This window comes from Nicotiana sylvestris, chromosome 10, assembly GCF_000393655.2.
Source record: "Nicotiana sylvestris chromosome 10, ASM39365v2, whole genome shotgun sequence".
Lineage (NCBI taxonomy): Eukaryota > Viridiplantae > Streptophyta > Magnoliopsida > Solanales > Solanaceae > Nicotiana > Nicotiana sylvestris.
In genome coordinates this window covers 88,299,960-88,372,048 of record NC_091066.1, presented here as the reverse complement: position 1 = coordinate 88,372,048, position 72,089 = coordinate 88,299,960, and the positions used below count along the sequence as shown (strand labels likewise).

General features: G+C 38.7%; 2 protein-coding genes across 5 annotated transcripts; both read right to left on the bottom strand.

The window, feature by feature from the left end:
* Positions 1 to 23,074: 23,074 nt before the first annotated feature.
* Positions 23,075 to 57,482, bottom strand: LOC104240768 (protein IMPAIRED IN BABA-INDUCED STERILITY 1-like). Of its 3 annotated transcripts, XM_070160724.1 has the most exons (12): positions 56,559 to 57,482; positions 55,467 to 55,751; positions 55,016 to 55,333; positions 54,631 to 54,858; positions 54,298 to 54,395; positions 53,468 to 53,558; positions 52,785 to 53,312; positions 52,396 to 52,597; positions 52,121 to 52,202; positions 31,280 to 31,349; positions 30,482 to 30,544; positions 23,075 to 23,372 (listed from the first exon to the last, which is right to left on the bottom strand). In XM_070160724.1, exons 1-8 carry the CDS (start codon positions 56,904 to 56,906, stop codon positions 52,436 to 52,438), a joined length of 2,058 nt encoding a protein of 685 aa, XP_070016825.1. In that variant the 5' UTR covers positions 56,907 to 57,482; the 3' UTR covers positions 23,075 to 23,372; positions 30,482 to 30,544; positions 31,280 to 31,349; positions 52,121 to 52,202; positions 52,396 to 52,435. The 3 variants fall into 3 exon arrangements, with proteins under 3 accessions (XP_070016825.1, XP_070016826.1, XP_070016824.1); XM_070160725.1 differs by lacking the exon at positions 31,280 to 31,349; XM_070160723.1 differs by lacking the exons at positions 23,075 to 23,372; positions 30,482 to 30,544; positions 31,280 to 31,349 and adding an exon at positions 50,310 to 50,606.
* Positions 57,483 to 65,297: 7,815 nt separating this feature from the next.
* LOC104240780 (uncharacterized) lies at positions 65,298 to 69,096 on the bottom strand. 2 transcript variants are annotated; one of them, XM_009795669.2, is made up of 4 exons: positions 68,649 to 69,008; positions 67,487 to 67,609; positions 66,195 to 66,287; positions 65,298 to 65,807 (listed from the first exon to the last, which is right to left on the bottom strand). In XM_009795669.2, exons 1-4 carry the CDS (start codon positions 68,878 to 68,880, stop codon positions 65,650 to 65,652), a joined length of 606 nt encoding a protein of 201 aa, XP_009793971.1. In that variant the 5' UTR covers positions 68,881 to 69,008; the 3' UTR covers positions 65,298 to 65,649. The 2 variants fall into 2 exon arrangements, with proteins under 2 accessions (XP_009793971.1, XP_009793976.1); XM_009795674.2 differs by lacking the exon at positions 66,195 to 66,287 and having other exon boundaries at positions 68,649 to 69,096.
* Between the last annotated feature and the right edge of the window lie 2,993 nt (positions 69,097 to 72,089).

Sequence of the window (72,089 nt, the reverse complement as noted above, 5' to 3'; positions counted from 1 at the left end):
TTAATTAATACATACTTAAATTTCATCTTGATCTTAACAGTTGGATGAATTTCATCTTAATCTCAACTGTCGATTGGATTTCATCCTTATCTTAAATTTATATTTAGATAGAATATCTCTACATATTCATTCTTCAATGTGTAAAGATAAAATAAACATAATTATTGACCAGATAATATTAGAATAGATTTTATCTTGATCTCATCCGTTGGATGGATTTCATTATAATCTTAGCCGTCCGCTGGATTTCATCCTTATCTCAAATTTATCTTTAGGTAGAATATCTCTACACATTCTTCAATGTATAGAGATAAAATAGACAAAATTAATTGATCGGATATTATTAAGATTAGATTTTATCTTAATCTCAACCGTCAGATGAATTTCATCCTAATCTCAACCATCAGATGGATTTCATCCTTATCTCAAATTTATCTTTAGATAAAATATCTTTACACATTCTTCAATATGTAGAGATAAAATAGACACAATTATTGAGGGGATAATAATAGGATAGATTTTTTCTTGATCTCAATCGTCGGATGGATTTCATCGTAATCTCAAATTTATCTTTAGGTAAAGGCGTAATGGCTTCCTAGACACTTAAACTTGTACCGATTTGTAAAGCCGATACATGAACTTATATTTTTCTCATTTGAACGCTTTAACTTGACGGAATGAATATTAATAAATACTTTCTATTGAACTTGTTCACCAATCGCTCTGACATGAATGTCATGTCACATGTTTGGTCTTTATTATATGACATCTGGATTTGTGGATCCTAAATTATTAAAAAAAATTAATCTTTAAAAATTTTAATTTCTTTTAATTTCTCTTTTTTCTCCACTATACACAGCCAATAGTCCACCAACAACTCCAAACCTCAGTCATTTTCAAGCATCATCATCTTCTACCTCATATATGAAAGCTTCATATTCAAATCATAATCACCTACCACCGAATCACACCCTCCCCCCTTCACCCATCTTTTCTAGTAAAATCTATTGTTGTTCCACCAACTTAAATCATCCAAAAAGCCAAGTTGGAAAAATTTGTAAGAATTTATGTGAGTTTGACTGTTTTGTCTGGCGTTTTGTGCATGGGGGCAGGTTCAAAAAGTATATTTGCCCTGAACTGTGGCCTGTGTATATAGCATGTGTTATGCAATCTGCTCTTTTAGAGCTCTACTGCTCTCTTTTGCTTTGTTCATTTGTGTGATATGTTGGTAGCTTTCTTGTTTTATTTCGTATTGACCTAGGCAGTTGTTTGAAGTTCGAGACAAGCGGATACTTCCGAAATTCACGAAAACGACATAAGATTATCTAGAAATTTCAATTACCATTTCTTTTTCTAGTAAATCAATGCATAACAATTTGAACTATTTTTAGATTTGTGCAGGAGCCATTTAGTGAATGGGGAAGAGAAAGGGAAAAAGAAATGGGAAAGGGGAGGGAAAGTAGGATAGAAAACGGGGAAGGGGAGGGAAAGATGAGAAAGGTGGGAGGGGAAGGGAGAGAGAAAGGTTTTTTTTTCTTTTATTTTTTATTTATTATTTATATTTTATTCTATTTCTAATATTTTTTTAATAAACATAAAACTATTCACGCGCCTTGGCAACGTGATTTGTACAGAATTTAGCCATGTCAGCTATGTCACTTCCACATAGGCTTGGTCAATGGTTAAATATATTTATTAGTATTCATTCTATCAAGTTGAAGTGTTCAAATGGGACAAATATAAGTTTATGTATCGATTTTACAAACCGATACAAGATTAAATGGCCACGAAGCCATTACTTCTTAGGTAAAATATCTCTACACAATCTTCAATGTGTAGAGATAAAATAAACACAATTATTGATCTGATAAATAATAGGATAGATTTTATCATGATTTCAACCATCAGATGTATTACATCATTATCTAATATTTATCTTTAGGTAAAATATCTCTACACATTCTTCAATCTATAAAAATGAACATCATTTAGGAAAATAACTCAGGATTTCCAATTCACTTCAAATCAAATCAAATCAAATATTCTTATTTGCCTTCTAAAAATAAATTTCTGTACTTGAGGTTCATCTAATAATAATGATGAAAATTCTTCTTCATCATCATCATCGTTAGATTTAGATGATACTATTACCAAAGAGCATCAAGTAATCTTGCAAAATATTCGCATGAACAACCATATGTTGCAGCATTTGCAAGAATATCAAATAATAAAATTTTCAGAGTTGACTCCGTTCCAAGTCATTTGGTAATCAATCAAGATCGTGAAGCTGCTGATAATAATTTATTTCTTAATTATTTTTCAGATAATCATGCTTTAATGTCGGTATGTTTTGTCATCGATATCGGATGTTCCGAGATTTGCTCCTTCGTATTATTGATGCAATTAAAGCTCATGATACGTACTTCGAACAACGCACGGATGTGCTGAGTAGATTTAGATTAACTACTTTACAAAAAATTATAGTTGTGTTTAGAATGTTGTCATATGATTTGCCGCAGATACCACTTACGAATATGTGAAAATTGGAGAGTCAATCGTAATTGCAAGAATGGAGAGATTTTGTCGAGCTATCGTAGAGGTTTCTGGCGAGCAGCATTTGAGATCATCCACAACTAACGATATTTCAAGGCTTCTTCACATCGGTGAGCAGCGTGATTTTGCAAGGATGCTAGGTAGTCTAGATTGCATGCATTGGATATGAAAAAGTTGTCCAACGGTATGGGCTGGACAATATGCTAGTCGTAGTGGATCCCCAATAATTCTTTTTGAAGCTGTAGATGATTATGACCTTTGGATATGACATGCATATTTTGGTATGTCCGGCACCAATAATGACATTAATATTTTAGACTCATCACATTTTTTTTCTAATTTTGATAAAGGTATTGCTCCTCCCGCCCATTATGTTATTCAAGAAAAAGAATATGATCTGGATTATTATTTAGCTGACGATATATATCCAAAATAATTTAGTATTGTGCAAACTATTCGTGAGCCACCTTCTCAAAAGAAGAAATATTTCGCGATGAAAAAAGAATCATGTCGAAAAATATTGAACGTGCATTTGGAGTTTTGCAAGCTCGTTTTGCGATTATTGCATGGCCGTCACATTTTGGAGAAAAGAAGCGCTAAATGATATACTAACTACATGTATTATACTGCACAACATAATAATCGAGAATGAACATGATCTTAATACACCAATTCAAGATGCTTGGAAAGATCCAACTCCAACAGTAGAAATGGTAGTAGGTGAAAATTACCGATTTGAATAATTTTTAGCTCGACACAAAAAACGTTAAGGACAAAGATGCCCACTTGCACTTCGTAATGCATTAATAGATTATTTATGGGAGCAACATACTAATCCTGGAAGTTGAATATTTATGTAGAAATTCTAATAACATTTTACCATAATGTAAAAATTATTTAATTATATCTTGTCAATGATTTTATTTTTATTTTAATTATCCATTAATATGTATAATGTATAATATTTTCTTATAATTTATTTATTTAAAAATTTATGGTATAAATAATTTTATATTAAATGGTTATATAATAAATAAATATGAATTATATGGGATGAATATGTAAAAAAGAAAAAAATTATTTTATAAAATAAGAAATAAATTTAAATAAAGTAAGTAATATAATATAGGATAAAGAGAAGAATATAAAAGAATTTTTTTTTTGGTGTAAAAAATAGTATAATGGGTTGGAGTTAATTTGCACTATTTTGATGTTAAAAAATAATGCAAGGGTTGGAGATATCCTAAAGTCAATACCTTCTATTGAATGAGTTTTGTCATTAATGTGTTACATGTAAATAGAGAGCCAAAAAGCCACCATAAGAAGCACTCTTTAGTTCGTACTTGAACCAACTTTGTCATATATTTTTTTTTATAATTCTTTCATGGTTTCCACATCAAGATTTTCTTAGAATTTTTTTTAGATATGTAGTTTCTTTCAGGTGATGCACGTATAATATGATCTTTGTTGATCAGTATTAAATTGAACTATTGATTGACGTCTATGTTGGAGGAAGACGGTGAATAGTAATTCCGTCACTATTCATCGGGCCATAACTCCGGCATCCGGCAAGGTAAAATCACAAGTTTGGTCTCAAAAGAACCCCCTTTCTTAGAGAACAATCCCCAGTTGGTTTCATCCTCAAATCCATAACAAATTTTTCCAGATCTTAAATTTTATTTCGCGATCTACTATAGCATACAGGATTTTTTCCAGAAATTTTGAGCGCTACTGCCTTCTTTGGATTTCTTCTGTTTCTTCTACATCAATGGGGTTTTGAGGCTTCCCATGGCTTCTACATCCTCTCCCCAGCCTTTGGCTGTGGGAGAGAGGAACTCAACATATGCATCGCTACTGGAAAACAAACAATCTGGACAGACCGGCAAAAATCGAGCTAAAACAGGTGGAGTTCGTCCATGGTGAAGCTACGATCAAATTTACAATGGAGGAAGTACATCAATATGCTAAAGAGGAAGGGTTACATCAAGCTTTGGTGATTAAATTCTCACAAGATTAATATGATATGCAAGATATTCAAAAACTGCTGCCTAAACAATTTGGAACTCAAGGTCGCTGCCTCGTCGGATAGCTTGCAAGAAGACATGTTTTGATCAGGTTTGATAGACATGACGATTATGTTCTTGCTGCTGCAAAATCTGTTAATTACTTAGCAGTTAATGGACAAGAGTTACAGATGCGAATTTTTCCATGGACTATTAGTTTCAATCCTAAAGAGGAGACCTCCAAAGCTTTTGTGTGGATATCGTTTCCTAACCTGCCTGCTATGTTATTTGCAAAACAGTCATTGTTTTCTATAGCTTCAGCAGCAGGTAAGCCATTGGCAATAGATAAAGCAACAAGAGAAGTCACGACCTAGCACAGCTAGGGTCAAGGTCGAGCTTGATCTTTTAGGTAAGCTGCCGCAGAATTTGAGGATCAAATTTTTGGATGAAAAATCTGGTAAGGTGATCGAGCATCTTCAAAAATTTGTTTATGATAATCTGCCCCTGTATTGCACATGTTGTAAGCGTCAAGGTCATGATGTAAATACACGTAGTTCGATCTCGACAAATAATCGGGATAGTGGATTGAATGGTGATATTGAGGAAGCTGATGATCCCACGATTGTGGAAAATTTTCAAGGAGATTTGAGACAGATGCTTAATGAAAAGAGACGACTACATGGTGTAATTGAGGTAGCAAGAACAGTTGGACCAAAAAGCAGTGTTAACTAATGCTAATATCCACGATGATCTCAACAAGTCAGGGATCTCAAAGAAGTTGGCTATTGTCCCTGTTGATCGTGCCTTAACTAGGTTGTCTCAAGTTATGGTTGAAGAAGCAAGAAATAGAGTGTTGAAAATTCGAGGGAATGTCAATGATACAGTGACAGTAGCAGGAGGTATTGATGCATTGGAGTGTGAAGAGATTGCAGCTACTGCTGTTGCAGCTACTGCTGTTGCAGCTCCCACTGTTGTAGCTGCTACTATTTCGAACTTGGCTGACACTTTTGCATTGAATGTTATAAGTGATCGAGCTGTCGGTGTGGGTTCATCTGATGCCACTGGATTTGTTGGTGTGCAGGCTGGTAAGGAGATTGATCGAGTTGCCTCAGTGGTGGATGGAAAAGGGCAGACTCTGGTGCAACAAGCAGCTCCAGCTGTTTCTAAATTTGGTACTGTTTCATTGGCAGTAGGTGCACGATCTGTCTCACCAACAACTGCTGTTTCATTTCTTGGGGATCGATATATTGGTGGGGATCCTAATTCTACTGCTGCACTTGTTGATTTAATTGAAACACCAGAAGGTGACAAGCATATACCAGTTGAAGGTCATCAACCAGTGGAGAAATCAGCTGCAGCAGGTACAACTGCTACAAATTTAGCACCAAGGCTGGAAAATACAAGTTTTCGACGAAAGGACACTGACATTATGCCCAGCTCAAATGTGTTTGAGATTCTTGCAACTGATGAGGGTGGTGGAACTGATGCAATAAGCCTAAATGAAGATGTGATGAACAAGCAACTTGTTCCATGCTCTACCCATGGAAACAATCGTCAAAGAACTGATACTTTAATCGACAATTTCGATTGCCGCCTAAATGCCTCATTGAATACAGGCCAAGCACATAGTGCAACTACTCCAACCTTTCACTTCTCCAGTCCACAAGTGGAACAGATAATTAAAGAGACCCAGGCAGCTATGGGAATGCAAACCAACATGTTTAAACAACCACTAGTTACTTTGAACAAATCAGTTTTTGAAGTTCCTACACAATTTATGGAGTCTTATGGTGAGTATGGAGTAGTTTCTGAGCAACTCATGATATCCACTAGAAACAACAACGAAATTGTAAGATCAAATGTAAAGGAAATGGCCATCAAATCCAAAGCTCCTGATTTCATTCCCAACACTAAGCAACAACATAAAGGGAGAAATAACAACAAAGATAGGTCGATTGGTGAGGCAGCATCAATGCAATCTGGGCAGAAGCAACATACAACAACTGCAGCTGATGTTAACACAAATCCTGGCAGCAGCAGTCCAATGCAAACATGACTGGGCAGAAGCAGTCCAATGCAAACACGACTGGGCAGCAGCAGTATAACGCAAACATAACTGGAGTTGTAGTAATGGTAACTGATATACCTGCTATTGCATCTACGAGGTCCAATAGATAAGAAGAAATGGAGAATTTTGAAGATTATTTGAAGACAATTAAAGAGGATTTTAAGGAAGTTCAAATTGAAGAACTCACAAGTTTGATAAATGAGGGGCAAGACTCTAATATTTACGTTGTTTTAGTTTATCATTTTCAAAGCATCATTATTTGTATTAGCGTCATAGAGTGTGGTATAAACTCTATGGCGATCATAGAGTACTTGGTACTTTCAAGTTCCTATTTTTTACATGCTTGCTAGAAGATGAGGCTTTTTCAATGCCTCAATAGGATTAGTGAGGTAAGGTTTAGCCCGGTTTGTGTTGCCTTGCACCTATGCCTTTGGAAAAATATGCACACGGCTATGAGATTATATACCCTCGTGAGACTTTTGCCCGCAGCTACACCATGAATCCTCTACATGAGGCTGCAATCATGAGGCAATGTGAGGCGCAGAGGAGTGATTATATATAGCCAAGGCACATGGGTAATAAAACCGGTGCTAGTATCCCCCTTATTTGTACTTTTCCTAATTGTTGTATTTTACCTTTCTTTTATTAATAAAAAAACTAGCCCTAGGCGTTTGCCTAGCGAATTGCCAAAAAAAAAAAACTACCAATGGAGGAAAGTTTTCGGGCAGGGACAATCAATTAAAGAGGGTAGCAGATGAGCATAACACGTATGGTTCAACTGAATCCAGTTATTTTTTACTGAATATATATATCAGAAACGACGAAAAATTTAACAAATTATTAAAGCATAAACTCATAAACTTAATGTGCTCATCACTTGATTTACGAGTAAATTCTGTGTTCTGAGGCCTTAGAAGCCTCCTTTTTCCTTACCTCGATTTTCGTGCGCGGTTCAGACAAATATTCGGAATGCTTTTATGTGGAAATATGATGAAAATGTTAATTTGGCCTTTAAAATTAAATTTAAGTTGACTTCGGTCAATATTTGAGTAAACAGACCCAGACTTATGATTTGACGGTCCTGGAAGGTCCGTGGGAAAATATGGAACTTGGGCATATGCCCGGAATCGAATTCCGAGGTCCCAAGCCCGAGAAATGAATTTTTGAAAGAAATTGTTTTAATAAAAAATATAAGAGTTTTTGGAAATATGATTATATTTGAACTTTATGGCATCAGGCCCGTATTTTGGTTTTGGAGCCCGGTACAGGTTCAATATGATGTTTGAGTTGTGCCTGTAAAATTTGGTAATAAACGGAGGTCGTTTGATGTGATTCGGACCCATATTTGTGAAGTTTGAAACTTTGGAAGTTTTGAGATTTTTCTTAGATTTCTATGCTAAATTCGTTGTTTAAGATATTTTTTTGGCAATTTGATCGCACGAGTAAGTATGTGGGATGCTTTTGAGGTTGTGTACATGTTTGGTTTGGAGTCCCGAGGGTTCAGGTGAGTTTCGGATAGGCGTCGGAGTGTTTTTGGACTAAGAAATCGGGTGTTTTTGTTGTTTGCTGGTGTCTAAGTTTTTACTCTATGCGAACGCGTGGTAACCCACGCGAACACACTGAACAAATTGGGAGGGGGCAGGTTTGAACTATGCAATCGCATAGAACCAGGTGCGAACACGGAGCCTTAGGAGTTCACTCTACGCGAACACACCCGGGCTGTCGCGAACGCATAGAATAGGAGATGGGCTGGGGGCTGGGTAGTTGTAACCCTGTGCGAACGCAGCCCTTAGCTCGCGAATGTGTAGGTTTAGTTAGTCAACCCTATGCGAACGCGGCCAAAGGCACGCGAACGCAGTGAACAAATGCCTAGTTATTTTAAACCAGCAGCAAAACGGGATTTCTTCAAAACTTCATAACTTTTTCACTTAAACTCAAACTTGGGCAATTTTTGAAGGGGGGTTTCACCACAAAATCATAGGTATGTATTCTTAGACTTGTTTTCTTCAATTTTCATTAACACCCATTAGATTTCTAGGCCTAAATCATGTTCTTAAGGGTAGAAAATTGGGAATTTGGGTAGAGTTAGGGCTTTTTGAATAATTGGAATTTAGACCTCATTTTGGGGTCGGATTCCGAAACTAATTACATATTCAAGCTCGTGGGTGAATGGGTGATCGGGTTTTGGTTCAAACCTCGTGTTTTGACCAAGCGGGCCCGGGGTTGATTTTTGACTTTTTGGAGAAAATGATAAAAAAAACCTATAATTAAGCATTGGGTATGAATTCTGTAGCATTTACTGATATTGTTAAATCAATTTGATCTAGATACGAGTTATTTGGAGGCGAATTTTAAAGGAAAAGTGGTGTTTGAAGTTTGAGTTGGTCGTGGAAGTTTGAGGTAAGTGTTTGGTCTAACCTTAGCTTGAGGGATTAGGAGTTGTGTCATATTTGCTATATATTATTTGTTGAGTACGACGTATAGGTATGGTGAAAAGTATCTATAACTTGGTGTCAAGCATGGTCGTGGGTCTTATATTATGATTATTATGACTCTGTTTGATTTGTTCATGCTTTATGTGATGATTCTGTTTGAGCAAAGCTTGTGGAAGTAATATTGGTAATTGAACCTTGTAGAGCATTGACTCAAGTTGTGTAGTGAGTTGTGAAGTAAATGTGAAAAAGAGAAGAGGATTATTATATTGTCTCCGTCACCGGGATGTTGTTGCTTTTAATGCTATCTCCCTTGCTGGGATGTTGGTATTTTTGATATTGTTCCCTTGCCGGGATTTTATTGTGATTTCATTTATTTCCTTGCCCTTATTTCATGTGATTGTTGTTTGGGTGAGGAAGAGTGTTAAAGCATGAAGGGTGATGCCGTGCATTATTTTGGTGAGAGAGTGTTAAAGCATGAAGGGTGATGTCGTGTATGATTTTGTGAGGAAGAGTGTACAAGCACGAAGGGTGATGTCGTGTCGCATGATGTACAATTCTGTGCCGATTATATTGATTTTATGGTGAGTATGAGAGTAAAAGCACGAAGGGTGATGCCGTGCAGATTATAGTGATTCTTATGGTGAGGACGAGAGTAAAAGCACGAAGGGTGATGTCGTGCACTTGTTTGATTTCTGATTTTTATTGTTAATTGAGTTATGGTATTCCTTGTATTTACCTGTTGTCCTTCTATTATCATTTGATGGTTCCCTGCAGCATGTTTCCCCCTCCTAATCTTAACTTTACATTCCTACAACACATGGGGTCGGTTGTGCTGATACTACACTCTGCACTGTGTGCAGATCCCGGTGCAACAACTTTTGAACCTTAGCTTTGGGGTTGCTGCCTTCAGTCCATCCGGAGATCCGAGGTAGTCCTACCGGCGTCTGCAGGCCTTAGCGTCTTCTTCTATCCTTTTGTTCTGTTTCTTTTATGTATTTCAGAGACAGTGTTTTAATAACTCTTTCGGACCTTTACTTGTAGTATTCCTAGATAGTCTGTGGAATTGTGACATCAGTCTTGGGTAGTTTATGTATGAATTGGTCTTGACATATTTATTAAAATATTACATTTCAGTCTTCCGCTTTTAAATTTCCGTTGTTTATGTAATATTGGCTCTTAATTGTTAAAGGATTAAAAATAAAAAAAGGTAAATAATTTAAATGGTTGACTTGCCTAGCTTTCACTAGTAGGCGCAATCACGACTCGCGAGGGTAAAAAATCCGGGTCGTGACACTTAAAAGAAGGTAGAATAGCCCGATAGACACTTGTACTTATTCGTGTTTGTCATCCCGATCCTTGCACTCAAGAAAATTTATCCAGACACTTATAATTATTCAAAGTAAGTATTTTAAATCCCTCTCACCTCGCGCGTTCTTCAAATATCTGACATGGATGACACATCAGTGTCCACGTCAAATTTTTTGTAACACATCATTATTAAAAAAACACGTTATTTTAAAAAATTTAAATTCTTTTTATTCCACCATCTCCTCCTCCACCTCCCTTCTCTCTCACCATCTTTATTCTCCATCATTCCCCGCACCTTTACCAACCTCTTTAATTTTTTTGTATTTAGCCATAAATCTTAAAAATATCCTAGCCACCAATGTCTACGGTCCCTCTTCGACCACCCTTCACCTACAAAGCTTTTTTACAGTCAACACGCCACCACAACATCACCGATCAACCATTAAAATAATCGGCCATCAGAAATAACCAGCCAAAAGACCAACATCACTTGAAACATCACCCGGAACTTCTTGAAATTTTGCTATAAGAAAGTTATTCGCAAACAGATTTTATCGGCGATCTTCTTCCACTATTTATGTTTTTTTTCTCTGAAAAGGCTATATTTAAAAGTTGGGGAATGGGGATGGGAGAAAGAAATTTTCCAAAAAATTATTGCTAATCTGACAGTGATTTGATCTGTGGCAACGAGCGATATAACTAATAGATGAAGAGGGTTGTGTTGCAGTGGATTTTGGGTTAAAATGGGGGAGGGAAAGTAATGTGAAGATGGGTGTGATGACCCAAAGGATCATCTTTTGTTTTAAAACTCAAATTCTGGTTCTGAGGCCTTCAAAACCTCATTTTCTTTTTTCTCCATTTGCGTGCGCAGTCCGGGCGCGTTTCCGGAAAGCTTTTATGTGAGATTTAAGAAAAATATTGAATTTGGCTTTTAAAATTGATTAAAGTTGACTTTGGTCAATATTTTTGGTAAACGGATCCATAACCATAATTTGACAGTCCTGTAGGATCCGTAGTAAAATATAAGAGTTGGGTGTATGCCCGAAATCGAATTCCAAGGTCCCTAGCCTGAGAAAAGAATTTTAAAGAAAATTATTTGCTGGAAAATATAAGAATCTTTAGAAATTGAATAATGTTGGAACTTGATGGTATCAGGCCCGTATTTTGGTTTCGGAACTCGGTACAGGTCCGTTATAATTATTAAGCCTTATCTATAAAATTTGGTGAAAAGCAGAAGTAATTTGACGTAATTTGGACCCTTGGTTGACAAAATGGAAATTTTGAACTATCTTGAGAATTTCATGAGTTTTGGTGTCAAATTCGTTATTCAAGATGTTATTTTGGCGATTTGATCGCACGGGCAAGTCCATATTATATTTTTAGACTTGTGTGCATGTTTGGGTTGGAGCCCCGAGGTCTCAAGTGAGTTTTTGATGGGCCACAAAATGAGTTTAGACTTAGAAAATTTCTGTTGAATCAGGTATTTTTATTGTAGGCTCTGATCTCGCAATTGCAAGGTCAGGCTTCGCAATTACGAGCCTAACAAGCTTAGCAACTGCGAGGGCTTTATCGCAATTGCAAAAGAAGCCCAGGCCAGCATTTGTTCGCATTTGCGAACATCCCTTCGCAATTGCGAAGTCAATAAGGAGGGTCAAAGATCGCAATTGCGACAAATTGCTTTGTCGCAATTGCAAGAGGAGAAGACATGCAGCATGTTCGCAATTGCGAAGCCTGTCTCGCATTTGCGAGCTTCGCAATTCGCAATTGCAACATCTGCACCTGAACAAAACATCATTTAGACGGGATTTTCACTTCATTCTTCAAAATTTCAAAACCTAAACTCCAAAGGGCGATTTTCCTAGAGTACGTTCCTCCCCAAATTATAGGTAAATGAATCTTAACTCTTTTTCTTCAATCTATTTCATCTTTTTACATGATTTCATCTCAAAATCTAGGGTTTTTCATGGGAAATTGGGTGTTCTTGGGTAGAAATTACGAATTTCAAAATATGGGGATTTGGACCTCGATTTGAGGTCAGATTTCAAAACCAATTGCATATTTGAGTTCGTGGGTGAATGGGTAATCGGGTTTTTGTTTGAACTTTGAGTTTTTTCCAAGCGGGCCCGAGGTCGGGTTTTGACTTTTTGGGAAAAATATTGGGAAATCTATATTTATGCATTAGGAATGGTTTATTTAGCATATATTGATGTTATTAAGTAAATTATAACTAGATACAAACGGATTGGAAGTGGAACCGAGAAGTAAAGTGGTAATTGAGTCTTGATTTTTGTCCGTAGAATCAAGGTAAGTGTTTGGTCTAACCTTAGCTTGAGGGAATAGGAGTTGTTGTCTTATTTGCTACGTGTTAGTGTTGAGTACGACGTATAGGTGTGGTGACGATTATCTATACGTTAGTGCCGAGCATACATGTAAGTCTTAAATTGTGACCATTGTGGTGCTTATTATGTACTATATATGCTTAAGTTGATGATTATCCATGTTGGACAAGGCTTATGACATTGTCTTGGTAATTGACCGTTGTTGAGTATTGATTCAAGTTGAGACTTATTTTGTGAAGTTAACAATTGAAACGAGATTTGGTTATAGCTGATTCCCTTGCCGGGATGTTATTGTTTAATATTGTTGATTCCCTTGTAGAGATGTTATTGTTTCTATTATTTGGGTGAGGAAGAGTGTAAAGCACGAAGGGTGATGCCATACATGATATTGTGAGTGAGTGTTAATGCACGAAGGATGATGCCGTGCTGATATTGGTAGTGAGTGTTAATGCATGAAGGTGATGTCATGTCGTGATTATGAGAGTTAATGCACGAAGGGTGATGTCGTGTTGTTTCTGTTGATTCTTATGGTGAGGACGGGAGTAAAAGTACAAAGGGTGATGTCGTGCACGTGTTACTATTTCATTGTTCTTGCTGATTCAAGTATGATGTTTATTATGCCTCTCTGTTGAATTACTATTAGAATTTAATATTCCCCGCAACATGTTTCCCCTTCCCATTTTTATCTATTATTTTCCTGTTATTATTGTTCTGCTTGTATATGATTAAACTGCACAAATTTTTATGGTTGTCGTGTCCTAGCCTCGTCACTACTTCGCCGAGGTTAGACTCGACACTTACAACACATGGGATCGATTGTACTGATACTGCACTCTGCACTTTTGTGCAGGTTTTGGTGCCGGACCTTGTGAGTAGATTCGAGGTTGCTGCCTTTAGTCCAGGGAGACTAAGGTAGATTTGCTGGCGTTCGCAGAGCCTGAAGTCCCCTTTCCCCCTTTTAGTTTCTTCTGTCTCTTCTATTTCGAGAACAATTGTACTTCTTTCAGACTTTTATTTGTAGTAAATCTTAGTCGTTCGTGGATTGTGACACTAGATCTTTGTGGTAGCTATGTATTAGAATTGTTGGATTGCTATATCACTTCCGCATTTCATAATTATTTTGTTTTAGTTATTAACTATTCCTGTTGAATTAATAATAATGGTGGTAAAATCGTAACTGTCGGCTTGCCTAGCTTTCATGAGTAGGCGCCATCACAATTCCCGAAGGTGGGGAAATCCGAGTCGTGACAAGTTGGTATCAGAACTCTAGGTTGCCTAGGTCTCATAATTCATGAACAAGCTAGGTAGAGTATTAGGGATCGGTACAGAGACATCTGTGCTTATCCCCTAGAGGCTACAGAGTTTAGGAAAATTTCACATGTATTCCTTTCTATCGTGCGACCTGATTTTTCAATGCTAATTGAACTTCCACTCTATTCTTTTGCAGATGGTGAGAACACCTACCGCTTCATTAGCTGACCAGCAGCTCGAGCCCCCAGTTGCAGCTCCTATGATGGGCAGAGGCCGAGGCCATGCTAGAAGCCAAGGCAGAGGCAGCGCTCAGCCTAGAGCTCGAGCAGCAGCACTAGCGGCGGAGCCTCAAGTAGAGTTTGAGGATGAGGTTCCAGCTCAGATAGTTCCGGCAGGGCCAGCTCAGGTCCTATAGGGGTTTACGCCACCCGAGTACTCCAGGATGCTTTGGTCTGTCTAATGGGCCTTATGGAGAGTGTCACTCAGGCAGGCATATTCTTTATAGCACCAGTTGTCCCTCAAGCTGGAGGACGAGCCAAGACTCCTGCTACTCGCACTCCGGAGTAGATGGATCCCCAATTTCAGACTCTAATAGCTTAGCCAATTGGGGTAGTTCCGCCGGGTGTTGTGGCACAGACCGGTGATGGGTAAGCTATATCTGCTGATGCCTTGTGGAGACTGGAGAGGTTCACCAAGCTTTTTTCTACCACTTATGGTGGTACATCTTCAGAGGATCTCCAGGATTATTTGAATAGTTGTCATGAGGTTCTGCGGAACATGGGGGTAGTGGAGACCAACGGGGTCGACTTTGCTATTTTTCATCTGTCAGGTTCAATCAAGAAGTGGTGGAGGGATTATTGTTTGGCCAGGCCAGTTGGATCACCAGATCTGACTTGGGATAAATTCTCTCGGCTATTTCTGGAGAAGTTTCTCCCTATCACCCGGAGAGAGGATTATCGGAGGTAATTTGAGCGCCTCTAGCAGGGTTCTTTGACTGTCACCCAGTATGAGACTAGGTTTGTTGATTTGGCTCGTTATGCTCTTCTTATACTCCCCATAGAGAGAGAGAGAGAGAGAGAGAGAGAGGAGGAGGTTCATTGAGGGACTCGCTCATCCTATTCGATTGCAAATGGCTAAGGAGACAGGGAGCGAGATTTCTTTCTAGGATGCAGCCAATGTGGCCAGGCGGGTTGAGATGGTTCTAGCTTAGGGGAGCGGTCAGGGGTCTGACAAGAGGCCCCGTCATTCTGGTAGATTCAGTGGTGCCTTGTCTGGAGGTAGGGATTCTTTTGGTAGGGGCCATCCTCCCAGGCAATTTCATTCAGTATTTATATCAGCTACCCTATAGTGCGTCACCAGCTCCTATCAATGCCCCTCCGCTCCAAAGTTTTCAGGGTGGCCATTCAGGCCGTCAGGGTCAGTTCTAGAGCTAGCAGTCCCAGCAGCTGAGAACTTGTTATACTTGTGGCGATTCGAGGCACATTTCTAGATTTTTCCCTCGATCCTCGAGCAGTTCCTAGCATCAGGGTTCTCGTGCTATGGTTCAGGCACTGGGTGTTCCATCGTCGGCCCAGCCAGCTAGGGGTAGGGGTCGGGCAGCTAAAAGTGGAGGTAGAGGTATTAGAGGTAGAGGCCAGCCAGTAGGAGGCCGTCCCAGGGATATAATTCAGAGTGGTAGGGCCCAGCCCCAATGTTATGCTTTTCCAGCCAGGCCTGAGGCTGAGTCCTCTGATGTTGTTATCACAAGTACTGTTTTGGTTTGTAGTAGAGATGCTTCAGTTCTGTTTAATCCCGGGTCTACATACTCCTATGTGTCTTCTTATTTTGCTTAATATTTGGTTTTGCTTCGTGATTCTTTGAGTACTTATGTATATGTGTCTATGCCAGTGGGTGATTCTATTATTGTAGACCGTGTCCATCATCCATGCATGGTTGTTATTGGGAGTCTTGAGACCAATGTAGACCTCCTACTCCTCGATATGGTTGATTTCGATGTTATTTTGGGGATGGATTGGTCGTCACCTTACCATGCTATATTGGACTATCATTCCAATACTGTAACCTTAGCCTTGCCAGGTTTGCCTCAATTAGAGTGGAGAGGGACTCCTGGTCATTCTATCAGTAGGGTTATTTCTTATATGAAGGCTTGGCTTATAGTCAAGAAGGGTGTTTGGCTTATTTGGCATATGTTCGTGATTCTAGTGTTGAGGTTCCTTCTATGGATTCCATGCTAGTTGTGCGGGAGTTCCCAAAAGTATTTCTTGCAGACCTATCGGGGATGCCACCCGACGGGGATATCGACTGTTGCATTGATTTGGCTCTGGGCACTCAGCCCATTTCTATTACGCTACATCGTATGGCCCCGCCAGAGTTGAAATAATTGAAGGAACAGCTGCAAGACTTGCTTTATAAGGGCTTTATTAGACCTAGTGTCTCGCCCTAGGGTGCACCGGTGTTGTTTGTTAAAAAGAAGGATGGGTCGATGAGGATGTGCATAGACTATCGGTAGTTGAACAAAGTCACCATCAAGAACAAGTATCTATTGCCGAGGATTGATGATTTGTTTGATCAGCTTCTAGGTGTCAAAGTGTTTTTGATGATTGATTTGAGATTGGGCTACCACCAGTTGAGCATTAGGGCATCCGATGTCCCTAAGACAGCTTTTCGCACTCGGTACGGGCATTACGAGTTTCTGGTGATGTCATTTAGGTTGACAAATGCCCCAACAACTTTTATGGATTTGAGGAACCGGGTGTTCAAGCCTTATCTGGATTCCTTTGTGATTGTCTTCATTGATGATATCTTGATCTACTCCCTCAGTTGAGAGGAGCACGAGCAGCATCTTCGAGTTGTTCTCTAGACTCTGAGAGATAGTCAATTATATGCTAAATTTTTGAAAAGTGAGTTTTGGTTGAGTTCAGTAGCATTCCTAGGTCACGTCGTATCAGTAGAGGGTATTCAGGTGGATCCTAAGAAGATTAAGGCAGTCAAGGACTGGCCTAGACCCACATCAGCTATAGAGATCCGAAGTTTCTTGGGTTTGGCAGGTTATTACCGTCGGTTTGTGGAGGGTTTTCATCTATAGTAGCCCCGATGACCAGGTTGACCCAGAAGTGTGCCCAATTCAGGTGGTCGGATGAGCATGAGGCGAGCTTTCAAAAGCTCAAGACAACTTTGAATACGGCGCCGGTGTTGGTTTTTCCCACAGGTTCTGGGCCATATACGGTATATTGTGATGCATCTCGTATTGGACTTGGTGCAATGTTGATGCAGAATGGCACGGTTATTGCATATGCTTTGCGGCAGTTAAAGATTCACGAGAAGAATTATCTAGTTCATGATTTGGAGCTAGCAACCATTATTCATGCGCTGAAGATTTAGAGGCACTATTTATATGGCGTGTCATGTGAGGTGTTCACGGATCGCCAGAGTCTACAATACTTGTTTAAGCAGAAAGAACTAAATTTGAGGTAGAGGAAGTGGTTGGAGCTATTGAAAAACTATGATATCAACATCTTGTATCATCTGGGGAAGGCCAATGTAGTAGCCGATGCTTTGAGTAGGAAGTCATCCAGTATGGGCAGCCTTGCGTATATTCCAGTCGGTGAGAGACCACTTGCTTTGGATGTTCAGGCTTTAGCCAATCAGTTCGTGAGGTTGGATGTTTCTAGGCCTAACCGTGTTCTAGCTTGCATAGTCACTCGATCTTCATTATTTGAGCATATCAGGGACCAACAATATGATGACCCTCATTTGCTTATCCTTAGGGACATAGTGTGGTACGGTGGTGCCAAGCAGGTTACAGTTGGAGATAATGGAGTTTTGAGGATGCAGGGTCGAGTTTGTGTGCCTAATGTGCATGGACTTTGTGAGTTGATTCTAGAGGAGGCCCATAGTTCTCAGTATTCTATTCATCCGGGCGCTGCTAAGATGTATCCGGACTTGCGGCAGCATTATTGGTGGAGGAGGATGAAGAAGGATATTGTTGCATATGTAGCTTGGTGCTTGAATTGTTAGCAGGTAAAGTACGAGCATTAGAGACCTGGTGGTTTGCTTCAAAAGATTGAGATTCCTGAGTGGAAGTGGGAGCGTATCACTATGGACTTCGTTGTTGGACTCCCACAGACTCAGAGGAAGTTCGATGCAGTATGGGTTATTGTGGATAGGCTGACCAAGTCAGCGCACTTAATTCCTATGGCAGTTTCCTATTCTTCTGAGCGGTTAGCTGAGATCTACATTCGGGAGATTTTTTGTCTTCATGGTGTGCCCGTGTCTATCATTTCTGATCGGGGTACGCAGTTTACTTCGCATTTCTGGAGGGCAGTTCAGCATGAGTTGGGTACACGGGTCGAGTTCAGCACAGCATTCATCCTCAGACGGACGGACAGTCCGAGCGTACTATTAGATTTTGGAGGATATGCTTCGAGCATGTGTTATTGACTTTGGAGTTTCATGGGATCAGTTCTTGCCGTTAGCGGAGTTTTCTTACAATAATAGTTATCAGTCGAGCATCCAGATGGCTCCTTTTGAGGCATTATATGGGAGACAATTTCGGTCGTCGGTTGGATGGTTTGATCCGGGAAAGGCTCGGTTGTTGGGTACAAATTTAGTACAGGATGCCTTGGACAAGGTTAAGATCATTCAGGATAGGCTTCGTACAGCTCAGTCCAGGCAAAAGAGTTATGTCGATCGTAAGGTTCATGATGTGTTATTCATGGTCGGAGAGCGAGTGTTGCTTCGGGTGTCGCCCATGAAGGGCGTAATGAGATTTCGGAATAAGGGCAAGCTAAGCCCTAGGTTCATCGGACCTTTTGAAATTCTTGATCGAGTGGGAGAGGTGGCTTACAGACTTGCATTGGCGTTGAGTTTATTAGGTTGTGCATCCAGTGTTTTATGTGTCCATGCTTTGGAAGTATCACTGCGATCCATCCCACGTGTTAGACTTCAGCACCATCCAGTTAGACAAGGACTTGACCTATGAGGAGGAGTCGGTAGCTATCCTAGACCGGCATGTTCATCAGTTGAGATCGAAGAGTTATCTATCGGTTCGTGTTCAGTGGAGAGGTCAGTCTGTAGAGACAGCTACCTAGGAGTCCGAGTTTGATATGCGGAGCCTATATTCCCATCTTTTCACCAACTCAGGTACTTTTCTATGTCCGTTAAAGGACGAACGGTTGTTTTAGAGGTGGAGAATGTGATGACCCAAAGGGTCATCTTTTGTTTTAAAACTCTAATTTGGGTTTCGAGGCCTTGAAAACCTCATTTTCTTTCTCCGCAATTTGCGTGCGCAGTCTGGGCGCATTTTCGGAAAGCTTTTATGTGAGATTTAAGAAAAATATTGAATTTGTCCTTTAAAATTGAATAAAGTTGACTTGGGTCAACATTATTGGTAAACGGACCCGGACCCGTGATTTGACGGTCCCGCAAGGTCCATAGTAAATATGGGACTTGGGCGTATGCCCATAATCAAATTTCGAGGTCCTAGCCCGAGAAATATTTTTAAAGAAAATTGTTTGCTGGAAAATATAAAGGTTCTTAGAAATTGAATAATGTTGGAACTTGATGGTATCGGGCCCGTATTTTGGTTCCGAAGCCCGGTAGGTCCGTTATAATAATTAAGCCTTATCTGTAAAATTTGGTGAGAAACGGAAGTAATTTGACGTAATTCGGACCCTTGATTGAGAAAATGAAACTTTTGAACTATCTTGAGAATTCCATGAGTTTTGGTGTCAAATTCGTTGTTCAAGATGTTATTTTGGCGATTTGATTGCACGACCAAGTACATATGATGTTTTTAGACTTGTGTGTATGTTTGGGTTGGAGTCCCGAAGGCTCAGGTGAGTTTTTGATAGGCCACAGAATGAGTTTAGAATTAGAAAATTTCTGTTGCATCTGGTATTTTTATTGCAGGCTCTGATCTCGCCATTGCGAGGTCAGACTTCACAATTTTGAGCCTAACAGGCTTGCCCATTGCGAGGAATTTATCGCAATTGCGAAGAAGCCCACGCCAGTATTTGTTCGCAATTGCGAAGTCAACAGGGAGGGTCAAAGATTGCAATTGCGACAAATTGTTCGCAATTGCAAAAGGAGCAGACATGCAGTAGGTTCGCAATTGCGAAGCCTGTCTCGTATTTGCGAGCTTCGCAATTGCAATATCTGCACCTGAACAAAACATCATTTAGATGGGATTTTCACTTCATTCTTCAGAATTTCAAAACCTAAACTCCAAAGGGCGATTTTCCTAGAGCAAGTTCCTCCCCAAATCATAGGTAAATGAATCTTAACTCTTTTCCTTCAATCTATTTCATCTTTTTACATGATTGAATCTCAAAATATAGAGTTTTTCATGGGAAATTAGGTGTTCTTGGGTAGAAATTAGGAATTTCAAAATTTGGGGATTTGGACCTCGATTTTAGGTCGGATTTCTAAACCAATTGCATATTTGAGTTCGTGGGAGAATAGGTAATCGGTTTTGGTTCGAACTTCGAGTTTTTACCAAGCGGGCCCGCGGTCGGGTTTTGACTTTTTGGGGAAAACATTGGGAAATCTATATTCATGCATTAGAACTGGTTTATTTAGCATATATTGATGTTATTAAGTAAATTATGACTAGAAACAAGCGGATTGGAAGTGGAACCGAGAAGTAAAGCGGTAATTGAGGATTGATTTTTGTCCGTGGAATCAAGGTAAGTATTTGATCTAACCTTAGCTTGAGGGAATATGAGTTATTGTCTTATTTGCTACATGTTAGTGTTGAGTACGACGTAGAGGTGTGGTGACGAGTATCTATACGTTGGTGTCGAGCATGCAAGTGAGTCTTAAATTGTGACCGTTGTGGTGCTTATTATGTACTATCCATACTTAAGTTGATGATTATCCATGTTGGACAAGGCTTATGATATTTTCTTGGTAATTGACCATTGTTGAGTATTAATTCAAGTTGAGACTTATTTTGTGAAGTTAACTATTGAAATGAGATTTGGTTATAGCTGATTTCCTTGACGGGATGTTATTATTTCATATTGTTGATTCCCTTGCCGGGATGTTATTGTTTCTATTGTTTGGGTGAGGAAGAGTGTAAAGCACGAAGGTGATGCCGTGCATGATATTGTGAGTGAGTGTTAATGTACGAAGGGTGATGTCGTGCCGATACTGTGAGTATTAATGCACAAAGGGTGATGTCGTGCCATGGTTTGAGAGTTACTGCACGAAGGGTGATGTCGTGCCGTGATTATGAGAGCTAATGCACGAAGCATGATGCCGTGTTGTTTCTGTTGATTCTTATGGTGAGGACGAGAGTAAAAGCACGTAGGGTGATGCAGTGCACGTGTTACTATTTCATTGTTCTTGCTGATTCAAATATGATGTTTATTATGCCTCTCTGTTGAATTACTATTAGAATTTTATATTCCCCGCAACATGTTTCCCCTTTCCATTTTTATTTGTTATTTTCCTGTTATTATTGTTCTACTCGTATATGATTAAACTGCACAGGTTTTTATGATTATCATGTCCTAGCCTCGTCACTACTTCACTAAGGTTAGGCTCGACACTTACTAGTACATGGGGTCAGTTGTACTGATTATGCACTCTGCACTTTTTTGTAGATTTCGGTGCCGGACCATGTGATTAGATTTGAGGTTGCTGCCTTCAGTCCAGGGAGACCAAGGTAGATTTGCTGGCGTTCGCAGAGCCTGAAATCCCATTTCCCCGTTTTAGTTTCTTCTGTCTCTTCTATTTTGATAATAATTATACTTCTTTCAGACTTATATTTGCAGTAAATCTTAGTCGTTCGTGGATTGTGACACCAAATCTTTAGGGTAGCTATGTATTAGAATTCGTGGATTGTTATATCACTTCTGCATTTCATAATTATTTTGTTTTAGTTATTAACTATTCCTGTTGAATTAATAATAATGATGGTTAAACTGTACTATCAGCTTGCCTAGCTTTCGCGAGTAGGCGTTATCACAATTCCCAAAGGTGGGAAAATCGGGGTCGTGACAAGGGGGGAGTGAAAAAGAAAAAGCACTCCTTAACCTTTTATTTCTTCTTTTAAGTTGATTTTTTTTGTATTTCTCTTTTTCTTTTTTCCTTTATTTTAGTAATTTTGGTTTAAATATTTATATGTTAATGCTCCTTATACGTGTGAAATATACATATTTTATCCAATTCAGTAATTAAATTTCCACATAGACTTGGTCAATGGTCAATGGTCAAAGGGGTTTAATACAATAAATTTGAATAACTATAAGTGTCTGGATGAAACTGCGTAGAGTATAGGAATCCGAATATCAAATACGAACAATTACAAGTGTCTATCAAGCTATTCTTCCTTAAAATCCCAATAAGTTCATTATTGAAGACATTAGATATTGAAACCATCAAGTTATAAATTATGAATCCGTGAATATTTTATTGGGCTAGAGTCTGATCAATATTGCACTAAGTTATTCGGCATAATGTGTAAAGGAACTATCATGCGGTACAAGCTATAGTTAGTTAGGGTCATATCATCTCTCACTCCTCTATTCTATTCCTATTGTGGGCACATAATTTTTGCCCTATGCCTAAAATAACCTAAAATAAGTTTAATTACTTTTATAGAATTTTAGGAATTTTTCTCTATTTTATTTTGTTTGCTTGACATTTATTTCCATATTGTGTAAAGGATCTATCATGCGGTACAAGCTATAATTAGTTATGGTCATATCATCTCTTACTCCTCTATTCTATTCCTATTACGGGCACGTAATTTTTGCCCTATGCTTAAAATACTCCTAAAATAGCTCAAAATAGCTTTAATTACTTTTAAGAATTTTAGGAATTTTTCTCCATTTTATTTTGTTTGTTTGACATTTATTTGCATTTTTAGCATAGTCAGTAACATTTCAAATCATGAAAATAAAGAAAAATATTTTATGTTTTACCTTCACATTGCATGTTAGTTGCATTCTTAAAAAAACCAAAATCACAAAAAATAATTAGTTATTTAATCAATACGGATTTTGAATGTCATGACCCCAGTTCGCCCTCTGTGAACTGTCGTGACGACACCTAGTCTCTACGATTAGGTAAGTCTAACAAATGCGGAAAAAAAATAATTTGCAAAATAAATAATTAAAAACCAAAATAACAAATTGAAATAGTGTTTAAGATGTCGCCTGGAATATAACAGTACCAAATCTCAACTTAACACTTCCCAAAATCTGGAACCCTATAAATCACAAGCTAAGAAATACATAAGAAGCTCTAACTCCAGAAATGTCTAACAAAAAGAAAATACAGAAGGGCTATACTATTACAGAAAGATAGAAAGGGACTCCTCGGTCTGCGGACGTGGCAGATATACCTCAAAGTCGCTACAAAAGCGCCTCACCTCAAGGATGATAAGACTAAGCGGAAGTATCTGGATCTACACATGAAAAACATGCGCAGAAAGGGCATGAGTACACCACAATGGTACTCAGTAAATGCCAAGCCTAAACTCGGTCGGGTAGTGACGAGGAAGGTCAGGGCCCTACTGAGGTTAAATAAAATATAAGGTTTAATAGTGTAAAAATAAGACAGTATAATAAGTACAACAGTAAGGAGTAACACAGAATAGAAAGAACAACAACAACTACTATAGAGGCAAAGTAAACACAGAGAGAAATACAACTCAATACAGAAATAACAACCGCGGATCTCTCAGGATACCGTCTTGTAGTCCCAAATATAAATATCTAGTGGATCTCTCGGGATATCGTCCCGTAGTCCAACTCATAATGCGAGGGTATCTCCCGGAACACCGATCCGTAGTCCCAAATGTAAATACTCAGTACAGGGGGAATCTACCGGGTGCAGTCCCGTACTTCCAATGTAAATGTGCAGGGGGGTCTATCAGAATACCGTTCCGTAGTCCCAAAATAAACATATAAGGGGATCTCTCGGGATATCGTCCCGTAGTCCCAAAGTAAACACACAGCAACAACAAGAAGAATGCACAGTTCAATTCAAGTTCCATACTAAGGTAAAATAAGTATTTCTAACCTAGCATGCTGCACGTAATCCAAATAAGGAAATAAAGTCAATTAGACATGCTTTCCTAAGCTAATAGCAGGCTTAAATTACAAGAAGTATAAACAGGAAAAGAAACATACAAGTAATTACTTAATGAAAATCAGATTTTCAACAATTAGCACAAGTACGCACTCGTCACCTCACATACAAGGTATTTCAATTATCAATAATACCAAAATCCTCAGGAGATTTTCCCCACACAAGGTTAGGCAAGCCACTTACCTCGAACCGACTCTAAATCACCCTGAAACCACGTTCTTGCCACAGGTATTTGACTCCAAATGGCCCAAATCTATTCAATTCAATTGCATAATATAAATAGTACTTCAAGTAACTGATTCTACAAACAAATTCTAAGCTAATACGTGAAATTCGGTAAAATGACCAAAATGCCCCTTGGGCCCACGTCTCGTAATCGGGTAAAATTTACGTTTCAGAATCCTCATACTCTCACGAGTCTAACCATACCAAAATTATCCAAATCCAATGTCACATCCCCAATCAAAACTCAAATTTTTGGTCTAGAAACTTTCCCCCAATTTTCATACAATTTTCGAAATTAAATGATGAATTCATATTTAGATTAATGGGTTACAAGCAAAAAAGGAGTTACGAATCGTTACCAAATCGATATCTCTGAAAATCCTTCAAAACCTCGCTCAAATCCGAGCTCCCAAGCTTAAGTTTTGATAAAAAGGGCCAAACCCTTATTTTTGAAATGTTTAATGGTGCCCAGGTATGTCCTTCTTCGCGAACGCGGAAGGACCCTCGCGTTCACGAAGCACAACTTCGCTTGGGTCTAGCTTTCTTCATCGCGAACGTGATGTCCTGGTCGCGAACGCGTTGAACGATCTCCCTCTCCTTTGCGAACGCCAGAAAAAACTTCGCGAACGCGAAGCATTAACCTCCCCCAGCACCAGCTCCTCTTCGTGAACGTGAGACCCCACTCGCGAACGCGAAGAAGGAAACTAGAATTGGGATGCTGCAATTTTCTGCAATTTCTCTAAGTTCCAAAATGACCCGTTGTGCATCCGAAACATACCTGATGCCCCCGGGGACGTCAACCAAACATGCCAACCAATCCTAAAACATCATTCAAACTCGTTCCAATCTTTGGAACGATCAAAACAACATCAAAACACCAATTTAATATAGGATTCAAGCCTAAGATCTCCAAAACTCTCAAATTCCGCTTTCGATCAAAAAGTCTATCAAACCTCGTCTAAATGACCTGAAATTTTTCAAGCACGTCACATTCAACACTACGGAGCTACTCCAACTTCCGGAATTCTATTCCGGCCCTGATATCAAAATCTCACTATCGAACCGAAACTTCAAAAATTCAACTTTCGGTATTTCAAGCCTAAATAAGCTACGGACCTCCAAAACACAATCCGAACACGCCCCTAAGCCCGAAATCACCCAACGGAGCTAACAGAACCGACGGAATTCCATTCCGAGGTCGTCTTCACACTGCTCTGACTACGATCAAATTTCTAACACTTAAACTCTCATTTAGGGACTAAGTGTCCCAAAACTCTCCGAAACTCAAAATCAAACATCCCGACAATTCAAAATAGCAAAAACAAACACGGGGAAAGCAGTTTATAGGGGATCGGGACATAAATTCTTAAAATGACCGGCCGAGTCGTTACATACACCCACACTTAAACATTCACTCGTCCTCGAACAAGTATAAAGACATACCTGAAGTAGTGAAAAGATGATGGTAACGGCTGCGCATATCCTGCTCGGTCTCCCAGGTCGCCTCCTCGGCCGACTGACCCCGCCACTGAACCTTCACTGATGCAATGTTCTTTGATCTCAGCTTTCGGACCTGTCTGTCCAATATTACCACTGACTCCTCAACATAAGATAGATCATTGTCCAACTGAACTGAACTGAAATCCAACACGTGCGACGGATCGCCGTGATACCTTCGGAGCATCGAAACATGAAATACCGGATGAACTCCTTCCAAGCTAGGAGGTAAGGCAAGCTCATAAGCAACCTCCCTAACACGTCTCAATATCTCAAAAGGGCCAATAAACCTCGGACTTAGCTTCCCTTTCTTTCCAAATCTCATAACACCCTTCATAGGCTAAACCCGAAGCAGAACCCGCTCTCTAACCATATAGGAAACATCACGAACCTTCTGGTCCGCGTAGCTCTTCTGTCTGGACTGGGTTGTATGGAGTCTATCCTGAATCACCTTAACCTTCTCCAAAGCATCCTGAACCAAGTCTGTGCCCAATAATCTAGCCTCACCCGGCTCAAACCAACCTACCAGGAATCTACACCGCCTATTATATAAAGCCTCATACGGTGCCATCTAAATGCTGGACTGATAGCTGTTGTTGTAGGCAAACTCCGCCAATGGCAAGAACTGATCCCAGGACCCTTCAAACTCAATCACATATGCACGGAGAATATCCTCAAGAATCTGAATAGTGCGCTCGGAATGTCCGTCCTTCTGAGGGTGAAATGTTGTACTCAACTCTACCCGAGTACCCAACTCATGCTGTATGGTCCTCCAGAACCGTGATGTGAACTGAGTACCTCTATCTGAAATGATGGAAACTGGAATACCATGCAGACGAATAATCTCCCAGATATAAATCTCTGCTAGACGCTCCAAAGAATAGGTAGTACATACAGGAATGAAATGCGCGGACTTGGTCAGCCGATCCACAATCACCCAAATGGCATCGAACTTCCTCAAAGTCCATGGGAGCCCAACTACAAAGTCCATGGTGATCCTCTCCCACTTCCACTCCGGAATCTCTATCTGCTAAAGCAACCCACCCAATCTCAGGTGATCATACTTCACCTGCTGACAATTGAGGCACCGAGCTACAAACCCAACTATATCTTTTTTCATCCGCCTCCACCAATAGTGCTGCCTCAAATCCTGGAACATCTTCGTGGCACCCGAATGAATGGAATACCGCGAACTATGGGCCTCCTCTAAAATCAACTCCCGAAGCCCATCAACATTGGGTACACAAATTCGACCCTGCATCCTCAATACCCCATCATCACCAATAATCATATCTCTGGCATCACCATGTTGAACCTTGTCCTTGAGGACAAGTAAATGAGGGTCATCATACTGACGCTCTTTGATACAATCAAATAAGGAAGACCGAGAAACCACGCAAGCTAGAACCCGACTGGGCTCTGAAAGGTCCAATCTCACAAACTGGCTGGCTAAGGCCTGAACATCCATCACCATGGGCCTCTCCACTGCTGGTAAAGAAGATAAACTCCCCAAACTCTCTGCCCGGCGAGTCAAGGCATCGGCCACCACATTGGCCTTGCCCGGGTGACACAAAATAGTGATATCATAGTCCTTCAGCAACTCTAACCACCTCCTCTGGCGCAAATTAAGATCCTTTTTCTTGAACAGGTGCTGCAAGCTCCGATGATCAGTATAAATCTCATAAGGAATACCGTACAAATAATGACGTTATATCTTCAGGGCGTGAATAATGGCAACTAGCTTGAGATCATGGATAGGGTAATTCTTCTCATGTACTTTCAACTGTCTAGATGCGTAGGCAATCACCCTACCGTCATGCATCAATACCGCTCCAAGGCCAGTCCTCGAGGCATCACAATAGACGGTATAAGACCCCGAACCTGTAGGCAATATCAAAACTAGGGTTGTAGTCAAAGTTGTCTTGAGCTTCTGAAAGCTTGCCTCGCACTCTTCCGTCCACTAGAACGGAGCACCCTTCTGGGTCAGCCTGGTCATAAGGGCTGCAATCGATGAAAATCCCTCCATAAAATGACGGTAGTAACCCGCCAAGCCAAGAAAACTACGGATCTCTGTAGCTGAGGATGGTCTGGGCCAACTCGGTACTGCCTCTACTTTCTTCGATCCACTTGAATACCCTCACTCGATACCACGTGGCCTAAGAATGCCACGGAATCCAACCAAAACTCACATTTTGAGAACTTAGCATATAACTTCTTTTCCTTTAGAGTTTGGAGCATTGTTCTCAAGTGTTGCTCATGATCTTCCCGACTCCGAGAATACACCAGAATCTCATCAATAAAGACAATGACGAACGAGTCAAGATACGGCTGAAACACACTATGCATCAAATGCATGAAAGCTGCTGGGGCATTGATCAGCCCAAATGACATAACAAGGAATTCGTAATGACCATACCGAGTCCTGAAAGCAGTCTTCGGGATATCTGGCTCTTGAATCTTCAATTGATGGTAACCTAAGCACAAGTCAATCTTAGAAAACACTTGTGTGCCCTGAAGCTGGTCAAACATATCATCAATACGAGGCAAAGGATAACGGTTCTTCCTATAACTTTGTTCAACTAGCGATAATGAATGCACATACGCATAGAACCATCCTTCTTCTTCACAAACAAGACAGGAGCACCCCAAGTTGATACACTAGGCCTAATAAAACCCTTATCAAGCAATTCATGTAACTGATCCTTCAACTCCTTCAACTCCTTCAACTTAGGAGGAGCCATATGATATGGAGGAATAGAAATGGGCTGAGTGCCCGGCAACAGATCAATGCCAAAATCAATATCTCTATCGGGCGACATGCCCGGAAGATCAGCTGGAAATACATTAGGAAAATCTTGTACTACTAGGACTGAATCAACTGTAGGGGTATCAATACTGACATCTCTCACATAAGCTAGACATGCGTCACACCCCTTCTCAACCATTCGATGAGCCTTAAGGAAAGAAATAACTCTACGGGAGTGTGATCTAAAGCACCCCTCCACTCAACACGCGATATACCTGGCATAGCCAGCGTCATGGTTTTGGCGTGACAATCAATAATAGCATAATGGGGCGACAACCAGTCCATGCCCAAGATAATATCAAAATCTACCATACTGAAAAACAATAAATTAGCTCTGGTCTCAAAATCACTAAGAGCAACCAAACACGACCGATAAATGCGGTCCACAATAAGATAATCTCCCACAGGAGTAAAAACATAAATAGGGGAACTCAAGGAACCCGAGGTACGCCCAAATGCAGAGCAAAATAAGAAGACACATAAGAGTAAGTGGAGCCTGGATCGAATAGAACCGATGTATCTCTGTGACAAACCAGTATAATACCTGTGATGACAGAATCGGAGGCAACAACCTCGGTACGGGCAGGAAGGGCACAGTATCAGGCCTGGCCTCCCCCTCTAGGGAAACCCCTACCTCCCCGACCTCCACCTCTAGCTGGCTGAGCGGGTGGGGTAGCAACTAGAGCTGTAACCATAGCCTGAGAACTCTGCGGGGCACGCTGTGGCTGAGAAGTCTGTGGAGGTGCACCCCTCCTAAGTCTGGGGCAATCCCTCACCATATAGCGTGTGTCACCACACTAAAAACAAGCTTTGGGAGGACGTGGTGGTTGTGACTGGCTTGGTCCAGGTCTGCTGGACTGTCCACTAAAAGCACCTCGCACAGGAGGCGCACTAGATACTAGCGATGCATAATAAGGCTCCTAAGGCCTAGGGGGAACTGGAATACCACTGGCTGCTAGAAGAGCTAAATGAACGGGGCAACTCATATAATCCCTACCACAATGACCTGCAGTTGGGGAACGGGTACCAGAATAATGGCCCGACTCTCGAGACCTCTTGGCCTACCTCTCCTCTCTCTCCCTAGCATGCATACTCTCTATCCTCCTGGCAATGCTCACCAGCTGCTGATAAGAAATATCCATATCCAACTCACGAGTCATGCTAGACCTGATGCTGGGAATAAGCCCCTCAATAAACCGACGAACCTTCTCGCGAACAATAGAAACTAAGGCTGGGGAATGTCTAGCCAAACTGGTGTAACGCACAGCATACTCCGAGACAGTCATTGTACCCTGGCGCAAATGCTCAAACTCTACACGTCATGCGTCCCTGAGGCTCTAAGGAATAAACTCTCTCAGAAACATATCTGAAAACTAAGTCCAAGTTAGTGAAGCTGCCTCATCCGGGCTGTCTAAGTCATAGGTGCGCCACCACTCATAGGCGGCCCCTCGAAGCTGGAAGGCAGTGAAAGAAACCCCACTTGATCCTGATATACCCATAGTGCGGAGGATACGGTGACACTCCTCCAGAAATCCCAAGGCATCATCCGATGCTAACCCACTGAATACAGGAGGATCATACTTCTTGAACCTCTCAAGTCTCTGCTGCTCATCCTCTAAAGTCGTTGCCCTGTCCTCGGGCTGACCTGGGACTACAGGCTGTACATGAATAATCTTTAAGACCTGATCATGTACCCCAAAATGCCTCCTAACATATAACAGTACCAAATCTCAACCTAACACTTCCCAAAATCCGGAACCCCATCAATCACAAGCTATGAGATACATAAGAAGCTCTAACTCCAGACATGTCTAACGAAAAGAAAATACAGAAGGGCTATACTATTACAGAAAGATAGAAAGGGACTCCTCGGTCTGCGGACGCGGCAGATATACCTCGAAGTCTCTACAGAAGCGCCTCGCCTCAAGGATGATAAGACTGAGTGGAAGTACCTGGATCTGCACATGAAAAACATGCACAGAAAGGGCATAAGTACACCCCAACAGTACGAGTAAGTGTCAAGCCTAACCTCGGTCGGGTAGTGACGAGGAAGGTCAGAGCCCTATTGAGGTTAAATAAAATATAAGGTTTAACATTGTAAAAATAAGACAGTATAATAAGTACAACAGTAAGGAGTAATACAGAATAGAAAGAACAACAACTACTACTATAGAGGCAAAGTAATCCGTAATCTCGGAATGTAAATACTCAGTACAGGGGGAATCTACCGAGTGCAGTCCCGTAGCTCCAATGTAAATGTACAGGGGGATCTCCCGGAATACCATTCCGTAGTCTCAAAGTAAACATACAGGGGTATCTCCCAGGATACCGTCTCATAGTCCCAAAGTAAACACACAACAACAACAAGAAGAATACACAGTTCAATTCAAGTTCCATACTAAGGTAAAATAGGTATTTCTAACCTAGCATGCTGCACATAATCCAAATAAGGCAGTTTGAACAAGTAAGACAATTAAGTCAATTAGACATGCTTTCCTAAGCTAACAACAGGCTTAAATTATAAGTAGTATAAACATGAAAAGAAACATACTAGTAATTACTTAATGAAAACTAGATTTTCAACAATTAGCACAAGTACAACTCGTCACCTCACGTACAAGGCATTTCAATTATCAATAATACCAAATCCTAAGGGGAGTTTCCCCCACACAAGGTTAGGCAAACCACTTTACCTCGAACCGGCTCTAAATCACCCTGAAACCACATTCTTGCCACGAGTATTCGACTCCAAATGGCCCAAATCTATTCAATTCAATTGCATAATGTAAATAACACTTCAAATAACTGATTCTACAAATAAATTCTAAGCTAATACGCGAAATTCGGTAAAATGACCAACATGCCCCTCGGGCCCACGTCTCGAAATCGGGTAAAAATTTACGTTTTCAGAATCATCATACTCTCACGAGTCTAACCATACCAAAATAATCCAAATCCAATGTCAAATCCCCAATCAAAATTTGAATTTTTGGTCTAGGAACTTCCCCCCAATTTTTACACAATTTCCGAAATTAAATGATGAATTCATGTTTAGATTAATGGGTTACAAGCAAAAATGAGTTAAGAATCGTTACCCAATCAGATAAAACCGAATATAACAATTTGTCTAAGCTCGAATTCTAATCCTGAACCAGTGGTTCTGGGTCGGTGTCCCCAGCAGAGTCGCCAGAGCTGTCACACCTCCTTTTTCCGCACCCGAGAGGGTACAAGGGAGTTTTTACAATTAAAGTGCAATCGAAACGGGATTGGTTTATTTATTTCAGAGTCGCCACTTGGGAGATTTAGGGTGTCCCAAGTCACCAATTTTAATCCCGAATCGAGGAAAAGAATGACTCCATATTACAGTCTGCGTACCAGAAATCTGGATAAGGAATTCTGTTAACCCGGGAGAAGGTGTTAGGCATTCCCGAGTTCCGTGGTTCTAGCACGGTCGCTCAACTGTTATATTCGGCTTGATTATCTGATTTTATACAAATGTGAACTTATGTGCCAATTTTATCTTTTAACCGCTTTTATCATTCACTGTTATTTTTATAGGACTTGCAACGTTATGAAAATGTATCTCGAACCACGTTACAATCAATGTACCCGTGGTTGTCGACACACTTTGACTCCGTTGAGATTTGGATTTGGGTCACATCAATGTGCACCCGAGTTTAAGGAAATTAAATTATTAAAGGCGCGCCTAAAGCGACTAGCGTATTTATTTTGGGTAGGACCGTGGAATTTTGCTAAACGGTCCATCCCGAAATCTAAGCAATTTGAAAAATATATATATCTAGAGGGCCCCGTAGCTTCTATATTTTTGTTTGTCGAGGCTCGTCTCATTCATTATTTTAAAGAATTTGCAATGTCATGGAAATGCATTTCAGACCATGTCACAATCAATGTACCCGTGATTAAAGACATATTTCGATTCCGTTGAGATTTGGATTTGGGTCACATAAATGTGCACCCGAGTTTAAGGAGATAATGTTATTAAATGCGCGCCTAAAGCAACTAGCGTATTATTATTTTGGGTTGGGCCGTGGAATTTGCTAAACGGCCCGTCCCGGAATCTAAGTATTTAACATATACATTTTTGTGAGGGCTCCGCAATCTGTACATTTTTTATTTTTTGGCGAAGCTCGTCTCATTTTTTATTATTTAAGGGCAAACTTAAAAAAACTACGATTTTCTACCAATGAAGTCATCCGAGGTTAAACAAAAACAACAATTCTAATAAGTAATAGTATCCATGGTAAAAAAACAATTCAACAAAGACGACACACAAACCGTTCATGTGTTCTCACATTTACTTTAAGCATGCAGTAACTAACCATAAAATAAATATTTTTAACAAAAACAACAAAAATTGCATTGTTGGCATTCATCAATATCAAATACTCGCATTCGCCTTGAACCATAACATGCGAAACGAACCAAATGAAACAAAGGGATGAAGAACAATAACCTTTGAACCTCGACAACCTCAGAACGACAAACACGACCCCGACGGAACTCAAGCCGGACCTTACTGCACGAGGAACAACGACGAAACCTCGGGACAACCTCGACGTACCGGACCTCGACGAACAACGACGACCTCAATGGAGACTGAAAGCTCGGCCAAAACTGTCAACGCACGAGATGTTGGCTGCTGCTGGATTTTCTCAACGCAGCATGTTGGTTCGAGAGAATGCAACAGAAGGGGTCGTTTGGATGTGAGGGAGGAGGAGGCTATGGAAGGTCGTCCATGGCTGGACGTTGCAGGCAGTCGTTTGGACGTAGGGCTGAGGAGGCGAGATGGGGTTGGTTCTGCGACTGGAGAAGGATGAAACAGCAATGGCAGACTGCTGGTTTTTCTGGTGGTGTTCGCTGGTTGTCTTTCGACGGGCAGTGATGGTGGTGGCGATCGTGCTGGTACAAATGGTAGCGGGCAGCGGTGGTGGTAGATGACTGCTGGGGATGCGAGGGTGGTTTGTTGGTGGTTTTGGGGTAGTGATTGACAGTAGGGTCGACGGAGGGAGCTGGTTGTGGTGACGATGGAGGAGTCCGGCGTTGATGGAGGAAGCTGGTCGGAGGTAGTGGTTTGGGCAGTGGCGTTTGGTTGTCGACTCCGCTACTGGTTGTGGTGGATGGTGGTTTTGGTGGTGGTTTTGGGTTAGGGTTGAGGGTGATTTTCGGACATGGTGTTTTTGGGTTGAGTTGGGGCTGGTTGACGGGGTGGCGAGACGGAGAGGGGTCAGCTGGTCGGGGTCTGGTGGTGGTGGTTTTTTACAGTAGGGTTTTTTGTTTCTTCCTTCAGGAGGAAGGAGATGAATAGTAATCTCTCTTCAAATTTTCTTCAAAGTCCCCCCTTCCAAAAATGTTTGTCAGTGTATTTAGTATCCCTTTGCTAGGAAAATGAGCCCCACGCGTGGTGGGGTTCAAGACTTGTGTCCCCCACGCGTGGTGGGGTTCCCCGTGTACGGGATTCCGTCCGTGTTCCCCACGCGTGTCCCCTCATGTGTGGTGGACTCGGATTATTATGAGCTAGGTCCGAAATTAGGCCTAAAAGCGGGTAATTTGAACCCGAATATTATTCTTTTGCCCGGACCCGATTAAGAACACAACGTTGTTCGACTAATCCTATGTAAGCAAAATAACTACAAAAATAAGACTAATATTTAAACAAAACTATATCTTTTTTAATATATTTTTCAAGATTTAAAATAGCTACAAAATATTAATAAAACTATTTTTTTGTAATTTTCGTTTTTATATAAGGATAAAATATAAAGTAATATTTTTTGTATTTTTCAAAAATTAAAATGACTACAAAACATTAATAGAACTATATTTTTGGTTATTTTCGAAATTATATAAAGTACAAAAATAGAGTGCAATTTTTGTATTTTTTCAAGTTTCTGAGAAATACATAAACTAAAATTTATATATATATTTTTTGTAATTTTTCTTTTTGCAACGAAATAAAGTAAAAATAGTTAAAATGGCTATATTAGACCCAATTTCACATATTCACGCTAAAAATGTGAAAATTCTTCGGGGAGGGTCAAAAATCAGGTGTCTACAGCTGCCCCTCTTTGACTGGAAACACGAAGAGTTTTCCGACAAAGAACGACTAGACATGTTTTTGACCCGACCATTACTTGGACGGACTACACTAAGGAAAGGGAGGGAATGTGACCGAGCCCTGGTATCTGAGCTGCCTACATATCCTTGGTTTTACAGGAATCAGGCCACGTGTAGTTCGGAAATGAGAGAGAGATGGTAGAGTGTACCAAGGTGAAGAGCCGATCGAGGTGCCGTTCCGTTGAGGTTCCGGTCCGCGGTCCTGTCATTACATCAAAATGATAACTGAAAAAGACTAACTAAACCTATCAGCTACTAGTTACAAGGATTCCTATCTCTAAGTCTTCTGAAACTTGATCTTGAGTCTTGAATGGTGCTTCATACAGACTTTGGATTTGAACCTTGATACTTGCTAGTTGTAGGTGCTAGTTCTTGAGCAGACTACATCTGTTCTCCACTTCCATGCTTTGGATTCGTTTTTTTTTTCTCTTTTTTTTCTTTTCTTGTTTTTTTTTTCTTTGTTTTTGTGACCAGCTTTTGTTGACCATCTCAGCCTATTGACTCGCCTTCTTGAGGCGAGCTTCTGCTATTTATAACTTGGTTGAATGCTGGGGATTTTTGTTGTAGCCTTCTGTTTCCCGGTGCTGGGGATTGTTTCCTGCTGGGGATTCCTGTTGTAACCTTCTACCTTCCGGTGGGGTTACTGATTTCCAAAATCTGCAGTATAAGACTAAAAAGTATTCCTCTTGTTATACAGGTGGGCGCCTGAAACATGAAATGTAAAGACTGAAATGTATTCCTCTCGTTATACAGGTGAGCGCCTGACATGAAATGTAAAGACTGAAAAGTATTCCTCTCGTTATACAGGTGGGCGCCTGGCTTCAACACTAGAAATCTAAAGACTGAATGTATGTCTCTGTTATATGGGCGGGCTCCCAACTTCAACACTTGAAAGTAAAGACTGAATGTATTCCTCTGTTATTATGGGCGGGCTGCCAATTTCAACACTTGAAAAGTAAAGACTGGAATGTATTCCTCTGTTATTATGGGCGGGCTCCCAATTTCAACACTTGAAAAGTAAAGACTGGAATGTATTCCTCTCATTATACAGGTGGGCGCCTGGCTTTAGGAAAACTAAACGTTGATAATCTTAAGAAAACTAAAAATGACCTCTTTTTTTTTCAAATTCAAACGTTGTTTTTTTTCAAATTATCCTAGGAGAAAATTCGTCAGACTAGGATTTGTTTTGGTATCTTAGGATAAAGATTCATCAGACTAAGATTTTGATCCTAGGAGAAGGTTCGTCAGACTAGGTCTCTATCTTAGGAAAAAAATTCATCAGACTAAGATTTTGATCCTAGGAGAAGGTTCATCAGACTAGGTTCTTTTTTTTGTTTTTTTTTTGGTTATCTTAGGAGAAAGATTCATCAGACTAAGATTTTGATCCTAGGAGAAGGTTCGTCAGACTAGGTCTCTATCTTAGGAGAAAAATTCATCAGACTAAGATTTTGATCCTAGGAGAAGGTTCATCAGACTAGGTCTTGTTTTTTTGGTATCTTAGGAGAAAGATTCATCAGACTAAGATTTTGGATCCTAGGAGAAGGTTTGTCAGACTAGGTCTCTATCTTAGAAGAAAAATTCATCAGACTAAGATTTTGATCCTAGGAGAAGGTTCATCAGACTAGGTCTTGTTTTTTTGGTATCTTAGGAGAAAGATTCATCAGACTAAGATTTTGATCCTAGGAGAAGGTTCGTCAGACTAGGTCTCTATCTTAGGAGAAAAATTCATCAGACTAAGATTTTGATCCTAGGAGAAGGTTCATCAGACTAGGTCTTTTCTTTTTGGTATCTTAGGAGAAAGATTCATCAGACTAAGATTTTGATCCTAGGAGAAGGTTCGTCAGACTAGGTCTCTATCTTAGGAGAAAAATTCATCAGACTAAGATTTTGATCCTAGGAGAAGGTTCATCAGACTAGGTCTTTTCTTTTTGGTATCTTAGGAGAAAGATTCATCAGACTAAGATTTTGATCCTAGGAGAAGGTTCGTCAGACTAGGTCTCTATCTTAGGAGAAAAATTCGTCAGACTAAGATTTTGATCCTAGGAGAAGGTTCATCGGACTAGGTCTTGTTTTTTTGTATCTTAGGAGAAAGATTCATCAGACTAAGATTTTGATCCTAAGAGAAGGTTCATCATACTAGGTCTCTATCTTAGGAGAAAAATTCGTCAGACTAAGATTTTGATCCTAGGAGAAGGTCATCAGACTAGGTCTTGTTTTTTTGGTATCTTAGGAGAAAGATTCATCAGACTAAGATTTTGATCCTAGGAGAAGGTTCGTCAGACTAGGTCTCTATCTTAGGAGAAAAATTTGTCAGACTAAGATTTTGATCCTAGGAGAAGGTTCATCAGACTAGGTCTTTTCTTTTTGGTATCTTAGGAGAAAGATTCATCACACTAAGATTTTGATCCTAGGAGAAGGTTCGTCAGACTAGGTCTCTATTTTTTTATTTTTTTATTTTTTTTTCGCAAACAACTTAGGAGGAAATGCATCTCCTATGGGTAAAACTTAAACCTAGGAGGAAATGCGTCTCCTACGGGTAAAGGTAAACTTAGGAGGAAATGCATCTCCTATGGGTGAATCTAAAACAAACTTAGGAGGAAATGCATCTCCTATGGGTAAAACTAGACTTAGGAGGAAATGCGTCTCCTATGGGTAAAACATAAACTTAGGAGGAAATGCGTCTCCTATGGGTAAAAACTAAACTTAGGAGGAAATGCATCTCCTATGGGTGAATCTAAAACAAACTTAGGAGGAAATGCATCTCCTATGGGTAAAACTAGACTTAGGAGGAAATGCGTCTCCTATGGGTAAAACATAAACTTAGGAGGAAATGCGTCTCCTATGGGTAAAACATAAACTTAGGAGGAAATGCGTCTCCTATGGGTAAAAGTGAAACAAACTTAGGAGGAAATGCATCTCTTATGGGTAAAAACTTTAATGATTTCAAATTAGGAAGTGCGTCTCCTATTAATGACATATTCATTTAGGAAGTGCGTCTCCTATGCGTGAACCATTTCCTTCTTTTTTTGAATTATTTACTTACATGTGTTGTCTTCCCTCGAAACTGTTGGGGATTATTTTGATGGGGATGACTTTTCCCCCTTTTTTTCATTATTATCTTTTTATTCTTCTTTTTTTTATTCTTTTTTTTATTCTTTTTTTTTGTTTTGTTTTTGCATAGCTTCTTCCTTCGAAGACTACCTCCCTTGAGAGTCGTTTTGTCTTTCCCCGAAAGGAACCGCTGTGGATACTGACTTTCCAACCTTGTGTTGGACTCCTTGCAACTGCTAGGGATAACACTGTTGGGGAATTATTTACTTACCTGTTGGGGGTAAAATGTTATCAGCTGGGGGTACCTGACTTCCAGAAAATTTTCTAAATGGAAGGAAAATTTTCTGCCCCAGTTCGATAATATCCCTTGTGGCATGCAGTTCTGGCATCAATGCCATTTCCGTTACCTGCTTCAAATCAAACAAAATTTGTTAGTTTAAAACATGGTGGTTGGTTGCGATACTCCTACTGGGATGGCTTTCCCTTTCTCCTTCATTGCGCTGTGTTCCACGACTTGTTGGGGATGATATTATGTGCTGGGGATAATCCCTTCCTGCTGGGGATATCCCTCTTCTTTTGTGGCATAGCTTGGAAACTGGCATTTCCCCGACCTTTTAGTCTAGTATGGATTTCGCCAAATCATGCTCACTGCTCTCCTTGCTTTGTTCACGGGCCTTGTCTTTGAGGTTTATAACCTTGGTTTTGGCAAGGATATCCCTCTTGACGCTCGTCAATCCTTTTGTCAATTCCCTTTTGCTGGGGATATCTTTATTGACACTGGCCTCGCGCTTGTTCCTTGCTGACTATACCATTTGGATGTACTAGTCAGATCTCATCTTGAAAAGCTGATGGCATATTTGAAGTCATTTCATACTTGTTCTGACCAGACAGACTCTATTGGGGAGTTTTTCTATGAAAGGAGAAAGATAAGAGAAACAAAATAAAAGACAAAGGAAACGATGACTCTTTTACAAAAGAAACTATAAATAAAAATCTATCAAACGCAGATACCGACTCTAATGGCCATGACATGCGTATGTGGCCTATCCTCTACCGTCAATCATCTTTCAAGATCTTCAATTGGCGATTCCCCATCTGATTCTCAATCTTATTCGACTTGTAGTGCCCGAAGGGTTTTCACTATCAAGTCTCTCTCATTTTTGGTTCTTTTCTCAGCTTTCATCGCCTTATGGTGCCTGTGAAGGTTTTCACCAATAAGACTCTCTCGTTTTATATCTCTCTCCAGCTGGGGATTTGGAGTGTTGCTGGTATGACTCTTTCTGTTGGAGATTAGAGTCCTTTCTGCTGTGGAACAGAATGTTATGTTCGCCGGTAAGACTCTTCATTTGTCTGACTTGGCATTTTTTAAAGACTGATCAGAAGGTCTTTCTTTGGACCGTAATGTGGGTTTTGGATAGGCTAGAAAGAAAGGGTATAAAAGGCTCAAAAATACATTAATTTTTGGGTTATTAGTTACAACCTTCGGAATTAGATTTATTTACAACAAACGCAACTTTTGCCCCAGTTTCTTGCTTGGGGATATTTTAATTGATTTTTTTTTCATTTTTCAAAACTATGACCGAGCCGTGAAGCGCCTACGTATCCTCTTTGAGGAATCAGGTCAAACGTAGTTCCCAATTCCTCTGTTTTCATTTGACTTTCTTTTTTTCTTTTTTATGCTATCATTTTCTTTTCTTTTCTTTTCTTTTTTTTCGTTTTGTTGTTTTCTTTCTCTCTCTGTTTCTCTTCGTTGCTACTGATTCCGAACGAGGGGTATGAAAGAAAAATAAATAAGGCTCAAAAGGGGTAACGAAGGATAAAGTGTTTAGGTAGCAGAACAAAATGCCTTCGTCATTTCAGTCTTCAAAACATGCCAAGTGCAAACAACACACTTTAAATTTGTAGTCTCTTCTGATGGTGCTGGACTTGACAATTATGTTAAACATTTTATTTTTCCTTTGTCATTTCTAAGCACCGTTGGGCGACACTCTCATTATCATGACCGACCCTCATGCCAATTTGGCGAATCTTGCTTTTAACGGTTTTCTTTGTGCTTAACTTGCCCCAGTTCCACATGACTCGAGCTCTGAATAATCTCAAACCGTCCTTATTTTCTTTAAATGGCCTGATCGCCCTTCCGGAGTTTTATGATTAACTTTAAAAGATTAGGCCCAAACTGGGTGCGCATGTCATGTCCCTAGAATCGGCAGTGAACGAAATGATAAAAGTATTAAACAAAGAGATGACTGGAAATAATAAAAGACCGGATTTGCTTTAGACTACCGGTGGAATGGATTGAGAAAACAAAACAAACCAGAATAAAATCCTAACACAAACTGGACAAAATTTAAACAAACTGCTAGGACAAAATGGAAAGATAAGAAGGTTTGATACAGGACAAAATCCAAATTACAACCTTAATAATCCGGACAATAGAAATGACAACAAAATAAGCCACCAACAGCGTCTCTCTCGCTAACCAAAGAATGGAGCGGCCTCCCACTTCATCAAAAACTGGCATCTTAGCCACTGAGCTTTGCATCAATACTGCCAAGACCATTACCAGCTTCAACATCATCAACCTCTGTCAACAAGTTCTCGATAGGGCTCGAGTGCTCCATGTCACTGTTATTGATCACAATCCGCCCTTCTTGGATCATTCTTTCTATTTCTCTTTTCAAATCCCGACAGCTTTCCACATTGTGCCCCTGGGCATTGGAATGGTATTCGCACCTTTTAGAAGGGTCAAAGCTTCTTGCACGTGGGTCCACACGATTTGGAGGAATAGGTGCAATCATGTCATGATTCTTTAACTTCTCAAATAAGCTTTCATAGGACTCTCCTATTGGTGTAAAATTATCTTTCAACCTTTGTTCCCCTTTATACCTCTGGCTTGGATGTGGGTTATAGGGCACCTGAAAATTTTGTGGAGACTTCTGGAGATTTTGTGATGCTCGTGCTCGCCTCCTGGGGCGTTTTGGTGGTTGGACAACATACTGAGGTGGAGCGATAAAGTATTGAGGGTTCTGAGGTGGATAATACTGCTCAGGGGAGCCATGGAACATCTGAGGAGGCTGCTCATACCTTCGAGATATACTCCTGGGACCTCTTCTAGACCCTGATGTCATCATGATTTCTTCAATCTCCTCATTTGTGTCGCTAAGATTATCAGACTCAACCCGGACAGCCTGAGTTGCTGCTTTTAAAGCTGCTTGACTTATAATTTTGCCTGTTTGAAGACCATTCTCTACCATTTCTCCCATTTTGATTGCTTCCGAGAAGGATTTGCCAACTGCGGACACCATGTTTTGAAAGTAGTCTGGCTCTTGCGCTTGAAGGAAGACAGTTATTAGCTCGGGGTCATCCATGGGTGGCGTAACTCGAGCTGCTTGCTCTCTCCATTTAATGGCATATTCCCTGAAACTTTCACTTGGTTCCTTCTTCAGGTTTGAAAGGGAAATGCGGTCTGGAGCAATGTCGATGCTGTATTGGAACTGCTTGACAAAGGCCTGTGCCATGTCGTCCCAGACATACCAGCGAGACGTGTCTTGATCCATAAACCATTCGGAGGCTACTCCCGTAAGGCTTTCCACAAAATAAGCCATCAACAATTTTTCATTTCTTCTCGCACCTCTCAGTTGATTGCAATACCTTTTCAGGTGGGCTATGGGATCTCCATGTCCATCGTACTTTTCAAATTTGGGTGTCTTGAAACCAAGCGGCAAGTGGACATCGGGGAACATACATAGATCCTTGAAGGCAACACTCTTTTGACCTGCCAACCCTTGCATGTTTTTCAACCACTGTTCTAAGCTTTTCACTCTTTGGGCCATTTCTTCTTGTACCATCTTTCGGGCAGGCTTCTCAATCTTTGCAGGAAGATCAAACGAGTACGAGTGGTACTCAGGAGCGTGGTACCGCTCTTGTTGTGTCGCAAATTGTGACTCATGACGAAGCTGTCCTTGACCACCAGCCCATGCTTGACACATTTCGGTCATTTGCTGTTTCAATATTCTATTTTCCTCAACCATAGTAGACTCGTGTTGAACCCTCCGACCCTGAGTCTCTGGAGCACTTGTAACAGCTTCGACGTCAGTTGTCATTTTTCCTTGGACCTTGTGTTGGCTGCTTACCACAAACCGACCACCTCAACTTTCTTTACAATTCAAAACAAAACATGTTAGAATGGACTCAGTCGGTCCTTATTATTATCAACATGTTTTTTCATCATTTTTTTTTCGATTTTTTATATTTTTTTTTCGTCATTTTTTCATTTCATTTTTTTTATATACTTTTTTTGTTGTGGTCGAATCCTATGGAGATTGCCTACGTAGCATGACCCCGCATGAATCAGACATTGCGTAGTTCGGACAAATAAACGATAAATAATAATAAAACATTTTTTTTGAATTTTCAATTTCATAATAAAACAAACTTGATTACAAAAGTTTAAAAACTAACAATACTAACAGATTTTGACAAAAGACAACAAACGGTCTCGAAAATCAAATAACCCGCATACTCTAAAAATATTATAAACTCAAAACAAAAGGCTAGCTCCCTTTCTCCGTTTGACAAATGCAATCAAACGGTTATTTTTGCAAATGTGGCCCCTGGCAAACTTCACATGAATTTTGAGGCCGGGGAGGATTATTTTGACACTTTACAAACTTGTCCATTCTTTTACGAAAATAACCTTTCGACAACTGAAAGATACTCTAAGGCTATTTCGGCAAGAACGGTTTAAGACGCGGCCGAAGCTGGCTCGGCTTATTATGACAAAATTCAAACGGTATTCACCTGACCTCTGACTCTTTTATTTTTTTTTTCTTTTCAAAATTACAAAAAAACCTGGTGTTGCAAACACGGCCCTTCAGCGCCTCGGGGACGAAGATTTTTTAAGGCTGTGTGGGTCAATTGGACCAAATCTAAAACAATGACCCAAAGGTGGCTGTTTATGCAAAGTCAGCCTTCCGGCGTCCCTTTCGGGAACATTCGGCTATTTATGACAAAACAGCATCACCCTGACTTGTTTATGACTCTTTTATCATTTTTCAAAAATAGAAAATTCAACTTGCAAACACGGCCTTTCAACGCCTCGGGGACGAAGATTTTTAAGGCTGTGGGGGTCAACTGGAAATGACCCAAAGGTGGCTGTTTATGCAAAGTCAGCCTTCCGGCGTCCCTCTCGGGAACATTCGGCTATGTCTTGATAAAACAACGTCACCCGACTTCTTTATGACAAAATTAAAATTTGACATATTATTCTTTTATTATTATTTATTTGTTTTTGGCTTTTTAGCAAAAGGTGGGGTTGGACCCGATGAGGGTTGCCTACGTATCTCACATCCGGTGAGAATCAAACCCGCGTAGTTCGGGCAAATAAACTATTTTTGAGAAGACCCTTTTCCATTTTCTATTCTTTTTTCACAACAATCAAATAGACTATTATTTTTCATTCATAACAAACAAACAAATTAACGAAAAACATAAAACATTATTTCCTTTCTTTTCTTTTCTTTTTTTCAAAATTCTGGCAGAGTTTCGACACTACTTGGACATTGATTTTTTCTCTAAAAATAAGTAGTTATATCTCTACACTGTTATTTTCTCCTCTTTTCACGATTTTCTAATTTTTGGAAAATGATGACAACATACAAAATCTTTTGAATTTTCATGCTCTCTTATATATATATATATATATATATATATATATATATATATATATTATTTTTTATATTTATTATATTTTTTCAAAAATGTGGCATGGGGGACATAGGTAATTCCAAGACTTCTTGGATTCCACAAATGTTCCCCATGTGTCTTTCCCAAAAATGAAGCGTGGGGGACATGTGGAATACCAAGACTTCTTGAATTCCACAATGTTCCTCATGTGTTTAATTAATATAATAGCATGCTTATCTAAAAAAATCGTGCAACTTTCTTATTTAACGTGATCAGCATGATAAGGAGTGTCATTTGTCCGCAAATATCATTGGTCCGCCAAATGACTCATTCACCCTTGAATAAATACAACATGTAGCACATAGGATGCCATAAGATGGTCTATTATTTTCAGGTTGCTTGTCCTAGACGGATCCAACCCCTGTGTTGAGTCCCCTAAGTCATATGCAACATGATGCAAATAAGCGTTCCTACTAGGGATCCGGCATGAAGTCACGTTATTCTATGTTCAAAACCTGGGTCGGTGTTCTAGACAGTGTACCCGAGCGGACAACTCGAGCTGAGGAAGGAGCTCCTTTCCGGGAACCAAAAGGCCAGCCGGCTTAGAAACTTTCCGAGCCTCTTTTATTTAGGGTATGACACTAACAGAATAGGGAGTCTCAACCAGTAAGCACATCCCCCGAGGTAAGAAGAGAAGGGTTTCGGCACAGTTTATATACAGTTCAGATAATATCAAAGCGGTAAAAGACAACATTTAGTATGTTATGTCAAAACATGTAATATATATCAGATAATAAAGCCAAATATAACAATTATTCTAAGCTCGAATCCTTGAGCCCTGAACCAGCGGTTCTGGGTTTAATTTCCAGCAGCGGTTTTGTCATACTTGGTTTATAACCTGGGTATACGTTCTAGACTGTGTACCCGAGCGGACAACTCGAGCCGAGGAGGGGGCTACGTACCGGGGACCCGCGAGATCGTCCGGCTTTGTAACTTGTCCGACCTCTTTCTTATTTCAGGTATTGACACTAACAGAATAGGGAGTCTCGTCCAGCGAGCTTCTCCCCGGAGGTAAGGAGAGAAAGGTTTCAGCACAGTTTATATGTACAGTTCAAGTAATATCAAAGCGGTAAAAGCAGTATTTAGCACATTAGGCTCAACATGTAAAAATCAGATAAAACCGAATATAACAATTTGTCTAAGCTCGAATTCTAATCCTGAACCAGTGGTTCTGGGTCGGTGTCCCCAGCAGAGTCGCCAGAGCTGTCGCACCTCCTTTTTCCGCCCCCGCGAGGGTGCAAGGGAGTTTTTCCAATTAAAGGACAATCGAAACGGGATTGGTTTATTTATTTCAGAGTCGCCACTTGGGAGATTTAGGGTGTCCCAAGTCACCAATTTTAATCCCGAATCGAGGAAAAGAATGACTCCATATTACAGTCTGCGTACCAGAAATCTGGATAAGGAATTCTGTTAACCCGGGAGAAGGTGTTAGGCATTCCCGAGTTCCGTGGTTCTAGCACGGTCGCTCAACTGTTATATTCGGCTTGATTATCTGATTTTATACAAATGTGAACTTATGTGCCAATTTTATCTTTTAACCGCTTTTATCATTCACTGTTATTTTTATAGGACTTGCAACGTTATGAAAATGTATCTCGAACCGCGTTACAATCAATGTACCCGTGGTCGTCGACACACTTTGACTCCGTTGAGATTTGGATTTGGGTCACATCAATGTGCACCCGAGTTTAAGGAAATTAAATTATTAAAGGCGCGCCTAAAGCGACTAGCGTATTTATTTTGGGTAGGACCGTGGAATTTTACTAAACGGTCCATCCCGAAGCCTAAACAATTTTTAAAGCAATATTTATTGAGGGCCCCGCAATTTGTATTTTTATTTGGCGAGGCTCACCTCGTTCTTTATTTCTAATGAATTTGCAACGTCATGGACATGCATCTCGAACCACGTCACAGTCAATGTACCCGTGATTAGAGAGGCATTTCGAATCCGTCGAGATTTGGATTTGGGTCACATAAATGTGCACCCGAGTTTAAGAAGGTAAAGTTTATTAAAGCGTATCCTAAAGAGACTAACGTGTTGTCATTTTAGGAAGGTTGTGAGATTTGCTAAACAACCCGTCCGGGAAACTAAATGCTTCAACATATACATTTTTGTGAGGGCTCCGCAATCTGTACATTTTTTATTTTTTGGCGAAGCTCGTCTCATTTTTTATTATTTAAGGGCAAACTTAAAACAACTACGATTTTCTACCAATGAAGTCATCCGAGGTTAAACAAAAACAACAATTCTAATAAGTAATAGTATCCATGGTAAAAAAACAATTCAACAAAGACGACACACAAACCGTTCATGTGTTCTCACATTTACTTTAAGCATGCAGTAACTAACCATAAAATAAACATTTTTAACAAAAACAACAAAAATTGCATTGTTGGCATTCATCAATATCAAATACTCGCATTCGCCTTGAACCATAACATGCGAAACGAACCAAATGAAACAAAGGGATGAAGAACAATAACCTTTGAACCTCGACAACCTCAGAACGACAAACACGACCCCGACGGAACTCAAGCCGGACCTTACTGCACGAGGAACAACGACGAAACCTCGGGACAACCTCGACGTACCGGACCTCGACGAACAACGACGACCTCAATGGAGACTGAAAGCTCGGCCAAAACTGTCAACGCACGAGATGTTGGCTGCTGCTGGATTTTCTCAACGCAGCATGTTGGTTCGAGAGAATGCAACAGAAGGGGTCGTTTGGATGTGAGGGAGGAGGAGGCTATGGAAGGTCGTCCATGGCTGGACGTTGGAGGCAGTCGTTTGGACGTAGGGCTGAGGAGGCGAGATGGGGTTGGTTCTGCGACTGGAGAAGGATGAAACAGCAATGGCGGACTGCTGGATTTTCCGGTGGTGTTCGCTGGTTGTCTTTCGACGGGCAGTGATGGTGGTGGCGATCGTGCTGGTACAAATGGTAGCGGGCAGCGGTGGTGGTAGATGACTGCTGGGGATGCGAGGGTGGTTTGTTGGTAGTTTTGGGGTAGTGATTGACAGTAGGGTCGACGGAGGGAGCTGGTTGTGGTGACGATGGAGGAGTCCGGCGTTGATGGAGGAAGCTGGTCGGAGGTAGTGGTTTGGGCAGTGGCGTTTGGTTGTCGACTCCGCTACTGGTTGTGGTGGATGGTGGTTTTGGTGGTGGTTTTGGGTTAGGGTTGAGGGTGGTTTTCGGACATGGTGTTTTTGGGTTGAGTTGGGGCTGGTTGACGGGGTGGCGAGACGGAGAGGGGTCAGCTGGTCGGGGTCTGGTGGTGGTGGTTTTTTACAGTAGGGTTTTTTGTTTCTTCCTTCAGGAGGAAGGAGATGAATAGTAATCTCTCTTCAAATTTTCTTCAAAGTCCCCCCTTCCAAAAATGTTTGTCCGTGTATTTAGTATCCCTTTGCTAGGAAAATGAGCCCCACGCGTGGTGGGGTTCAAGACTTGTGTCCCCCACGCGTGGTGGGGTTCCCCGTGTACGGGATTCTGTCCGTGTTCCCCACGCGTGTCCCCTCATGTGTGGTGGACTCGGATTATTATAGGCTAGGTCCGAAATTAGGCCTAAAAGCGGGTAATTTGAACCCGAATATTATTCTTTTGTCCGGACCCGATTAAGAACACAACGTTGTTCGACTAATCCTATGTAAGCAAAATAACTACAAAAATAAGACTAATATTTAAACAAAACTATATCTTTTTTAATATATTTTTCAAGATTTAAAATAGCTACAAAATATTAATAAAACTATTTTTTTGTAATTTTCGTTTTTATATAAGGATAAAATATAAAGTAATATTTTTTGTATTTTTCAAAAATTAAAATGACTACAAAACATTAATAGAACTATATTTTTGGTTATTTTCGAAATTATATAAAGTACAAAAATAGAGTGCAATTTTTGTATTTTTTCAAGTTTATGAGAAATACATAAACTAAAATTTATATATATATTTTTTGTAATTTTTCTTTTTGCAACGAAATAAAGTAAAAATAGTTAAAATGGCTATATTAGACCCAATTTCACATATTCACGCTAAAAATGTGAAAATTCTCGGGGAGGGTCAAAAATCAGGTGTCTACAACCTCGCTCAAAAATCCGAGCTCCCAAGTTTAAGTTATGATAAAAATGGTCAAACCCTCGTTTTTGAAATGTTTAATATTGCCCAGGTATTTCCTTCTTCGCAAACGCGGAAGGACCCTCGCGTTCGCGAAGCACAACTTCGCTTGGGTCCGGCCTCCTTCATCGCGAATGCGATGTCCTGGTCGCAAACGCGATGCACGATCTCCCCCTCCTTCGCGAACGCGAAGGATTAAACTCCCCCCAGCCCCAGCTCCTCTTCGCGAACGCGAGACTCCACTCGCGAACGCGAAGAAGGAAACCGGAACTGGGTTGCTGCAATTTTCTGCAATTTCTCTAAGTTCCAAAATGACCCGTTGAGCATCCGAAACACACCTGAGGCCCCCGGGACCTCAACCAAACATGTCAACCAATCCTAAAACATTATTCAAACTTGTTCCGATCTTTGGAACGTTCAAAACACCAATTTAACATAGGATTCAAGCCTAAGAACTCCAAAACTCTCAAATTACACTTTCGATCAAAAAGTCTACCAAACCTTGTCCGAATGACCTGAAATTTTGCAAGCACGTCACATTCAACACTACGGAGCTACTCCAACTTTTGGAATTCTATTTCGATCCTGATATCAAAATCTCACTATCGAACCGAAAACTTTAAAAATTCGACTTTCGATATTTCAAGCCTAAATAAGCTGCATACCTCCAAAACATAATCCGAACATGCCCCTAAGCCCGAAATCATCCAATGGAGCTAACAGAATCGACGAAATTCCATTCCGAGACCGTCTTCATATTGCTCCGACTACGGTCAAATTTCTAACACTTAAACTCTCATTTAGGAACTAATTGTCCCAAAACTCTCCTAAACTCAAAACCAAACATCTCGGCAATTTAAAATAGCAGAAACAAATACGGAAAAAGCAGTTTATAGGAAATCGGGAAATAAATTCTTAAAATGACCGGCCGGGTCATTACATTGAATAATTAGGTTAATTTTACAAAATTAGTCTTAATTAGAATTAGGTTAAATTTTGATGTAGTGGAAGAAGCATTATCTATTCCTAGAAGCACTATTGCATTGATTAAATTTATGGAGTGTAAACGATCTCTCTCATAGTTTTATATCCTTCATTTCATAAGCCAGCTTTCTTGGAACTGGGTTTTCTCAGGTGAACCAGCTCATGAATATAAGTGTTCGGTAAAATTGAAAGAAGACTGATACGGCTGTGGGGAAAAAATAGGAAGAGAGAGAAAAGTTTGACTATATTTCTTTACGGACAAGTTATTAATTATCTAAATCATGGTTAGGGCTTTGTTTAGTCAACTAAATTTTAGCCATTAATTAATGAGGAATTTTCAGAATCACTATTGTTTAGTGACTATTAACTTCATATAACTACCATATACATAATTACTTCCTATAGCTACTATTCAGTTGTTACGGTAGTATATTTGCTATATTCCCACTGTTGTATTCATGAATACAACAGCAAAAAATACCTAAAATCATGGCAATCCAGCTGTACGCGCATATATTCGCGTCATGTATTCATGTATTCATGAATATAGTAATGATAATCACCTTAAAAAGGTATGTCCAACTGTCTAATAACAAAAATAATATCAATTAGTGTTATACACTCTTAATATAACTCAACAAAATCAATTCTAGCATGCCTCATTATCAACCCAATTAATTAGAATAATTTTTCAGTTATATATAACCGGTGTATTTAATTTATATATTTAGTGTGTTTCAATATTTTTTTACTGTTGCATTTATTAGATTCAATGTTTGTATTTACTGTATTCGCTATTTTATATTCAGTGTATTCAAATGTATTTGTATTAACAGTATCTTAGTTATTTCTAATATATGTTATTATTGTTGTATTTAGTATATTTCATTGGTTGTATTCACTGTATTTCGATTTGTATTTAGTGTATTTTACTATATTTCACTGTATTTTAAAATTAAAAGTATTCATTATTTATATTCTGTTCTATTTTAATATTTGTATTCAATGTATTTCAATGTTTATGTCCTGTATTCATGCATGAATACATATGTATTTTGCTGTATTGAAAAAATATAAACCTTCGAAATACATAAATACAAGCAAAAAATATATATTTATGCAAAAATACAATGTATTTGAGTGGATTCGTACATAATAAAATGTATTTTTTATCATTGTATGCGATTAAATAGCAAAAAGAGAAGAAAGTTCGCCGGAGATAGCGTTTTTCGGCCAAGCAAAATATTGTATATATTGTATTAAAACTAAAAATAGAGACTGAATAAAAACCATGGCCCTCGAATCTTCTCCGGCATAAAAAATATTGCAATATCCGTGTAAAGGAATCCATTGCAATATTTGGCGTAGAAGAAAGCCGCATTTCCTGTATTCGCTATTTTATATTTAGTGTATTCAAATGTATTTGTATTAATAGTATTTTAGTTATTTCTAACACATATTATTATTGTTGTATTCAATATATTTCATTGGTTGTATTTACTGTATTTCTATTTGTATTCAGTGTATTTTACTATATTTCACTGTATTTTAAAATTAAATGTATTCATTATTTATATTTTATTCTATTTTAATATTTGTATTCAGTATATTTCAATGTTTATGTCCTATATTCATGCATGGATACATATGTATTTAGCTGTATTGAAAAAATATAAACCTTCGAAATACATAAATACAAACAAAAATATATATTTTTATGCAAAAATACAATGTATTTGAGTGCATTTGTACAAAATACAATGTATTGTTTATCATTGTATGCGACTAAATAGCAAAAAGAGAAGAAAGTTCGCCGGAGATAGTGTTTTATGGCCAAGTAAAATATTGTATATATTGTATTAAAACTAAAAATAGAGACTGAATAAAAACCCTGGCCCTCGAATCTTCTCCGGCATAAAAAATATTGCAGTATCCGTTAAAGGAATCCATTGCAATATCTGGCGTAGAAGAAAGCCGCATGACCCTCCTGTTTCAAAGTTGTTGAATCAGCCATTGAAGAGGAAATTTGAAGTTTTCTGCTAAAAACCTAACAATGGTGAATATTTTTTTTAAAAAAAAAAGCGAACAGAAAAAGAAGAAGCTTGAACCGGCCAAAAACCCAAAAACTTTAACACTTACCACAATTTTTTGGAGCAAAAACGTTAAAAGTGAGAGAGAATCGTGCTTCAAAAATTGCGAATCCAATCTTGTTGTGAGAGAGATCGTGGAGAGAGAAAGAAAAATTTTTTGGGAGAGAATAATTGAAAGAATGAGAGAGAAAAATAGCGTATTTAATGCCTTAGTGGTAGTGTATACCATAAATACCAGTTTTGCTATAAAAAATAAAAGATAGCTATAGAAAATAATATTTGAAAAGGATTTTGATTTATAATAAATAGAATATAAATCTTTGTTATAGGAGCTCAAATTTCCTTAATTTTAACCTATGCCATGTATCCCTAATCTAAGCTAGAACATAGGGTAAATGGAGAGAAAGAAATGGAGGAGCCGGATCCCATATTAAGTTAGTGTTACAAGTGCATTTGATTCGTCAAAATTGGTATTTGAAGCTTATAGCCACTTTGACCAGCATCTGTGCATGCCATGGTATTGAACATATGGCACCATCTCATTGGTTTCTATTTGACTTGACATGACACGTCTTTTAAGTAACCATATTAATTTTGTGAAGTCCAACCTAAATAATGTTTGGATTTTAACAAGTCTACTCGACGAAGTTAACCGCATTATTCTAAAGATTCAACTTTGTGTATAGTGATCTATTCACTACACTATGATCCATTGTATATGTTCTTATTATTTTTTTAGAAAACTATTTTTTACACGCATATGTTCAAGCTGAAAATTTTCAGCTTACCGAGGATATGACCTTTAATAAGAGAGTGTGGAGGTCGAGAATTAAGGTAGTAGGTTAGTAAGTACTTGAGTGTATTTCTTTTCCAAACCTGTACTTCATTTCATAGTTGTAGTACTAGTGTTATCCTCGCGTTTCCTATTTTTAAGATCACTATTATTACTTGATGTTTCCTTCACTTCGATTGTTGTTACAATTTCTCCGTAGTTCTTTGTCATAACTATTGTGATTTTGCTTTTATTGAGCCGAGGGTCTTCCGGAAATAACCCCTCTACTTTTACAAGATAGGGATAAGGTCTACATACGTACTACCCTTCTCAGACCTTACTTGTGGGAATACTTTGGGTATGTTGTTGTTGTACATATATATTGTGAAATTTTCTTGAGAAGCGGTATCTGATGATTTCCTTTACTAAAGGGTGTCTCAACCATTGAATGGGACTATACACTGCTGAAGAAAAACACTCAGAATGAAAGAATGGAGAAGATATTAAGAGGCAGTAGTGAGGAACAATGTGTTTGTGTGTGTGTATATTGGCCGTTGAAAAATAAAAAAATGAGCTTGCATATCTGGAGCAACAGAGCTCCTAAAGAGAAGTAGGTCTCGGCAGTCATTAGTCACTCACCTTTGCAGGGAATTGAGATGAAGAGCTCCATATTGAAGATGGAGTTCATGCCTTTTTCTCTTGAGCTTGAGTAAGGATTTCCCTGTCAGTTAGCAGGAGAAGATATAACTAGTCCATTTTGCTGTCAGATCTTCATTAAAAGGAAGTAATTTCATTAACTATCGTACGCTAATCGAATTTGAAGATTCAATACACAAGAGAGAATACAAATAAAAAGGTCTAGAAATCTGGTAGTGATACAAGGTTGAATGTTCAGGGTTGTAGTTTTAGCGCACCTTACGAATTTACAGGGGTAGATAATTGATCTTTGATTTCCTATGTTGCAAACATTTGGTGAACTTTTAATCCTCTTTGGAACAATGATTGTCGAACAGCCTGGCGGATCTGACGCTCATGTTTCTCTAGGAGCTCTTCAACTGTTTGTGTTTGAGATAGCAATGGTCCAGAAAATTCGACTTTATCCCCTTGATCTTGTACCTGTTTGTAGTCCAATTCAGGAATATTAATAGAAGCCCGAGATAAAATATGGAGTCCAAATTTTATGCATCCCATAAAATGGAGTGCAAAAGCAATGGTATAGTATTTTATTATGAGCGATACATATAAACTGATGAGGGAAAATGTGCTTATTAAATAAGACTCTTGACAAAAGCTTTTGACTAACCAAATTGATTCTCTTGATAGCAGTTTCCTCTTTTAGATATTGTGTCAGTGACAGTTCTTGTGAATGGTAACCATCAGAAGCATCAAAGGAATCTGGCCGCTCTAATTGGCTCCAACTTTGACGAATTGCATGCTTGGTGGATTCATAGGTATCCTGGTCCATATAATTTGTCTGCTTTGCATCGATAAGTTCATAGTTGTCTTGTCCTTTTGGCTCCATGTTATTTTTCACATGCAATGCAATTGAAGGTTCAAAAATAAGGCTTCTCGAACTAGTTCTCCTTCGTGATCTTACTGATGAATCATCGAACCTTCTTTTTGCCCATGCAAAACCACTTGATCCTGAAATTTGAAGTGGACCTGAAAAGGGGACATCACCTTGAGATGCATTCTTGACATGAAAAGTCTTTACCATCATATCAACTGATGGCTTAGGTCGCTCAAGACTTGTAATCGTATCTCTTTCTTCTTGAGCAGTTACATTATTGCTGTCACTTATATGAGTACCTTTATTTTGGATGGGCAAATTCTGCAGAAATGAAAATTTAGTTTCGTTTCCATAATAAAGGGACTGAAGACAAAATGCACTCATACTTATAGAAAGGAAAAAAAATACTACAAAAAAGCAACATGCAGTTATGGGAATTATTTAAAAAGTGAAAGGTTGAGATGAAAAAGTTGGACCTCTTCTGGTGCTAGTTTACGGAGGCCATTCTGCTTTCTAGTTAACTTTCTTGTTGGATCAGGTACACGGACTATTCCACATGGCTTCTTCCTGAAAATTGTTGGAATCATAACTTAGGTTAGATCCGTGCGAAACTCCTAAAAACTGTATCAACTGCATGAACTTTTGTCAAAACCAAAGAGCAAGACAGTAAACTCATTCTACCAGATTAAGTGGTGCAACTTTAGTCATACAGTTTTATTCCCCTCCCTCTTCAATGTCAAGGTTTCAACATGGAAAGTTGCATATTTTTGGTTGAGTCAGACAGAGCTAGAACAATCTAATTGGATGAGTGGAAGTCGAGATGGTTTGGTAAGCAAGCAATTCATTCTGTAGGCACCACTTTCAAGTTCTGTCTCTCCCGCTCTCTTGCTCCCAGAGATATTCGTGAGTCCAGCTTTTGAAAGATTTTGGAGTATATGTCAACTGATTTTTTTTCACTACTCATCCTCGAGTTGTAGTCTAGTTCAAACATAGATGACTTGAAAATTATCTTGGACGAACCTCAAGCTGGATGAGTCAATAGCATAAGCGTATTGTATTCAATAGTTATGCTTATGCCGAATTACTGACTTGATTTGAGATAATCAAACCTTTTATATAATCCATAAGAATCATAATTCAGAAGGATACTTGCTGCTTATCCCTTTCTCTCAGGTCAGTTTGGGTTCGGGGAGGGACAGCGTAAAGCACTCTTGTCTAATCACATGATTTTCCTTAAATGTAAATCAAGTGCTGTAAACTATTAAGTCAAAAGTTCTTTCTAACATAATATGACCTAAATCTTCACCTTTTTGCATCTTCATGATATGTGGCATCTATCTCTTTGCTTGGTGGGTACTTTGGCAGGCTTGAAGGATCACAAGCATGAGGCTTTGTCTTGAAGTACTACACAGATCATTCGAAAAAGTGTTAGCAATCTTGAAATTTATGTATCATTGAGATAACAGGCAATGATTGAGTTGTTAGATAAATATAACTTGACAAAAAGATTGAGAATTCAGGCTTAAACTCACAAACAAAGAGCACATTGGAAAGATAGGAGAAGCATAATTTTCATTATACTATATATATCATCTCAGATTAAGTGTGAGTTCGACAACATTGAACTAACAAATGCTACCTGAGATGCAAGGGCAGAAGAAGCGTTCCCACGTTTGTGTGGCTCCACAGAAAGAAGAGTTTCTATGAGTGAGACTGCACTTTTTGGTAAATCTTTAAAGGTGTTCCAAAGACAGCTCTCATAAGGATGTTGTGGTTTAAATATAGTCGCGTGAGGAAGTTTAGATCTCTTCCAGTAATCATCTGGTGGAGATCCACAAAGTTTAAAAACTTTATGCAGCTGTTCAACCTAAATCACATAGATAAATTGCATTGTTATCAAGGATGAAGGCAAGAAATGGAGTAAAAAGTGTAAAGGGTAAAGTTCTAATGATTCAGGTTAGCAGACAAGCACTTTATCATATTTTCTATTCTCATAAGAGAAGTAATTTGAATAAAGGAGGTACCTCAGTTCTCCCCTGAAGAATTGGTTTACCAGTAAGAATTTCCGCAAACACACATCCAACACTCCAGAGATCCACAGAAGCTCCATAATCTGTGGCTCCCAACAAAAGTTCTGGAGGTCGATACCATAAAGTGACAACTCGACTGGTTAGTGGTTGCTTTGTTCCAAGGTCAGAGAAGTTCGCCAATCCAAAGTCTGCAACCTTTAGAATTCCCTCATTATTTACAAGAAGGTTTGCACCTTTGATATCCCGATGCATTATACCTCGAGAATGACAATGGTCAAGTCCAGATAACAACTGTTTCATTAAGCATTTAACCTGCAAAAGGAGCAGCACACCTTTAGCACAAACATAAATATTATGCACTCATCAGGTCGAAGAGAGGGCAAAAATAGCTAGATTAAAAGAGAATAAGCTGCAAACTAATGTTAACTATGAGAAGCTAACGAACCTGTGATTCATTGAACTCGACTTCAGGACAGGACAGGAGTCCTGAAATATCATGCTCCATGTACTCAAACACAAGATATATGCTAGAAGATAATCTGGAGGTAATTATCCCCTCTAACTTCATTATATTGGGATGGTCAAGCCTACGAAGAATCAAAATTTCTCGTGCCATAAATCTAACACTTTCTGGCTCAAAGTTATCAAATCGCACTTTCTTCAGTGCAACTGTCCTTCCACTTTCCAGATCGCGTGCTCTGAATACGCTGCTATATGTACCCTGACCTATCTGTTACAGCAGTTAAACCACATAAAGAAAACATAATTCATCAGCAAGAAAGCTTAATTAGCAAAATTATGAATAGTAAGAAAGTTTGACTCTGTAGGAATAGAAAGATAGTTGTCTGATGACGACCAGAGACCTTCAACTCCTTTCATGGAGTAAATTTGTAACTAGTTAATAAGCTTAAAATTTGTTGATGTCTCAAAAAGTTATGAAGGTGGTTTGGTGGTATCAATTGCTTTGTCAAAAGGTTGTGCATTGAACCACTGCTTCGTGTAGCACGGGACGAATATTGAAGTAATATACACTTGAATACAGAATGCTGTTGTTATAAGATAGCAAAACTATAACACAAGGAACTAAGAGTACACAGAAAGGAACCTCAACCTAACAGAATTACAGAATTCGAAAAGACAACTAATGAATTGGAGCGGTCATACAAAAAGGTTAAAACTTTATCACTTCAGTCAACAGAAAATACTACTATCTTCATCTCATTCATCCCCTTTTGTTCCTAGTTTCCATGTGCTCTCCTCCTCCCTTCCCCCACTCCCACCCCCACCCCACCCCACCCCCACACACACAAAAACCCCCACCAAAAAAAGAATCAAATTAAAATCTGATATCTTCACTCCACCTTAATTAGTTTCAGCACACAAAGAAGCAAAGACTACTACTGCTGCTACTACTACATCTAAGCAATGCAGTGTAGAAGGTGTTAATAAGAAATATTATTGATGGACAGATTGCGCACACCTCGACTACTCAACTAGGTAGATGAGAAGATTTCTTTATCATATTTTTGAAACTAACCTTATCCAATTTCTGAAACGACTCAGGTTTAAGAGGCAGCCAGCCATGAATGGCTTCAGCTGCAACAGTACTAAGCCATACAGGCCAACCTGCAGCAGCTTGCTCTCCTTCCACATACTTCATCAAACTCACTGATTGATCACCATTGGAATTTTCCTTGCCCGACTCGTTTAACCCCCTCTCGCCTCCACTTAGTCCTGATAATTCTCCTCTCTTCAAATCAAATTCAGGTACCAATGCATCACTGCCGACACGGCTTTTACTGTCGTCATTTTCTCTGAAAGTCCCTGAATATTGATCACATGCAGGGGTTACCGACACGGTCTGTTTCGAGGCCACACAACCCATGAAGGACAATATAATTGTAAATGACTCTACACTATCAAACAGATCGTCAATATAGCCATTTGCAGCCGAAACAACAGCTTCCACTCGAGCGAGCTATGTATACGTATCCAAAAACAATGTACGTATATGAGTATTATGTTGCATCCATTTTGAACTCATTAACTCTAATCTGTCTCTGTATATATTACAGTGACACCTGACTACAAAACAAGACCAACCCAGACGGCATTTAACTAAATCTTGACGTGGGTCAAGTTCAATTCTGAAGTAGCAATGGAAATTTGAAATATTACTTTTATATATTCAAGAATCAAGAACTCAGTTCACACAGTCACTAGCTGATCTCCCTCGTCGAAACTCTTTTCTGCGGCAATTGCGGAAGGTGGACAAGGAAAATAAGAGCTTAACAGTCAGAGTATAGGAATGAGTGATGAGCGAAATCAACGGAAGTTATAGCCTTTTCAATAGTAACAGTAGGAATTTTCAAACTTCTTTTTTGGTTATAATCTAGGAGGGCAACAAAAAAAAAAAAAAAAGTAAATGACAAAGAAAAGTAAGCATTGCAGTCTTTTGAGAGCAACAACTCTTTGACTTGTCTCAGCATTCACTGCGGAAATTTGAAATTCTCCTGGTCTTGTTGGTAATTTTGGCACTATTTTGGTTATTTTCCCGGTTAAAATATTTAGAATTAAGACGAGATTGGTCAGTATACAGTCCGAGAAGGTGGGGGCCAGCCAAATGAAATGACATGTGATGGAGTAAGTAGATTTGTTTAGGAATAATTTTTTGTGTGGTTTGGTTTAATAAAACCTAATTTTCGATAAGTTGGTAAAATGCTCCTGCTGAGAATTTATCTTTTGAACCCGAGTCGAAATTCTGAAATATTTGATTAAAACTCCAATTATTTCTCATCACATCTAAATGTGTAAGTAGATTTGTTAAAAATTAAATTACAGTTTGGTTCAATGAAGGGACTGGAGTGGTCCCCACGCACCATTCTTGTTTATTTAAGTGCTCTAGGCGTGGGGCTGGACATGTAAGGGACAAACATGAAGTCAGAAAAGAGAGATGAATTGCTGAATAAAGAAAGAAAAAGAAAAAGAAAAAAGTGGATAGATTGATGTAGTGAGGGGGAACAAACTATGAGGTTGCCTCTACTTGCTGCTGTTTTGGGTTTACCATTTGCACTTCCACTACCAACCACTCTACAAAATCTACTTAACTATTTATATCAAATTAATGAATTACATGTATGCCTTTCTTATATGTATTTTTATTGCTTAATCATAATTAAATAATAATATTTGTTATTAATTTATTTTTTAACGGCTAAGATTAAATTACTTAATTTGATACGAATATTGAGTGTTGATAAATATTTACAGACGCTCACTTACAACTTGTTTGGATGCCTGTTCCTCGTTGTATTGTATTGTATTGTTATTCCAAAACAATGTTTTCCTTTATTGTTTCATTAAAATTGGTTGTATTGTATTGTTAAATCTATTGTTCCGGAACAATGAAAAGTCCCTTTTTTTTGAAATAACCGATTTGGTGTGGTGGGATTGTTTCTGTTTTTCTTTTCAATTAAGCCCTAACTTATTACTCCACAATTCTATTTTACCCTTTACCTTTTTTTTCTATTTTTACTCCAAATCTCCAACCTATAACCTACTTTATTTTTTTCCTGAACTTCTGCCACTATGGCTAAAGGTGTTTTGCCGCCTTCTGTTTTATTTTTTCTCCTAATTTGCTTTTAACTCAATTCTAATTATCTGTGCTCCTTTGTTTTGCCTTCTTCTGTCTCACTCCTTTGTTCTACTTTTTTTAAGGTATTTTGTCTTCTTCTGTTTTATTTTTTAAAATTATTTTTATGCATAATTTTTGATAAATTTAATATTTAAACAATTGAGAGTATTTTAGTAAACTTATCAATTACAGTACAGTACGATACAGTCAAACCAAATAGCAACATATTATTTAACAATAACAGACAGTACAATCTATCCAAACATTGTATTCATAAAACGATACGATACAATACGATATAATACATTATAAAACGATGAGGAACAATGATCCAAACAGAGTGTTAGTCTTGTAACGTACATAGGGGTGTATCTAGAGAGGATTCCATGGGGCACGTTAACTCATGTTCTTCTCCCTAGATTATGTATAGTAATATTTAAAGATTATATATATATATATATATATGTATGCACCTAAGCTCAAAATATTATATGATGCGATATTATTGGGTGCACCGCTCTAAGTTAGATTGTGAGTTCAAATCTTATATTTTTTGGTAAAAAATGTGAATATTACCATTACAACCAAAAACAGTTTTTTACAACCTACGAGCTTCTAGTGTCTGAACAGATACAAACTCTAGATCTCCAAGCATATCAGCACATCTATTTACATATTCTCTGAAACAACACTTTACTTTTCCTATCTCTTCTTCCACTATACACTATCTCCAATTTGTCTACAATCTCTTTCTTAATTTGTTCATTTACAAGATCTATGCTCACATTTACTTTCCTGAATATTTTTCAGTTCCTTGCTTGTTAGGTATAATACACCATGGTACCTCATACAGCACCAACTATTTCCTTCTGAACTTGGCTCATCTTCTTCTTTGGATCCATTTGATCACCTTACTAGCTTCATTGTTATGAATTTTGATGTCCATCCAGCTACTCAACTTATCTCTAAGGGTTGTTATCTATTTGCATTGTCCAAAGAGGTGAGTCTGAGTTTCCACCTGAGTCTGGTCACATAAACAACAGTTGTGATCTTCTACTTCAAACTGCATTCTCTGCATCCTCTCCTTGGTTAGCAATTTGTTTTGACATGCCAGCCATACTATAAATCTTTGTTTAGGAAGCATTACTTTACTCCATATTAGCTTAACTTACCTTGTTTTAGATAGAGGCCCCAACATATGTTGATAACTCTTGGACATAGAGTATTTTACTATTTTTGACAACATGTATTTGTCTTATTGATACCATCCTACCATTTGAGACTTAAGAGAGTTCAATTTCTTCCAATACCAGCTATAGTCTGTTGGTGGTTGGTGTTCCCATATACTTTTCTTATCCTTTATCTATATATTGTTGACCCATACAGTGTTTTTTTTCCTAGCTAATTTCCATAGAAGTTTACCTACTGTAGAAATGTTCCATTTGCAGCAACTTTTGATGTTTAAACCTTCATATTGTTTAGGAACACAGACCCTTTCCCATGCTACTAGGTTAACCTTCCTTTTGTCTTCAGTTGTACCCCACAGGAAGTCTCTGCATTTCTTATCAACAAGCTTTACCACACTTTGAGGAAGAATAAACACAGTACTCCAGAAGTTGTATATAGAGAACAGAACTGCCATTATTATTTGCAATCTCCCAGCATATGACAATTGCCTTGTATAAGCTATGATTTTGTTTGTGATCTTATCAACTAGTTGCTTGCAATCCATCTTATTCCACTTCCTTGATGTAAGAGGAAGGCCTAGGTACCTTATAGGAAAGGTCCTTAAAGTGAACCCAATAATCTTCAGCATATTCTGCCTTGTCACCTTATCTACTCCTGCTACAAACATGCTAGATTTATCTATGTTTGCCTTTAATCCTGTAACATCACTGAAATGCTGTAATGCCTCCATCACTCTAGCTATGGATTTCAGATTTCCTTTACAGAAAATCATCAAGTCATCTGCAAATACTAAGTGAGTTAACTTTATTTTCTTGCACACGGGGTGATATCTGAAGTCTGGGAGATCACTCATCTTACCAAGAACCCTTGAAAGATATTCCATTACTAGAACAAATAGGAGGGTGAGATAGGATCCCCTTGCCTAAGCCCCTTCATGCCTTCAAAATAGCCATGTTTTTCTCTATTAATTCTAATAGTGAACTGGATTGTAATAACACAAGTCATCACCAGTTTAGTGAATGAATCTGGAAATCCAAATCCTTTCAAAGCTTCCTCTATGAAATTCCAGTTGATCATATCATATGCCTTCCTCAAGTCAATTTTCATAAGGCACCTAGGAGATGTTTTCCTATTATAGTGTCTCAGTAAGTCATGGCAGATTAGGACATTAAGAATCAAAGATCTACCTTCAAAAAAAGTTGCCTGGTTTTCAGCTACTAGTATTGATACAGCTTTCTTGAGCCTCTTGTACACCATCTTGAAAATGCATTTGTATATGACATTGCAACAAGAAATTGGTCTGAATTGACTTGCATACTCTGGAACTGGAACTTTGGGGATCAAAGATATTACTGTTGAGTTGACTTGTCTTAACAATTTGACATTCTCCATGATTCCAATATAGCTGCTGTAACATCATTTCCAATTATACTCCAAGCTTCATTATAGAAATCACTATCATAACCATCTGGACCTGGACTTTTGTTCACATCTATACTGAACATAGCCTGTTTCACCTCCTTAACTGTGAATGGTTGTATTAATTCCATCTGTTGTATAACATTCAGTGTACTGCCATTCTTCAAAAAGCTTTGAAATGCTTTTGATCTTCTTCTTTCTTTCCTTCCTAGCATAGTTTCATAGTAATCTACCAGAACATTTGTTATGCTTATATTATATGTTGCTAGTTCCCCATTTTGATCCTTGATCTGTGTGATGGCCTGTTGCAGTCTTTTGTGCCTGATTACTTAGTAAAAATACCTAGTGTTGTCATCTCCTAACTTAATCCAGCTTGCCTTGCTCCTTTGTAATAGAAACATTTCAACTAGATAAGAGGAATTCCTGAATTTCTGGTACATGGCTGTCTCCTGTTCTTGTAAAGTTTTATTAGAGGGGTCAGAATGCAATCTATTCTGGGCTTGGTTTAAAGATGCCCTATCTTCCTCAGCCTCTGTTAAGATATTCCTAAAGTGCTGTTGATTGAGCATCTTCAAATCATTCTTTAGTAACTTCAGTTTCTTAACTACTTGAAATATACTGCACCCTGAAACTTGTTCCTGCCATCCCTGTGTTACAACCTCTTTAAACTGAGGGTGTAAAACCCACACATTGCAGAATTTAAAAGCTCTAGCCCTCTTCCATCCTCCTGTATCTTTCTTTATTCTAAGTGGACAATGATCACTTATTCCCTCCACTAGAAATACATCCTGAACCACTGGCATATTATCTAGCCACTCTCTATTGACAAATGCCCAATCAATTTTTGAAAAAACTCTATTATCACCATGTTTGTCATTCCATGTGTATCTACATCCTCCACATGGTAACTCCATGAGTTCACAAGAACCAATACACTCTTGGAAATCCACCACTTCACCCATAGTAACTGAAAGTCCTCCTATTCTATCATCTGCTTGCAGGATAGAGTTGAAATCCCCTGTTACTAACCATGGTTGCTTTATTTCTCCACTCATACTTTCTAAGTATTGCCATAAACTTCTTCTTTCTTCCCTTGTATTAAAAACGTACACAACTGTCATATAATACTCCTTCTGGAAAACAACATCTGTAGCTAAACATGTTATGCTTTGGGCAGTTCCACTTATGTACCTGACTTGATAGTAATCAGGTCTACATGCTATAACTACTCGACCATTATAATGGTACTCCAGATTTGTAATGTAATTCCATCCTCCAAGCATATTGTTTATTACTTCAAATCTTATATTAATCTTGTTGTTTTTTTCTTTTTTTTCCTAGAATAAGGCGCCCACGGGAGATTGGACATGTTTGATGTCACTTTTGCGAATTAGTTAAGTACTTTTTCGTTTTCTTTCTTCTTTGTTTGGTTTATTCTTTTAAAATTTTCACCCATTGAAATTACTATTCTTCTTTTGTCATTCTAAAAACTTATATGATTAAATACAATGTTTATATTAAAACAAGTAGCGGTGGAAGATGTAGCATATAGTCAATGGATTTAACTGATTCTAATATTTTTGTCACTGTATAGATTTAAGAAACTATACTACTATTTAAAAAATAATAATTTTAAACTTAAAAGTGTAATTGGTGTGATAGCAAGAATTAAAGGTTAAACTCCTAAAATTTATATCCTGAATCTACCTCTTCGTCGTTGTGCACCCATCTTGCCAAAATTTTGGAATAGTTTAGCCCTCTGGACCCACAGATCTGCGCTATCATGAATCAATGTAGTCATGATATAGACTATTTTCAATACTTATTTGGAGAGCATGCTTCTACTCCATTTTGAATAGGATGATTACTGTCTCTGTGTGGAAAAAGAAAATCAGTGGAGTACCAGAACCTCATGAGAACTTTGGTCTGGTTGTACTTGGGCAGTGGGCTAATTGGCAATTACTCATTGACCAAATCAGTTTTCTTTGCCTAGGCTATACTACTATAGTAATCAACTTGATAAATGATGACCAAAAAATTCCAAAATTGACCATTGACTTCCAAATTTCATGCTGGTCTGTGTTATTTTACTTGTCAAAGATGGTTTTGTGTGTCTACTTTAGTACTGTGTGCAATATAATGGAACAACCCTTGAAGCACTCTTCACATTGCTAATTGCTTACATATATAATTCGGCAAAGGGTCAAATATATCCTTGTACTATGAGAAAAGGTTTAAATATACCCTTCGTTATACTTTGGGTCTAAATATATCTCTGTTGTAATACTATTATTTTACATATATCCATCTTCTATTAAGTTTGTCCAAGATGGATATCCAATCCTATGTGGCACTGATATTTGATGAGGTGAATGTACATGGCATGTCATCTCAGCTCCTCTAATCCATATATAAAAGACTAAAATTTGAATGGAACGGTAATGATGGTAATGGTGGTGGAGAGAAGAAAATTTTAGTGGTAGAAAAAAAATAAAAGGGAGGGGCAAAATGGGTTAGGAGCGCTGAAGTGGCAAGCCATGTAGAGTCCACCTCATCAAATTTTAGTGTCACGTAGGATTGAATGTCCACTTTAAACAAACTTAACAGAAAAGAGGTGTATTTGAACTAATAGTATAACAACAAGGGTATACATACAGTGGTATATTTGGCCTTTTTCCGTATATAATTTGCTTCCCACCTGTCCTTACACGTCATTATAGAATAAGTTTAATGATCCAAAGCAATTTAAGAATCTAATTAGTCTTGGTAGACAGTGTACACCACACAAACAGAGAGGGGGCTGTGGGGTTAGAGGTTGGGTCTTGAGATTATGAAGAAAGTGATTAACTTTTATTGTTCACAGTTGGGACCATTTATATATGTAGGATCACTGATTAGCTACCTACTTTATCATACTTGGCATTTATAGCCAATTGGCAGGTTCATTTCTCTGAAAAGTTAATTAGGTGATCCCAAGTTTAAGACTTCCATAAGCGGGCAAACAACAATGTGCTAGGGCAGATTCACATTTTCCTCTTCAATTCTTTTTTTCATAATTATCTTATTTGCTGGTCCAAATAATCCAAATTCGCTTTATGTTGTGCCCGTCAAAAGGAAGCATATTTTTTCATTCTTACCTCGAGACTTCTAATTAAGGGTCGAAGAATTTCATCAATCCCGTCACCTCCCGAAATCTTCACCTATTGTCAAAAAGTGTAGTAGATGGGATGATACTATGCACTCACGGAACGTAATGGCACAAGTTATTACGCGGTAAAAGGTAATAAATACTGTTGTTCTTTAAGGGTGGGCAACTGAAAGTTTTGACTTATCTATTTTGTAGTACCGTGCTTAAAGCAACTTTTGAAACATAATTATGAATGATTGATCATTTTAGACTCTAGAGTCTCATTGGACAAGGATCATCAATCAGTCTAATTATTCAGCAGCAGTTCCTGTATGTACTTAGATATACTTTTTATTATTTATTCACAGTTAATCACTATATATTCTCACCTCACTTTATCATATAACCTAGTTAATTTATGTGGTTGGGTGTTAATACAGAATGTTGGCAAGTATTTATTAAATTATTTTGTAGACGAACACGTGAATTTTATTTAATTTTGCAGGTTGATTTGGAAAACCTCCATAAATTCAACTGCAAGAAGGAACTATAGGTCTCTAGAAATAATTAGTAATAATGTAGACAGCTACCCTCAAAATAATAATAGCATGTTTCTTGAATTAGGTATTCAACATGCAATAAAAAGTAGCTACAACTAATTTTCTCCATTGGAGGAACGCACTGGGTTGTAGATTATTTGGGCTTATTTTTATCCTGGCATTTCATAATTGAAGCCAAATGGATTAAACTGAACACGTAGTAATACTTGAAGAACTGACAAAAACAAACAAGTTTGCTGGTCTGTGTTTTTAGGTATAATAGACTCTCTATGAACTGGTCAGGATTAGCTATATGAATCCTGCTATACTAATCCATTTTAAGGATTCAGAAGGTCACGAAACAAGATCTGCTGTTGTAAATGGCTTTAGAATTATTTGCCTTCCATCTTAAGGAATGCCATTGAGACCCACTCGGAACACTTAAGTTCACTGTGTGACACAGTTATCCACCAAAGCTACAACAATTCACTCAATAGGCTGCTGAGCTACATAAGAATTTAAACTCTACTTTAAGCTTTTAAAATGCAACATATTAATGACTTCTGAAAAAAAAAATGAAGTTGGAGAAATGTATGCCCACCCAATTTGTTTGGGACTGCGGGGTAGTTGTTGTTGGTGAAATGTATGCCTACCCAATTTGTTTGGGACTGAAGCGTAGTTGTTGTTGGACAAATGTATATCCAGCCCTGAGTTCCCTTTGCTATAAGGATTCATCAGCATATGGTAACTTGCAGGGAGCAGATATATCCTTTGACTTGTATTGGCCTAGCAGTTCTGCAACAGTTCTACAACGACATTGGTTTCCAGGGCGGATAACATCCCCATAAACAGCCATTTCAATTACATCGAGCTCCTTATCTGCATCGCCCAAGTTACATGGTAAATATTAGCGAAATGTTACTGCTGCAAAAAAAATGACCATGCAGTAAGCATACAAATTTATATGCCCAACTACTCTGTGTGAAGTTGGAAGGATGACTTAATTAATTACACATTTTAAGGGACCTTAAGGTCGGTGAAGTTCTGCTAGATTTCATAGAAAATCTTATACCATATACTATTAAATAGTCTCCACAGGTTACCTTCAGACAAGAATATCTCAGTTTGCACTAATTGTGTAGAAGAAGGTATTACTGGTCCTCTATACTTACCAGTTCCATTATACCTTATCTAACAATAACTGCACCTCAGCCCTAAACAGTTCCATTATACCTTATCCACAAAAAAGAGAAAAAAGAAACTCACCAGTTACCAGATCCATAATCTGAAGTTGCCTAAGCTGTTGTGTCACAAGGTAGGTTCTGTAATAACTTATTGCGAAACAGCAGAATATAGAGTCTGGAAAAAAAATGAAGGGGAAAAACTGGCACAACTTCAGAAAGGGGTCTAACCAGTTAAAAGAGCAACACAAACGTTATTGGTTCTATCCTTTGTGAGAAGATTATATAGAGATGGTAGCACGGCTGATATAGCAGGGATCAAACTCTGAGGAAGTGAGGCAGCATCTACCAAGATAAAGAACTTCTTTATGTTTTTAGGCTATGTCTAGCTAACATGACAAAGGAATCCTTCTAGATGGACGAATTATAGGCTCTTTGCTTGATCTTCTACAATGGCAAAATCTTATCTCTGTTAGGACCTAGATTGTCAAGAATAATCTAAAAAAAGATAAGATCTACGTAGTTTGGGAAGAATTGTCTACATCCACATTTGCACAAAAGAAAAACAATTCTATTACTTGTGTTCTGTTGCAAAGCTTCTCTTGATTTCACATCATGTTTTCTCACTAGGGTTATGCGACGAGAAGTAGGACTTGAATTCTAACCGAACTTTTATTTGGATTCAGAAACCAGCTTTAAACCAAAAACCTTCTCCAACTACTGCTGGCTGTAGGAGACAGAAAAAGATATACAGTAAAGATTAATCTTAATGTGACCGCATGCATACTGCCCCTCTGATGGAATTTTTTTTGTCAGAATGAGACCTTACATGGGCCAAGAGAGTACTGAATGGAAAAACATTAATCTGAGCAAGACATCCCCACAAGAACCATCACAATGACAACCATGAAAATGCAACTTAGGTTCAAACCAAATACCACAACAACAGCAATGTTTCATATGATTTTTTAATGGTTATGCAAAATAATTTGCCTCCTATATTAACTGATTGTATCTCTATATAAACTGTGTCAAATTATCTTGTTAAACCTGAAAACACATGAATACCTGAGAACCGCCATGAAAATACAATATTACAACTACTATGACTAAACTTCAATTCCAGACAACAATAAGATCATTATAGCATATCAATCGGTAGTAATCCTGTAATCCAGATAGAGATCAGGCAATGACTTAAACTTTGAAATTACCGCAGAAATGATGCAATTTTTATCTTAAGAGGCTACAGGAGAACAGAACGATTATTTAGCTCACAGCTCTCCACTGTAGGGGCTAAGTCCAGAAGCCATAAATATTGATAATGCCATAAATATTGATAGAAGCAGAACAAATAGGGAAAGATCAGGAGAGTACCAGTGAACTTGATATCGCAAGAGTAGCTTTTTAGCTGATTAATATCAATCTCATCCTTGTTGGCTTTAAGCCTGTTTACCCTTGTTTGAAGGATCTGGCAGTTCTCCACTATGGACTCACCCCCTGCATAAGGAAACACATAGTAAAATTGTGCAACAACCATGTGTTGACCACCAAACCAAAATTCAATGGCCCCACCTCACTCCTCCCGCCCAACCACCGGATGCGGAAAAAAATATATATATATATAAAGCAGGATTTTTCATCAGTTAATATTATGTCCAAATGATTAAAATCAGTACAACAAAAAAACAAAATCAGTTTAGGAGTGAATCAGATCAATCAAACAACCAAATACCCCTCAATCCCAATTGTTGAAGTTGCCCATTATTAAGGTCCATTTCATTACATTTAGGTGAAAATAGAATCAACTACCTCTCAAATTCAGAGGCAAAGCTAGGATTTCAACTTTATGGGTTCTTAATTTTTTGTACGATGTCAACTAGGTTCTAAATTTAATATTTGTACATATTTAATGGATTTCTCAGTAGAAATATATTGTTTGAGTAAAAGCTACTAGGTTTGTCCGAACCCATATCCGGGCTTCTGGCTCCGCCCATGCCCTCAATTTCAAACTAGTTCGTTAATATGAATCCTCTATATCCAATCCGCTCTATTTGGGCTCAGTTCGTTCCACTTGGGCAGTAATGATTAACTATGGTAATAACAAAATCAATAAAGCCCCAATTCCAAACTAGCTAGGATTGACCACATGAATCCTATGTATCAACTCCGAGTCCAATTCATTTTGCTTGAACAGTAATGATTCACTTTGACAATAATAAGCAATCAACTAATCCTTAATCTCAAATTGATGACAGAACGTTCAGGAACAAACTAGTCAAGTCAGCTACAAGGGGCAGACATAGAGTATTAAGTTTCGGCTTGGACCTTGCGTATGCGTTAAGAAAATAACTAAACAAGTACAAATAATTGATTTCGAACTCAGTAAATCAAATGAGTTGTAGAATCCCGAACTTAAAACAATAAAATTCAAATCCGGCCTCTATTGGCTACTAGAATGAGTCAGATAATCAGCTAAAAATACTGAAATATGTAGAATAGTTGTGTTAGCAAACTACTGGTAATAAATAGGAGGGACCTTTGGAGAAGGGAATAATGTGGTCATATTCAAAGCAAAGGCAGCCTTGACAATTGGCAAAGCGTTTACAGACAACGTTTCCGGCGGAATCTTTGCGCCAGCGTTCGGGATGTCGACCAGGTACAGTCTCCGCCTTGGCCCAGCACATCTTCTTCGCTTCAGTGTCAAAAGTCCTTGCTCTTTGCTCCTTTTCTCCTCCTCGAGATCGACCAGGTGAGCTTGAAGAGCTCATCTTACTACCTAACCCAGTTCCCGCTCTCTCTTTCTTGGGGTTTAGGTGGAGGAGATTGACAGACTATACAAGGAAGGAGACGAGACGAGACGACTGTAAATAGGAAGAGGGAAATCATCAACAAATCATCTTTTTTTTCCGTGACATTGGAAGTTTCCAGGCCTCTCGTTGGATAAAATAGAACCTAGAATTTTGTGCATTTGATTTGAAGAGAATAACTGCATATGTTTTCCCGTTCCTTCTTTATTTACCTAGGAAACGGTTGTATTTTTTTTTTTTTAAAATCATTATGCACAAAAATACTACAGAAATATTTGAAATAGAATAATTTTGCTCTTGTTTTGTTTTTGCCTTTTTGACATAAAAATTCCCTCCTCATAGTCAATTAACTTAAAATTTACACTTCCAGCTAGCCAAATAGCTCAAAAATATCATTTTCAGAACAGAAAAAAAAAAAAAAGGCTAATTCTGCATTATTAGAAATGAGACAATTGTGCCCTTGTTCTTTTATCTTTGTGGAGGGGAATTTAAATGTGCTAGAAAAATATAACAAAAAATAAGAAAATAAGTAGTATAAATCCTTCTCGTTTTAACAACGAAGAAATGATGACATGTAGCTATTCTTTTTCTTCTGGTTCCTTACGCATGAGTTTTACTGATAGTAGGCTATATAATTGATATTTACACTTTAATATGACCATATTTTGTTATTGTTTTATAGATAAATTGTCAACAAAATGCTCTAAATAGTGTTCTTTTGTTTAGCAGGGAATATTAAATGAGAGGAAGCAACATGGAGTGTTTTGGAGGCGATAATGTGAAGAAAAACGCTCACTCGAGAAGTACCCGAACACAAAGAAGCATAAATGGCCTGGTTAAAAAGGCCACCGCGACCGCGGTAGATTAACAACGTAAGGCAGAAAGGTCAGCATTCACCGCGGTCGACCGCGGTGCACTGTTCACGCTGCTGGAAAGTTTGAGGACCAAAGTGTAAAATCAGGAAAACTTTTGTAAAACCCTTATATGTTTTAGAAATTCGCCTAAGATTGTGCTAAGCTGATTTTAGACTACTTTTGGAGGCAAGAACAAGAGTGAGAAGATCAACAAAACATTAGAGTTTTTCTATCTCCTTTTAATTCTTGCAATTTTACATTATGAACAATTTAGTAGTTTTCTCTTATTTTGTTATGAGTAGCTAAATACTTATCTAGGGTTGATGGAACCAATTGTTGGTTGAAGTTTTGACTCAAGTTGTTATAATCGAGCCGGATTTATGATATGATTGTTCAACTACGTTTTGTATGGTGATTAATTGAATGAGCCCTTGATTAATCGTGTCTAATTACCTTATATTGCTTGAGAAAGAATATTAGGTTAGATAGCTGTTGAACAACACCACTTTTGGATAATTGAAGAGATTCATTACTTGAACTTAAAAGTGGGTTTAGAGATAATAAAACTTTGGTGAGATAATTTAGAGTTGCATAACTATTGTCAGCTAGAGTAGTTCGAGAGAATGCTCTAGTAAATTATTGTAGTTGATCGAGAGATAATTACGATAATCCATAACTCTTAATCCTCATAGAGTATTACAGCGAGATTATAGCGGAAGATTCAAGACCTAAACTAGCAATTGGGAAATCACTGCCCCAGACCTTTTTACCATTGAATTATCTTTGTTTTAGCTTACTGTTGTTTTTAATAGTAGTTGAAGTAGTTAAACAAAAACCCAATCTTATTGATAAAAAATCTTGCATCTAGAGATTGATTGAGTTGATAATAACATTGCCGTAGAGTGTAATAGATAAGTTAGTTCCCTGAGGATTCGATTCCGGACTTAAAATCGGATTATATTTGCAGCAACCGCTTTGTCCTTTAAAAGACATAGTTGGGCGTTATCATTCACCTCCCTCTAGAATACTTGGAAATGGACACAACCACCAAATATTCCATTGACCAGTTTATATGTACAGTTCAGAATAGGGAGTCTCGACCAGCGAGCTTCTCCCCGGAGGTAAGAAGAGAAGGGTTTCGGCACAGTTTATATGTACAGTTCAAATAATATCAAAGCGGTAAAAGCAGCATTTAGCACATTAGGCTCAAACATGTAAAAATCAGATAAAACCAAATATAACAATTTATCTAAGCTCGAATTTCTAACCCTGAACCAGTGGTTCTGGGTTTCAATCCCCAGCAGAGTCGCCAGAGATGTCACACCTCCTTTTTCCGCCCCTGCGGGGGTACGAGGGAGTTTTTTCCAATTAAAGGACAATCGAAACGGGATTGGTTTATTTATTTCAGAGTCGCCACTTGGGAGATTTAGGGTGTCCCAAGTCACCAATTTTAATCCCGAATCGAGGAAAAGAATGACTCCGTATTACAGTCTGCGTACCAGAAATCCGGATAAGGAATTCTGTTAACCCGGGAGAAGGTGTTAGGCATTCCCGAGTTCTGTGGTTCTAGCACGGTCGCTCAACTGTCATATTCGGCCTATTTATCTGATTTTATACAAATGTGAACTTATGTGCAAATTTTATCTTTTAACCGCTTTCATAATTATTATTATTAAGAATGTGAACATCGCCTAAAACATGTCTTTGGACTGCGTCACATGAAATGCACCCACAATCCGGAACATATTTTATTCGACGTTTTGGGATTTTGGATTTGGGTCGCATGAAATGCACACCCGAGTTTAAGAAGATAGATTATTAAAGGCGCGCCTAAAACAACTAGCGTTTTGTTATTTTGGGGAAGGTCGTAAAACTTGCTAAACGGCACGTCCCAAATTCTAAATATTTTAATATATACATACATTTAGAGGGCCCCGCAGCTTTGTACATTTTTGTTTGTCGAGGCTCGTCTCATTCTTATTTTTAAAAGGAATTCGCAACGTCATGGACACGCATCTCGAACCACGTCACAATCAATGTACCCGTGATTAGAAACACATTTCGAATCCGTTGAGATTTGGATTTGGGTCACATAAATGTGCACCCGAATTTAAGAAGGTAAGATTATTAAATACGCGCTTAAAGAGACTATCGCGTTATTATTCCTGGAGGGTCGTGAGATTTGCTAAACAACCCACCTTGGAAACTGAATGCTTCGATATATACATTTAACGAGGGCCCCGCAGCTTGTGCATTTTTATTTGTCGAGGCTCATCTCGTCCTTATTTTAAAAGGATATCCTATAGCAACTACGTT

What these genes read in the sequence shown, in the direction of transcription:
- LOC104240768 (XM_070160724.1), bottom strand. Translation starts at nt 56,906, where the DNA reads ATGGGTTGTGTGGCCTCGAAACAGACCGTGTCGGTAACCCCTGCATGT. An exon ending in CGTTTCAGAAATTGGATAAG is followed by an intron (nt 55,752 to 56,558) that starts GTTAGTTTCAAA and finishes CTGCTGTAACAG; the next exon opens with ATAGGTCAGGGTACATATAG. An exon ending in CTATCAAGAGAATCAATTTG is followed by an intron (nt 52,598 to 52,784) that starts GTTAGTCAAAAG and finishes GACTACAAACAG; the next exon opens with GTACAAGATCAAGGGGATAA.
- LOC104240780 (XM_009795669.2), bottom strand. Translation starts at nt 68,880, where the DNA reads ATGAGCTCTTCAAGCTCACCTGGTCGATCTCGAGGAGGAGAAAAGGAG. An exon ending in TTGCGATATCAAGTTCACTG is followed by an intron (nt 66,288 to 67,486) that starts GTACTCTCCTGA and finishes TTTTTTTTCCAG; the next exon opens with ACTCTATATTCTGCTGTTTC. An exon ending in GATTATGGATCTGGTAACTG is followed by an intron (nt 65,808 to 66,194) that starts GTGAGTTTCTTT and finishes TGGGCGATGCAG; the next exon opens with ATAAGGAGCTCGATGTAATT.